A 72,089-nucleotide genomic window follows, 5' to 3' on the forward strand; every position below is an offset into this window, starting at 1 on the left:
GCTTACTGTCCACTGTTCGAAGCTTCTCACTAATCATATCCATGTACTTCTGTCTAATCTCCTCGTCCTGGAGATTTTCTACTCTTGTTCGTTTGCAGATAGATTTCATTTTCTGTATCCTAGGCTTAGAGATACTCAGTTCACTACAGATCGGATAGTGGTCTGTATCACCGAAAAATCCACGTAAAACTCATACATTCCTACCAGACTTCCAGAATTTAAAATCGGTTAAGATATAGTATATTTTGTGGATCTGTTACCCTTAGCTCCCCACCTGAATAGCATTATGCTTGAAGAATATATTCGTAACAGCTAAACACAAACTAGCATAGAAGTCCAACAAACGCTTCCCGTTCCCATTAGCTTCCATGTATTCCCCACATTTACCAATTACCCTTTCGAATACTTCAGTTCTGTTTCCAACTCTCGCATTGATATCGCCCATCCTTCATCGGCTAACGTATGCGGCTGTTGGCCGCAAAATGTGAAACCAACTCGCCGTTTCGTCTCGGCGCATCACAGTGTAATCAAAGGAGCCAGTATTCCTAAGTTACACCCTTCCCCATTAGGCGGCACGGTTTCCAAGGAGGCGCCCTGTGTGTCTTCTAAGTTCAAAGGTGTCAGATCGGCGGCTGTCTGCTCAGCTCTTGGTCACAATGTAAGTGTATGTTATTATTATTTTGTTTTGTGGATTGCTTTGTAAATAGGTGTTTTCAACGACATTAACCATAAAATTATTACTGTCTAATACAAATAAGTACATATTATAAAACTTTTGTCATAATATAAAATATACGCATCCTTACTTAGAAACTTGACCAGCTATTACTGCTTCTGTAGCTAACCGCTCGCTGAGCATCTTCTGAAGAATAGCATTCCATTCCTTGGGATTCTGCGTGAAGTCTTTGCAGTGCGATTTTCGAAAGTTCCAGAAATTACTTAGTGCCTTTTCTTTCTTTTGTACGAGCGTCAATCAATCAATAAATCAATCATTAAACCAATCAGTCAATCAATCAATACTGATCTGCATTTACAACAATCGGCCACGTGGCAAATTCCCTATCTGTTTTTCTCCTAGCTTTTTCTCATATGATTATTAAGAAATTGGAAATTTATTGAACGTTTTCCTTAGTAAGTTATTCCAATCCCTAACTCCACATCCTATGAACGAACATTTGCCCCAATTTTTCCTCTTGAATTCCAGCCTTATCTTCGTATTTTAATCTCCTTTTAAAGACACCACTCAAACTTATTCGTATACTGATGCCATTCCACGCTATCTCTCCACTGATAGCTCGGAACATACCACTTAGTCGAGCAGCTCGTCTCTTTTATTCCAATTTTCCCAGCCCAAACTTTGCAACATTTTTGTAACGCTATTCTTTTGTCACATATCACCCAGAACAAATCAAGCTGCTTTCTTTTCGATTTTCTCAGTTCCTTTCTCTCATCAATAACCTGTAAGAGAGATTATTCGTCATATTTTCAGTTTACAGGCTGGTTATGTCTTCAAGCTTATCCAGGAAACATAGAGGAGAACTAATGTGCTAAGCTATGTGAACGGAAATTAGGTCAGCTTTCAAGCTCATTTCTGAATTGAGAATCATAATGTTAATATTTCTACTAACTATATATATGGTTTTTATAAAGGACGAGGAGCCAGAATTTCGTCCCACAAGAATTCTTTTACGTACCGGTATGTATGCAGACATGAGACTGGCGTATTTGAACACCCTCAAATACTGCCAGACTCGAACCCGCCAACCCGAGCTAGTCATACGTTCCCTTCTTCATCAGCTTAAATTAAATGTAAATATTTCCTGCCTTTATTTTGATTTAGGCATTAGTATAACCGTATTGTCAACGGGAGGGGGGAGCGAGAGAGATCTAGATTGTATATTTTATTGCAATTTCCATAAGTTCAAGGACTTACCACGTAGGACCTATACATCCTTCTTTTGGCTTGGATGTTGTTTTATTCTTCGTCTGTCTTTAATAAGCAGTAGGGGAAAGGAGGTTCATTTTAAACATGTTTTGAACTTACAATTTGGTGTATCTCGAGCTTACCACATTAGGGAAGCCCAGGAATTCTCCAGGGGCACTAATGAGTCAAACAAAATTACCAGATTTTTTAAATATATTGGCCTAAGTCACACTGATAGAGGACAGGTTGTAAGGCAAGAATGGGATAGGAAAGAGGGCTAATACTAAAATGAAAGGAAGCGGTCTTTGCCTTAATAAAGGTACAGCCACAGAATTAGCCTAAAGTGAAAACGAGGGAACCAAGGAAAAAACAAATATAACTTCAGATCTACCGACTGAGGGGTTGGAATACACCACCTCCTGAAAGCAAGCTCACAGCAGTGTAATCGAACTGCATAGCCAATTCACTCAGTTTCTTGTGACGCGCAATACCACATGGGATTTCTCTCTCCCAAATTACACAGTTTCGATTTATACCAGTTATAACCGTATATGGATCATCAGATCTTTAATTATACAAATAAGTAAGAACGTTATGTACTGCAATAAAAGGCATTTCCCTAGTCTGTAGTCTAACTGGTGCGGGTGTAATTAACCGAGTGATGATGGTGGTGCTTTTTTGCTTGAAGGGGCCTAACATCTAGGTCATCAGTCCCGAATAGTATGAAATGGGACGAAATAGAATGACAATTTAAAATTCAAAATCGCCCACAGAGCAGAATAAAAATGTGATGATGAAGAAAAATGGGTGGATATGAATTTAAAACAATCGGTTGATCCGACCCAGAAACTATCATATACGATAGTATTACTGACCAAGGGACTACTTCTAAAGCATAATCCTGAATCGAGGATGCTTGTTTTCTAAAGGGGTGCAAAATGCTGGTCAATGGCCCGTCATAATGACACGTATCGCTAGTAAAGTAAAATCATAGTATTTGTCATGTTGCTGTACTAATAAAAAATAGTGTAGACTCATAGTGTTCCATACATTATGGTATGACTCAAAAGTATTTTACTTCGCACATGTAACGGAGACCAATGGTGTTTCTCACATTATGACGCTACTTATAGGCAACGCAAACCCATAGTGTTCCTCACCTGGGCGTACAAATCACATGTTCCAGTATTCCCTTGCTGTTCTTCATATAGTGGGTACTAATTACAGGCAACGCAGACCCACGGTGTCGCTGATATAGTGGTGCTAATCGCAGACAACGCCCAGACCCGTGGTGTTTCGCACAATGGTACCAATCACGGGTACTGGAAAATCCATACAGACTCACCTTATGTTGCTACTAATCACAAACCTACTGTGTACCTAACATAGTGGTACCACTCGCAAGTAAAGGTGACCCATGGAGTTCCCCGCATGATGGTACTAATCACGATTATTTTCATGGCTCTAACACTATCATCCCTGTGTCGCCCCTTATAGTCGCCTCCTATAACAGACAGAGTACATCGTGGGTGTATTCTTCATCTTCGTCCTTCACCCACACGGGGTGTATAACAAATCTATTTGGGAAGAAATACTTTTATACTGTGTCTACATCATAAAGAAGTCATGTTGCCATAGCGATAACAATATGCAATAAAATAAATGAATCCAAAGAGATAAGCATAATTTACTTTATTAAATATTAGTTTATTTACATTTTAAGAGATATCGTATGGAATATTAATAATAATAATAATAACAACAACAAAAGTATGCGATACAAAATAAATGAACGGTAATTTACAACATCAAGAGCCATTCCATGGACACTGAATTACCTACAGAGCAGGGAGTGTGAATAAACAAACATAATAAACATGAGTATTTGTATTTAAAAAGGAAAAAACAAAGTCATCTCCGTACAAGCAATGGGGGCCATTGGAATGGTGAAAGGTAAAGGCTTCCACTGTTCATAACTTTGGCACTTGGTGGGGTAGAGTGTTAGCTCTACATTCAGCATGAACATTGGAACTTGCTCACTGACTTAAAGCTCGCTGACCGCAAGTTCTTCCCGCCAAGTGACATTGATTTGTTAATGAGTACAGAACATTTCTTTTCATTATTGAAACTTGGTCTTAGAACTCGATCACCAGATTATCCTATTCCTCAAGACACTGAACTAGGATGGATTATTGCGGGACACTACCATCAGGGGAAGAGAATAATGTCTTACATTAATCACATGTTTCTCGAAGTCAGAGGACAGGTTAGACACGCAGCTACAGCAGTCCTGGGAAATAGAAGAGATTACGTCCCCAGTCATGACAAGAGAAGAGAGAGCAACAGAAAGTCACTTTACAGTACCACTAGGGAAGCTACAGGTAGATTTATAGTTTAGTTACCCCTCAAGCACAAACCTGAGATTCTGGGAAACTCCTTCAGTCATGCCATGTCAAGACTAGCACAACTAGAACTGCATTTCAGTAGGGAGCCTTCACTTAAGCACGAGTTCTGTAACCTTCTTCACTAGTATGAGGCCATGTGGTATATGGCTAAGGTAAGGGAATGAAGGTGGAAACTATTATCTACCCCATCATCCAGTTTTTAAGCTTAGTAGCTCAACTACAAAAACGAGGGTTGTATTTGATTTACCTGCTAAAACTTCTAACAATATTTCATTTAATGATATATTAATGGCTGGAACGACAATACAAGATGATCATTACTCCATTCTTCTAAGATTTAGAATTCATATCTTTGCCTTCACTGCAGTTATTGCTGAAATGTATCGGCAAGTCATGGTTCATGCAGATGATAGGAACGCTCAGCGTATTATTTGGAGTGAATCTCCTAGGAACCCACCCTGTCATTATGGACTGACAACTGTAGCATATGGTACAGCAGCAGCAGCCTTCCTAGCTACCAGACCACAGAAGCAACTTGCTGAAGATGAAGAATCAAGGTTTTCCCAGAGACGCACAAGTTGTATTTTTATGCTGATGACCGAGTAAGCGGCTGTGAAAATATAGAGGATGCTCTTCAGTTGCAGTCAGAAACTATTAATTTACTAGTGAGTGGAGGATTTCACCACTAGAAATGGTGTGCAAACCACCCAGCATTACTGGAAGCATTAAGGACAGTCGCCCAGGCGGCAGATGTTACCCAGTAAACACAATAGAAATCTAAATTAAACCACGCTGTAATAATACACATGAGCTAGTATATTGCATACACATATCCCGTAAGTCAATAAGAATACACAAAGGCTAGGTCTGCACACCGCATTAAAATTCGAGACAAGTTCAACTGATTCTCATTGTCAGAAACTTATCACAGGAATAAAGATAAAATTAACACTTGCCCTAATTAATTGTAAAACTCTTGCCATAAAGTCCATATCACTAAGAGTGACAACTCATCGCCTTCCTTTTTCAATACCCCGTAGCACGGTCTGAAGTGTTCCGTGAACGAGGTAATTTCATCGTGGACATGACCAACATCATAAACGCAACTTTTGGTATAGTAACCTTGTAAGCAAAATTTGATATATACTTGAACTGAATCCGTTGGAAAAAGAAAATTAATGTAATGTAGGGAGATCGGGATCGCTAGTTATGCGTCTATGAGGTGGTATTTGGTGTAAGTGATTTTATCTTATGGTTTTGTCGGTGTGCATTATTGCCAACTGTTTTTCTTCATGTTCATAATGATGATGATGATGATTATTATTATTATTATTATTATTATTATTATTATTATTATTATTATTATTATTATTATTACTTTTATTCTTTTGTAATTCATTTCGGTGCGTGTTTTCTCCCTTAATTTTTCCCTGGTTGGTGGTATTTGCTGTCTGATTTTTGTCCTATTGCCTTCATGGCTGATTATTTGTACGTGATTATTATTGCATTCTTACGGGTCTTAATTAATGACACCTCATATTCGCATTGTAGCGCAATCCAGGGCCCCCTCTGTTCTAAAGTATGTAAACCGCAGGTGAATTGATTAACTAAAGCTAATGTAAACTGGTACTATCACCTCTTGGATAAATAATAATAATTATTATTATTATTTTTAATAACTCAAAATTTTAAAATTGAAATTTGCTGGTCGAAAAAGTTTAATATGGGGGTCTTCTTTCGTTGTCTTATAACATTTCTCCCATTGTTTGTGTTCCTTGCTTTTGTCTTTATTACGTCATGTCATCCCTTCTTATCTAATCTGATGATACGTTATTTTTTGGGATGGCTTTGATGATTATAATGGGATCTTGGCTTCGCGTCGGTAACTGGTAGCTCCTGTTGTGTGCTTCAGTGTTCTATTATTATTATTATGTGCGCACCGTTAATTGTAAATTTCCTTTAATATACTTCATTTTGTTGGAGTTGCTGTGCGCTATTATTTTATTGTGTTTTCATCTAGCTCGTTTCTTTGGTGTAATGTTTATTCGCGGTTGGAGCCACTATACTTTTTTTTCCTTATTCGTGTGTCCTTGTGTGAGTCTTGTAATTTAGCATTTTAGTAGTGTAGCAAATTTCAATTTTAAAGTGATTTTATATCGCGGGCCCGTATATCGGTTGCAACTAATTTTTAAATAAATTTTAATCTTTCTGTATGTAAGGTAATGAGTTATTAATGAATTTACTAACCTTAATTCTGGCGGAAGCCTATGTTAATGTGAGCTTCATTTCACCTTAATTTCAACTTTATTTTAAAATACTCTTCCTCTCATTTAGTTTGATTGCATTTTTAAATTTTAGAAAAAGAAATATATATATATTTATTGTTCTTATTTTATACCATTTTCAAATTACATTTACTTAGTAAATTTTCTTCATTTTAAAATTTATCTCGTGTGTCATTTAGTAGCTAGCAATATTTACCTGGCAACCTGTCAAAGTTATGTAAGACCCTGGCCTTTTTATTCTCGCCTTTGCCCTCCACGCTTCATATTTTATGCTACTGCCCTTCGGTAAGTATTGTGCTTGTTTTCTTCTCGATGTATGTGCTTCTCATTTGGGTGTTTTGTTTACTAATTGGTAAGGTTGCAAAAAGGATAGAGATGCATTGTACGAACAAACGACTTTGTAAGCTACTGAAAACGGAGTGTGCTTTTGCACATAATCCGTGTAAGGTTCGCTCAAGTCGGGTTGGCAACATTGAAAAGGAACAGTAAAACATTCAAAATCTCCATATACCGTGAAGGGAACAGGTTCCTGTCGATAATAATTCTCAAACTATATTTCTGCATTTTCCGTGGTTGGCAGAACAAGTTTTACGGCAGGATGTGTTGTACAATTATTGACATGTGTAGCTAACAAACTATCTGTCGTAAAGTACTGCAAACATCGCTCACAAATAAAATTTTTCCCATGGTGTATTGAAAGTTGCGAGTTTAACAGACGGGAAAGCAGTAGTGCCTTGTGGTTTCATTGCAAACGTATAAAAGATGAAGATGATGTTGTTTGGGAGAATAAGCGGAGTAAAATGGCACTACAATACGGTCTCCGTCAACACCGTATACAGGAAGGAAAAATTCGGGTTATTTTCAAACGTAGATGTGTTTACTAAATCCATAGGAAAAGAAACACCTTCAAAATTTAATGTCTGTTGTAACTGGATAAACATATCCTTGTACTGAGAAGTTCTTGAATGATGACGTGTTGCTGGTTTCAAGACCATGGCAATGCGCCATAAGAAGCAATAATCATCGTTAATCTGAATATTGATGACTGCTCTTTTATTTACAATCGCTGGAGGAAGTTTAATGTGTCGCCTACCTGAATTGAAAGGGTCAAATTTGCACACGTTAACTTGAAGATGTAAAACACTTTCAAGTGCCTTATTCCTCGCTCCTTCTTCAAATGTTTGAAATTTAGCTAGCAGTATGTCAACGATGTGTTTGCGAAACCATATCGAAATATCAGCTGAACGTAAGAGTTTCGTCATTTTAGAAGAAATGTAAAATGTTTCATGATTTTCATGATTATCTTTGAAAAGAATAAAAGAACATGCAAGACTAGCGTTTAGTTTAAGCGCCGTATACATAGACAGCAAACACTGACGTTTTCTTCGAAAACATTATAGCAACAGAGTAAAAATGAATTTGGATCTAGAATATTTAATGAATTTCGTATCATGCCGCTTAGAATACGCGATGAAAAAGATGTATGTACAGCTTCCGAATTCATGGTCATAATTACGCACCAACAAAACTAATGACACAAGATTTAGTTCTAAAATCAGTTTGCACACTGAGTAGAAGTCGTCACAGGCACGGAAAAATCTTTCCTCCCATTTTTAAATCGCTGAAGTATGCTGAGCCGTCTGCATAATCCGTTTGATTTTTCTACAATAAAAGCGGAATTCTATTTTTTAGATTTTTAAAAACCATGTAAACATATGAGATCGTTAAAAAAATATTAAAACATACCTTAAGACGTGCTCGTTTCAAGACTGCGACCCAGATGAGGGACGATTAAAGACTGCGAACTGCAACTCGGATGAATGACTACAATAATTCTTGATGTACCTAGAAGAAAACAAAAAAATATTATTGTATGTCTGAAAGATATCCTAGAAAGGTAAACATAGCACTTGCGTCGCACATAGCGATCATAGGATAGGAAAGGGCACGAGCTCGTTAACAGGTAGCCTGTTATTACTGCCTGAGAGTAGCACAGCACTTGCATCGCACATAGCGATCATAGGATAGGAAAGGGCACGAGCTCGTTAACAGGTAGCCTGTTATTACTGCCTGAGAGTAGCACAGCACTTGCACCGCACATAGCGATCATAGGATAGGAAAGGGCACGAGCTTGTTAACAGGTAGCCTGTTATTACTGCCTGAGAGTAGCACAGCACTTGCATCGCACATAGTAATGGAAGCGCTCGAACGTTAGTTGGATTGTTAACAGAACTGCCTGGCACCAACCAACAGCTTTGGCTTACCTTAAGTTGAAGACTGCAAACTGATCAATGCTCACTGGAATAATGTTGAGGCAGACGATGTTATTCTATAAAAAAGAATAAAATTGTAAAAATTCGAAATAATAATAATAATAATCAAAGAATTAAACTTACCTTTTTTTAGCAGATATGAATTTCGATAGTCAGCTTCGTTGAAGGTGAGGGTATCCAGTATATTGCCTATATGCACACACGATTACACACACACGGGTGGACTGCAACTGCCGTACGTTTCACACAGACTACATCCGGTGGACTGTGACTTGTTACTATGCAGCAAACCAAGTTGCATACGTTTGCAGTACAGTTGTAACAAAAGTTTATGCACTGACTTTCTTCCTCAAAGAAGCGGTCAAACAGCAGGTTCGATCCTGGCTCAGAGACCGTAAAGAAAAGGGGTATCATCTACGATATCCCCTGCCTGTAACCTCTTAGGGCCGTTGTGCTGAGCCGAGAACAACACGAGACGCCAAGGTGCCGGAATGTAGGTGTTCTGCCAGTAAATCTACCGACACGGAGCTGACGTATTTAAGCACGAATTTTTTCATATCTTCTTTCTTTCCTATATATGACTTTATAGGTACTAAAGTACCGTATTTCAGCAAAATTAAATATGATCTACTGCGCGAATTACGCAAATAATCACGAAATATACCCCACTTGTTAAGAAAAGTGCTAAATAGTTCCGGAAAAGCTCTCCTATAAATGTTGAAGTGCTTCTGACAACTTGAATATTTTAGTTTCCTGTCTGTTGCTTGATAGGCTGTATATTCTCCACACAAAGCGATGAGGACTGTGTATTCAGTTCCGCGGTCTCTAAGGCAATCAATCAAAATCGGTATATATTATCGATTACAGAATATGGCGTTGCGGTTGTAGATACAGCAGTGCGTATTATACTCTTTGGCAGTGAGAGTTCGCTACTGGAAAATGTCCACGATTTAAGAATAAAAATGCCGAAAACTAAAGTCACAACCGTTTGTTTTTCCGAGGCCCGATGAATACAGCAGTGAGGCGTTCTATGTGTTTGGTGCTGAGAGAAAGATTCCAATGTGTATGTACAGTAATGTTCGTATTAAGTGGAAAGGAGAAGACTTGTGCGATAAACAGAGAATCAGAAAGACACAAAAAAGACGAATAAAGCAAATAAGCGACAAATAATATTCGGCGATACTTTACACATCGTAAGGAAGTAGAAAAGTGATATTCAGCAGTTTGTAATAGACCAAACAAAAGCATTCATGCAAGCCAGCATTCCTATAGAGAAACTGGATAATCCTGGCATGAGGACATGGATGATTATTAAAAGGAAAGATAAATCATACTGTCTTTCTCGTAAAATACGACGGTATTAGTTGTAATAATGTTATTGTTTTTGTCCTCGGAGGCGCCGAGATGCCGAAATGTTGTCCCGTACTTGACGGGACTGACGTATTTGAGCTCCTTCAAATACCACCGGACTGAACAACGCCTTAACCGTCTGAGCTACACATCCCTGGTCGGGCAGCACCAGCCTATCCACGAACATCTTCAAGGGCAGTGAAAGCACATCTGGAACAGACGAAGACAGTATTAGTGAAGTGAGAGAAGACCACAGTGAATTTGCATCCAAGTGTTCGTCTCTAATGTGGTCACACAAAGATACTTTCTGACTGTCGCACATCTCTGCATCCTCATAACGTTGAAACCATGCTTAGTTCGAACTTTGTAGACAAGTAATGCAAAATGGAAAAATATGTAGGCTATGTAAAAATTCATATCACAGGCAGACCAACTAACTTAATTTCGAGGTGTCAGTGGTTTATATACCAGTACTTATTTCTATGACATTTTGTATATTTAGTAGTTCTATGATTCAATAACAATTTAATACATTGCAAGAGTTCACTTTAAAACCCCTGATCACTAAATCAGTTAGTTTTACCCCATACTATAAGGAAGTAATCACGAGAAGCTCAGATCACTATGACAATTTATTTCACGAAATACCGACCGAAATAGGTCAGTTTTGACACCGAAATCAACAGGTATATTTCACCAAAATATACGGCCCTTAGTCATCTATATATAAGCAGGTCGGTCTGGAGCGAATTTGTGGGGCACTTCCAGAAATATCAGAAATTAGAAACTTTGTACCGGAGAAGCTGGCGACCCCAGGACCCGTAGAAAAATCGAAAATTCTCAAAATTCCCCGAAGGGGGCACGTTGGAGGCCTTCAAATTTTGGGCTCAGCCTAAGAACCCAGTCGTATAATTTATCCAAAGCGACAACCTATATGTTTCGTCGTCTTACAAAAATTTCTTGAATTTCCTAAATTTCCCCTTCCCCCAAAAAATCAAGGTCGCGGCACAATCTGCCTGACGAGCTATGATATTTAAATTTAGCCTGTAAACGATGGAAAAAATCCAAGATGTTAAAAATTTTCACGTTTTACCCTCCCCCCCCCCCAAAATATCGAAATGTGGACGCAATCTTAATGACTGTGCAGACATTCTTTTGAGCTATTTGCTGGCTAAACAATAAGTCGTATCACAAAACGGATGGTACGAACTCTGCTCAATTTGGAGTGATCTACAACTTTGGTCCTATGACTTTTTGTCGTATCTCTATCCCTTATACATTATATTTGGATGTATTTCTGGATTGTTCGTAAATATGGTTATTTTTGCTGTATATTTCACTGTTTGACACACTTATAAGGAAGATAGAGTCATCAAGGTTGGTGAGCACATTGGCACGATTGAAGGCCACATGTGGACCAAATTTCATGAATCTAGCTTATACATCAGTACACAAAAAATATTGCAAAGCGTAAAAATGTACCCAAATTTCACCCTATTCAAATTTTCGGACACAATTTAACCCATAAATGTGGGAGATAGGAGAAAATGTTATAGAACCAAACATATTGTTTCTAAATCACTGAATTCACTGCGGGTTTATACGAAATCGAGACCGTGATTTTGCACTCCCACAAAATATACACAACCAAACATAATTGAAATCTGCTCGCCTTAATGGAAATACATTTCTAAACACTTTTCCTAATTGGTCGATTGCCAGTCAGGTAAGTCTTGTATACAATGTGGAAGAGTTAAATCACTATTTCGGTTTCCAATAAATCCCCAGTCCATTCCGGTACCATGAATCTCGAAAGATACCTTGTATATGTAGATGCTAAATATGAAGTTTGGTTGACGTATTTAGAAAATTAAGGATACGAGTAACACAATGAGCATCGCGTCTAATAACGCTCAGATTCAGTCAGATTTCGTTCATAACAAGGCTGAAGAGGAAGAATGGACAATCGTGAAGGAGAAGATCAGTAGGTCAGCTTAAAATAATTTAGGAAGGAAGTTAATATCAAGTAAGAATCAGAGATATTCGACCTGATTGATGAACAAGAACACAAAAACTGAGGAGGGAAGAAAAGAATGCAAGCGATTAAAGAACGAAGAAGATATAAAGTGCAGGACAGTTAAGGAAGAACGAACTCAGCTCGTAACCACTTCTGGGTAAATGAGACAGGGCAGAAAGATGCGGGAACTGAATAATTGTATCAAGCAGAAGAAGAAGCTGTTGATGCTGGTGAAATGGGAGACGCAATTTTGAGGTCGGGACTGGACAGAACTCTGCGAGTTCTAAATAGGAAAAAGGCACCTGGAACTGATGACATCCTCTGCTATAGGAGAAGGTGGAGATGTATGATACAGGGGAAGTGCCACCCGATTTTATACAGAATATTGTTATACCAGGTGCTTACAAGTGTTAAAACTACCGCACCATTAGTTCAGTATCCCACGCCTGCCAAAGGTTACCAGTATTATTTACTGAAGAATGGAAAGACAAGTTGAACCTGAGTTGGCAGAACATGAGTTTGGCTTCAAAAGAGATGTATGAACATCTGAAGCAATCCAGACTTTACTTATGATCTTACAGGACCGAATTAAGGCAGACAATCATTAGCAGATGTAGAAAAAAATCGTTAATGTTGATTGGACCAAGTTATTCGATATTTTGAAGCTAATCGCGTACGGATACCAAGAATGATTCTACGGTCTGTACAAAAAGCAGTCTGTACAGATAGGAATCGTAGGCTGTGAAAACAATAAGCAGCAGTCCAGAAAAGAGTCAGGAAAGGCTGCAGTTCGTCCCGTCTCCTTTTCAATGTCTACATAGAGCAGGCAATAAAGGAAACAGAAGGGGAATTTGGGAAATAAATCGCTATCCTTGAAGAAGAAGTAATAACTCTGAGGTTTGTCGATGATATTTTATCTGAATCTGGAGAAATTGGCGAATGGTATGGACACAGTCTTGGAGGAGTACAAGATGTTCAAAGGAATGGAGTGCAGATTAGGAAAGGAATAAGTAAGGAGCAGACTAGCGCAAGCAAGAAAGTCGTACTTCTAACAATAATATAGGAATTATGGAGCATGGTATTGTACGGAAGTGAAACATGGACGATAATGAAAGAGGGTAGAAGCTTTCGAAATGTGGTGCTATAGAAGATCAGTTGGATAGATTGACTCAAGAATGAAGGGATACTGAATCGGATAGCCGAGAGAAGGACGATTAACAAAATTTGATCAGAAGAAGAAGAAGCAGGATGATCGGACATATATTAAGACTCGCAGGATTTGTTCAGTTGGTTTTTGAGGTAAATATAGGCGGTAAAAACGGCAGCGGTAATCGAAGATTTTGCGTGGAATATTCGCTACCAAATTACACTTGCACCTCTTCCTGTCAATGTTTCATAAGTCAAACTTCTCGGTCGCCCTCGTACCTACATCGTACTTTAAAGACAAAGACGCTGCTGGTTTAGGGTACAAATATTGTGAGCCGAGCTCGAGAACTCATTAACAAAGTCACAAAGTTGTAAATTTAGGAAAGAATGCCGACACCGAGGGTTCAGGCCTACACAGCCGCACATATTTTGCTACTGATCGAATCAAACCTAATGTTAAACTAGTTATTAACTTTATATAGACTAAATGTAACTTTTCTAGTCACAAAATGAAAGAGTTTTTTTAAAATCTGCTCATTATTCGTAGTTTTTGTTACAGGCTCGCACAGTGAGTTTTTACGTGGTAAATCTCCTCTCGGTTATCGGAACATGACGGCAAAGGTTCTCAGAGGTCATCGAGTCGGCCAACAAGCTGGCTGCTTTCAGCATGCGGGACTTTCTTATAATTCAAGTCAATGAAATAAATAGCAAGCCAGAGCTAAAGATACCACTATCAGAACTCGTAAGGATGTCGCTTCTCTTGGTGAGTGTTTGTTTATTTGTCTGTAGCTGATAACAAGGGGCCAAGGGAGAAGTGATGTCAGTCTTGGATTGGAAATTTAATACTACTACTACTAATAATAAAAACCCGCCTCTTGGTCTTGATCGTTATAAACGCTGTGACACCGCGGTTATTCGGTTCGAGTCCCGTTGGTCGATAAGATGTTCACAACACGAATGTTGGCCGGCAGGGTAGAGGTGTTGGTGGTATGCAATTTCTAATCACTAGATTGCGTGTCCAATGCCTGGATTAAATTGTAAACGTCTCTGCAGTGCTCATACGGAGTGAGGCCATATGACGCTGTTGCCTTTGATTCGACCGTCGGGTGGAGATGTTCCGTCATAAGGAGCCACCTTGGTGCTATTCGACACGAGTAGGCTATGTGCCGGCACCGGGTTTCATCCTCTCCTTCCTTACTATCATATCAGGTAATTCATTTCATCTCATTAACTTCTCTGATAAGGTTGACGTCAGAGGATATCCGGTCAAAAGAAAAAAGAACCCGCCACGACAGGTTCATCTCAACTCACACCCGACCTCGTAGTGAAACGGGACAAGTGTTGGACAAATAATAATAATAATAATAATAATAATAATAATAATAATAATAATAATAATAATAATAATAATAATAATAATAATAATAATAATAACGGCGATTGTCCCCCGAGCAACCCTTGTGCAGGTCTTATGGACGATCTCCATGTCTCTGGGCATGCGGCTCCTACTTGTCATGACGAACACATGGCCCCCGATTAACCAAATAAGGTTTAAATCTCGACACGGCAGCTAATCGAACCCGGTAACCGTTGTACCAAACCATTTCGCCATGGAACTTGGTAATTTACGGATGGAATATCCCTTTAGTGTAATGGAATTTTCATAGAATTTGAGTGGAATATTTTGTGATTGATGAATGTTCAAACAAGGGAACGTGAGTGTACTGTCAGTGTAGGAGATATGTCTTTCAGCAGGCACCAAGCTATACAGTTAAGTGCGGTCTCTCCATCCGAGTAATAGAGGGACAATCCGTTATTGAGAGCACATTATTCAATGCATTTTCCACTTTTATCCTCCCGTCTCTTTGGACGCTCAGTCTACCGGAATAATTAGCATCACACTGGACAGAGTCCTAGTGCCGTATCCGTCATCGGACCTTGGCGATCTTACTTTTGCCGTTGGCTTAACCACAGTCGCTGGTTCCCCAGTCAAGACGTGCGGGGTCTCGCAGGACCCCTCTTCTCTCGATGTGCCCTTGCTTATTTATTTGGAGGAGGGCGCCTCATGATATGACCAGCTTCATGACCTTAGCAGCCCAGCGCAGTTTTACACCTCCTGGTCAATACAGTAGACCCACATTTCAATTGCTCCTAATCTTTCATTATAGTCCAGGACTCTACTCCATACACACAGCACCGCGCCATCCTAAGACGAAGCTGCAGCGCTCGTTGACGGCGATATTCTCAGTATCGGAGCTCCGTTGACCCACAGGGCCTTGCTCACAATAATGTATTGGGTCTTCTTTAAGTTCAGGTGTAGACCAAGGTTTTCACATGTCTCCAAAATTTTCACGAAGATCTGATGCAAGTCATCAGTCTGTTTCCACAGCATTCTTTCCTCAAAGAATATGCGTATAAGATGACGCTTAGGTCATTCAGGCAAAACACATAAAACTCTATCCCTGACAATTTCCTTGTATAGAGTTAAGTGTGGTGATGTACTGCTAATCAAAATAATGTTGAAAATGTTCATCTCCTTACTCACAAGTCTTCCCAGCATGAAGTTTCCAACGTAACACTGCTCATTGTCGGACGCCACCCAGAGCAAATTGCGCTGTTCTCATCTGGATCTTTTCATGTTGTTCTTGAGTCAAGTAATCTGGTGAGTCTCTCGTACGCTGAACGGGTCTTGCCAGTGACTTATACGCCTCTGTCTTACATTCTTACTACAACTCCTAAATACACCCATAACCATATGAAGAGATCTGTAAAGATCACCTAGGTACTTGCAGTTATCCACATGTGCTGCATTCACAGCATCGAGGCAGTAATTAACATGCAAGAAAACAGTAACATTGGCTTGTGGGATCCACTCTTAATCAGAGTATAACCCGACAGCGTTCCACCTATTCTAAGACATTGAGTTTGCTTTCTGGAAATGTCGCCACATATTCAGTTACACCTTGTCCGGTCCAAAGGCCGTCTCTTCCTTGTTCTGCTCTCTCGATAGACTTTGATTAGGTCAATACCGATGCAGTCCATTTGGCCTCCTGAGTATAAAATATCTGCCATATCTTGCTTGAACCCTTCCTTAGTGGAATGACTTTTCCTAAACACAAATTTCCTTCTATCAGAGCAGTTTGAAACATTGTGTGCAATGTAACAAGAAGGAATGCTTTCCTTATCTTACGTGCATCACATGTCAAGCTATCTGGACTATAACTATCCCCTTTATATGTTTGTCACTTAGTCATTTGTAAACTGGGTATACTATAGAAACTCTGAGCTAATTTCGTATAGCTCCTTCACGCAAACAGTGAAGTACACTAAATGGGGAGGTGCTCCGAGGTAAATAAGTAGTTATGCCCAATTATGACACATTTAGAGAGGTGTATGGTGGAATCCTACAGGAAAACTTGTAGGCATTGCCGGCATTTACGTTCACTGCTTCGATATTGCGGCCTCGTGAAGTTCACTATGCTGTTACCTGTGTGAAGTGCCTTAAACCGTCAGATATTCTAGTAGTTTGACTTCCGTGACAATATGTCCCTAGCATCGATTTTGGACTGCTCCCTGGCGTTAAAAGCACTTTATCAGCCTGGGAGAGAAGTGGTATTTTGAAGTTGAGTAACCTATCGGCAGTAAGTTATTCTTTTAATCATTCAGAAGTTATCAAAACTGTGATCAATTCTGTACCGTGCGGTACACCTCCACGCCGCTAATTCAAACATTGCGCCAGTTGAAACTCCTCTACTGGAGGAAGCCTGAACTTTAACAACCACATTAATTCTAAGATTTCTCAGAAGATGTCCCTACTGTAAATTTTGAAGTGTTCTGAACTAGGTCAGTTTCGATTCGTTTTTGCTTTCTCTGTAGCAAGAGGTGTGAACATTCTCTTCTAGATGGCACCACTTAAGAACTACAATTGTGCACCCTAGTGCGAAGTGAAGGAACTTTTCTTTTGAAGAAATTTTGTAGTCATAAGTTTGTTCTTTGTTAAATTTGTTTCTGTCATTGTTTGTGTTGGCAATGTTAATCCGTTCGTTCCGCCAGTTTTGAAATTAACCAATCCCGAATTTCTTAAATTAATTTTCGACCAATCGGGGCTTTCTTCCCCAACTTGCTCTGTAACTGTGTTCGGTAACCAATACAACTTTGTGGGCGGGTTGTAATCATTCATGAAACGTCTCGAATCTTCCACGAGGATATATAAACTGCTGATTTTCTGGTCTCGGTGCCACTTCAGTAACATCTATCCTAGTGTGATTATGTAGCAGGGGGCGGGAAGCGCCTCTTTCTTCGGGTAGCAGTTCATCCATAAGGTAATGGCCTTTTAATAACTTCTTTTCTTGCTAGCTCAGCAGTTTAACCCTCGGGGCAGGTTCGAAACTTTTATCATGTAACCTTCCTTTAAAATGTAAAAGACACTTGATATAAATTCTGTCTCTTTAACTACAAATTGGGATAGAGAGTGCCTAACCCTCTCGAGCTCCCACTCATATTGTTTTGAGGTGACTACATTTTTATAACAGTTTCCCATCTCTTCGTAATGTAATAAAGTTTTATTTCGTGTCACCTCCGTAGTATGGGATTAGCCCTTGCATAAGCGGCCTAGGGCCAAATTAGGTTTTAATAAAGTGTATTAGGAGTGCTGAGTACGCCTCCACTCAAGTTGGTATTTTGGGGCCATGTCATTGTCCTGTTTCTTTACTGAATAGGCCTCAGTAGGTTGGGTATTTTTACCCCTGTTTTTATGTGTCCGGAGGACAGCTTGAAGGTGGAGTTTGGTGTGGCCGTTGATGGGAATGAACTTTGAGAGCGGGTTGCTCTTTCTTAAATTTGGTTTCTGTGTGCCTCGAGCAGGCTTTACTGGGTAATTGGGAGCAAGTGCTCCCGGGCATGATTGGGGTTTTCCGCCCCTTTGTCAAACCTTGTATTTGGGTAAAGTTGGGCTAATTGCTCAAGAATTGTGAGTCTGGGGCTCGAAGCCCAAATCCTGTAGCAAACTGTAATTGTACATTCTTAATTGGTTGATATGCTACCGAATAGCTGTTACACTTGTAATTTATTGATCTTGAAAAGAAAATATAACCTTGTTAAATTTAAATTAACTTTAATCTCGTAAGTTGAGACCTATTCATCCCAGCACCTTCTTTCACCTCTAACTACCACGGAAATCTCCGTAACAAATTCAATCAGCCCATCAAATGATATAATATTAAATTGATTATTCACTCAAAATGTATGAAAGTAAATCCTTCAGGAAACATCGGCTAATACTATATTTAAATGTGTCTGGTACTGATTGACTTGTGTGTGTAATAAGGGAGAGGAGACGGGGGAGCAGGTAATTAACAAGGTATTGCAGAAATGTAATTATGTGAAAATTATGCGTGTGAAACTCGGGAGGATTTAGAAATTTTAGTAAGCTTGTAACAGTTAGTGTGTCCGCATTTCCCTAAAATTCATGAAGGTCCCATCCTCTGTTGTTTGGTTCCACTAATACAGAGAGGATAACCAGGTATGACTAATTATGTAATACACCCCTTCTGCTTTAAGGGTCTGTGTAACGTACTTTACAGCCCCGACAACGGGCGTATTGTAAAATCATTGTGAACTAAAATTGGAGGTTCAAGCCCCGTCTAATGTAAAACTAGGAGCAACTGCTCCTACCGATTCTGAGTACCTTTTTTAAACCCAAATGTTAAGTGAACTTCTCGATTCGAGACCCGACCTAGGTAATGTGCTTTGGAAGCTACGGCTTCTTTTTGTGAATTATGTCTTTCCAATTTGTAAAGGCAAGCCTGCGGGTCATCAGACTGTGATAGACGCAGATATGTTGTAAAGTATCAGAGATTTCGAGCTCCTCATTCTACATTTCAACTTGATGGTTCACGTTCCAGCCATTGTCCCTAACTACAGTGAGTCTCTGCACAAGGCACTCGTTACTTGGACTAGTCGGGGCTGCAGTTTTCAAGGCTCCGTTATAGGAATATTGGCCACGACAGAGGAAAATGTATCAAGGGCTGTGGAATGGTCAGATCATTTAGCATGTACTTAGAACCAAGTTCATGAAGCTCTCGTCACAATAATTAACGAATACTTAGGAACATGTTAATAAATCCTGTCAGAATACTTACAATTGTAAAGGGAAGCGGACGGTTAATTTACACAGTAAAATATTGCGGGCTGTTTTCTTAACTGACCATCAAAGTTTTCAAGCGGGGCTGACGATCTAAGGTAATGTGTTTGTTTGACTGAGGATAGATAGCGAATGAAGCTGAAATTAGTACTCTGCATTGAAGTGCCATATTTTATGTCATAACCTCCTTTAGGCTGTAATTTTAGTCACAGTTAACTGTTGAACTCTGTACTTGTTCCAGGTTCTCTTGCCCCTGACGCTAGCAGTTTCACTGGCGAGCACAGACCACTGTGCATCGTCTGTGGGCTCGAAGTTGGACCTGTCTGTGCATGGCCACAGGAACACCAGTGGACACTGGATAATAACGGTACCGTGTATTATCAAATTCAGAGTTGTGTTTCCGTGTTGGATGGATAATATTGTATGTGATTAATACACGTAACTTATTGCTGTGTATAATAAATATTTGCATGCACCATTCAAATTTCAACCAAATTTCAAACCACAGTACAGTTTGCGGAAGTAATCTAATATGTCCTTGATATCATAGTGCATCAAACACTAACCTGCTTTGCACTAACGGCTTAAGAAAGTGGAGTAACTCATAGCAGACGTAATTACTCACGATTGTGTTGTTATTGCTGGGAAAAAAGTCCCGTGTTTAAAATAATATCTGCATGTTGCTAATACGCTTGACCCAAGACAATCAGCCAGCTAGTTCGAGAGGTCGTCACAGGAGGCGCTAGAACTTAGTAGTTAACTGAATTTATATTTCACAGACATTTCACACAGTTTGTCTTTGTGACAACAGCCTATGTTAATCCCGCACTGAACTTGTTAAATAATATAATAACGGTAACACACAGGTTGTGGGTTTATGGAAAATAAATAAAGTAGAAACTAGACCTTTCCTTTAAGAAATCATTCCAGGAACATCGGTCTGGCCGGAAATATCTCGTAACGGTTCCCCCCTGATTCACGATGAAGTCTGAAAGGTTTGTCCGGCCCAGATGGAGACCCTGAGGAAAAAAAAAGAGATCCGTGGAAGTGGAGACTGCCGCAGTCTTGGGTTTAATGAAGAAGTCCTGCCAATCGATATCTAGTGCAATATTGCCTTGAGTAGTAAGAATAAGCCCAGCCAGGTCATATACTGCTACACTGCCTGGAGCCGTAAAAAGTAGTCGAGCCAGGTCATAACTACTGCTACACTGGCTGGAGCCGTACGAAGTAGTCCAGCCAGGTCATATCTACTGCTACACTGCCTGGAGCCGTAAAAAGTAGTCGAGCCAGGTCGTATCTACTGCTACACTGCCTGGAGTCGTACGAAGTAGTCCAGCCAGGTCATATCTACTGCTACACTGCCTGGAGCCGTACGAAGTAGTCCAGCCAGGTCATATCTACTGCTACACTGCCTGGAGCCATAGGAAGTAGTCCAGCCAGGTCATATCTAATGCTACAATGCCTGGAGCCATAGGAAGTAGTCCAGCCAGGTCATGTCTAATGCTACAATGCCTGGAGCCATAGGAAGTAGTCCAGCCAGGTCATATCTAATGCTACAATGCCTGGAGCCATATGAAGTAGTCCAGCCAGGTCATATCTAATGCTACAATGCCTGGAGCCATAGAAAGTAGTCCAGCCAGGTCATATCTAATGCTACAATGCCTGGAGCCATAGGAAGTAGTCCAGCCAGGTCATGTCTACTGCTACACTGCCTGGAGCCATAGGAAGTAGTCCAGCCAGGTCATATCTACTGCTACAATGCCTGGAGCCATACGAAGTAGTCCAGCCAGGTCATATCTACTGCTACATTGCCTGGAGCCATAGGAAGTAGTCCAGCCAGGTCATGTCTACTGCTACACTGCCTGGAGCCGTAAGAAGTAGTCCAGCCAGGTCATCTCTACTGCTACACTGCCTGGAGCCATAGGAAGTAGTCCAGCCAGGTCATATCTACTGCTACACTGCCTGGAGTAGTGCGAAGTAGTCCAGCCAGGTCATCTCTACTGCTACACTGCCTGGAGCCATAGGAAGTAGTCCAGCCAGGTCAAATCTACTGCTACACTGCCTGGAGCCATAGGAAGTAGTCCAGCCAGGTCATGTCTACTGCTACACTGCCTGGAGCCGTACGAAGTAGTCCAGCCAGGTCATGTCTACTGCTACACTGCCTGGAGCCGTAAGAAGTAGTCGAGCCAGGTCATATCTACTGCTACACTGCCTGGAGCCGTAAGAATTAGTCGAGCCAGGTCATATCTACTGCTACACTGCCTGGAGCAGTAAGAAGTAGTCGAGCCAGGTCATATCTACTGCTACACTGCCTGGAGCCATAGGAAGTAGTCCAGCCAGGTCATCTCTACTGCTACACTGCCTGGAGCCGTACGAAATAGTCCAGCCAGGTCATGTCTACTGCTTCACTGCCTGGAGCCATAGAAAGTAGTCCAGCCAGTTCATATCTAATGCTGCACTGCCTGGAGCCATAGGAAGTAGTCCAGCCAGGTCATCTCTACTGCTACACTGCCTGGAGCCGTACGAAGTAGTCCAGCCAGGTCATATCTACTGCTGCACTGCCTGGAGCCGTACGAAGTAGTCCAGCCAGGTCATGTCTACTGCTACACTGCCTGGAGCCATAGGAAGTAGTCCAGCCAGGTCATATCTACTGCTACACTGCCTGGAGCCATAGGAAGTAGTCCAGCCAGGCCATCTCTACTGCTACAATGCCTGGAGCCATAGGAAGTAGTCCAGCAAGGTCATATCTACTGCTACAATGCCTGGAGCCGTACGAAGTAGTCCAGCCAGGCCATCTCTACTGCTACAATGCCTGGAGCCATAGGAAGTAGTCCAGCAAGGTCATATCTACTGCTACAATGCCTGGAGCCGTACGAAGTAGTCCAGCCAGGCCATCTCTACTGCTACAATGCCTGGAGCCATAGAAAGTAGTCCAGCCAGGTCATATCTACTGCTACACTGCCTGGAGCTGTAAGAAGTAGTCCAGCCATCTCATATCTACTGCTGCACTGCCTGGAAACGCATCTACGTCTTCGGTGCCGAATTCCCGAACCGATCCCTGAATCTCTCCGTTATATTCACTCTGATATCTGATTGTGATTTCGTCCACTCCACTTCCTTTATCTCGAAACTATGGTCACTGAAGCTGGGCTTGGAGACATCAGAAGTCTCGTTTGATAAATGAATTTCTTTCTGGACATATTGTCTCTTTTTACAGCACGAGAATGATGTCAAGAAATACCGAAATTCCGTGCTTTAAACATTCAGTTCTAAAACACACGAACAATTGTACCGAATTAAATGAAACTGGGATGTTTTAGTAATATCTAAGAATAACGAACAAACAGCATCTCTGGGAGTACGTTATAGGTTTTCCGTAAGTTACGGCTCCGATTGCCACTATATGGTGCGGCGAAACTCCGAGTAAAGCACCAATTGTGGTTGTGTAGTGTGGTAGTTGGGCATAATGGCATCTCATGTGACGTGCGAGGAAGGAAACATGAATGTGAGTAGGAAGGGTTGTTTCAAATGGGTGCTTCATACTCACCTTGGAATTATAGTGGATTGTGAATTGAATGTGGGCTATAATTTTCTATGTCTTAAGAGTTCAATATTCTTTACAGGTTGATACACGGCGATTGACATCGACGGAGAACCAATGGGAATTAGCCGTGAATGTCCACCAAGCAGTGAAATTGAGCAGCTTGTTTCGGTGACCTCTGTACATCCACCAGTATACGGTAAGTCCAAGAGTTGTAGTTCCTCATCGTTGTCATAGAACTCTCATTCACACTCGGTGTTCCTTACCCCAAAGAAGTAGGACTGCAGTGTTTGTGGGCGGTATCTCCTCCGTGTCCAGGGGCAATCAGCTAGGGAACGTGCCTGCGTCTGTCTCCTCCCTATTCGATATTGTCTACGGGACTAGGTGTTCTGAAATGCTTGAGAGGATTGGAATTACAGGGAACGAAGAGTAACACAAACTGCAGAGGTCAGCGAGCGAGGCAGGTGCGTGGTCTGCCTCTCCTTCAGTTAAAAGTGTATATAGAGCAGGCAGTATTGGATATGGAGGAACGTCATTGTTGGAGGATGTCAAGGGCAGTTGAATGTAGTAGATAAGGTCAGGTGAAGCAAGTGATATAAGACTAAGAAATGTACTCATAAAGGTAGTGGAGGAAATTGGGTGGCTAAGAAGTAACATAACGAACTAAAGGAGAAACTATCCGTTCATTTACCGAAGAAGAATATTTGCTAAATATAACTGAAATATATATGAAACATTCTACTCAGCATAAATATACAATTCAGGCCGTCGTTTGCCGAAGTATTTGTCTGTAACGTTAGAGTCATGCTAAGTAGAGAAATAGAGTAGAGGCCTTTGAAATGTGGTGTTACAGAAGAATGCTTTTGGTAATAATGGGAACTCGTGTCCTTTTGCGAGGTTATGCAGTTCTTTCCAGCAGCACTCCTAATCGAGGTGATCATATTTAACTACCTACCTGCTGTCCTGCCAACATTACATTTCTCAAAGTAGTGGGAAAAAGCGTAAACCACGTGCTTTGCAAGTAATTGTGCTAACCGTAACTCTACGGGGTTTAAGGTGAGATTGGACGATCATAGCCCAAACAAAGAGCAGGTGACGGGAGGGAGATATGGGATAAGTATGAAAAAGTGTTTAGGCTGCTGACAGAGAACAGGAACAATGTACAGGGTGCGGTGGGAGGAGAAGTTCTGAAAGACAGATATGCTAATAGTTTAAGGGGGAGGAAACTGAGGGCAAAGGGATAAAGTCAAGGGCAGTTATCACTAGGGTATCCGTGAGTAACCGCTGGTAAACACAGAGGGATATGGGGGGAAATGAACTTGTTTCAGGAATGTGGGGTTAAGAGAAAAGGTACAGTAGAAGGAGGGGAAGAGGGGGTGAAACATGGTGGAGGAGAAGGGATGGTCTGTAAACATCAGGGAAGACTATTGAAACTAGTGGGGAAGCGGATATAATGAAGTAAGTGAGGTCGAGACTCTGGTCATCGAGGACTCCATAGTTAGGCTCGGGGAGAAAGTGCACGGAGGAAAGGGAACCAAGGTAGAGGAATTACGTTAAGACAGACGATGGGGAGAGGGTGTGGTAGTTTTCTATGTTGGTACGAACAACGTACGACATAGTGTGGGATCTGTTATGAAGTTGAATGGAGAGGAGGTTATTATCAGTGGGATACTTTCTAGGAGAGGGTAATATAAATGAAACTAAGGGGTATTTATGTGGGGGGGACTGGGAGTGCGTGTGTTGTTTAGAAAGGATACGTGGCGGACTAGGCAGCGGAAGTGAAAGTACGTGGACATGGTGGTTATAAGATTCATATTTACCAGATATTGTATAAGGAATTGTTTCATGGTTGAGAAGTGACGTAATGGATGTCTTCCAAAACTGGAGTGTTTTTGTGGAGATGGGATCAAATCGATAGCTGGGGGAGTATTTATACCGGCGGAAGAAGTATTTTTATGGTATAGAAAAGCTAAATATGAGAAACATTAAGTTCTAGGTATAGGGCTCATCTCTTTGCGGTGTACAGGTACTGATGAATTGATGCAGACGCGGAAATATTTCATTAGGTAATCAGCGATGTGGAAAGCGTGGCATCAATAGGCAATTTAGATCTGGCTGTCAAACTGAGTTTCCTTCTGGAATGAATGCCATGTGTGTAGGAGATCTAAATTATATCAAGTCCGTTTCTGTATGACTCTGCTTTGAAAATACAGTAATAATATAAAGTGTAAACAACTTATCTTTATTTGTCATCAAATCAAAATCAACCTCCTCCTTCTTAAACTCGTGATTCTGTTCAAAAGGACCTATGTAAGGAATCTAACCTTTCTTTACTTTCTTGAATGATACAACAAACCATATACACCTTTCTGGAGCGGCATTATCATGATGAGTAGTGTTTCAACTGGACAAAATAGAATCATTACAAGTAAGAGACACACGCACTATTTTAATAATCTTGGTACAGGCGATTTTTTGAACATAACCATAATCTGAAGTAGGCCTTGTCGGAGACCGTAAAATGATTCCATACGGATTTTATTTGCACAGTTTGCGATAGATTTTCAGGATTATTATTTATCAGAAATTGCATATTTCATGCGTATTTTTGTTCCAGGTACTTCGACGTCTCAATATATGAAGCCAGTCACACCTGCAACTACTACACCAGCTTACACTACTCCACCGACTACTGCTATTACCACTGCTCCAACTACTACTACACCAGCTAATACTACTACTACTACTACTACTACTACTACACCAACTACTACTACTGCACCGACTGCTACTACTCCACCGACTACTACTATTACCACTACTCCAACTACTACCACACCAGCTAGTACTACTACTACAGCTGCTACTACAAGAACTCCAGCTACGTCTACTACTCCAACTACTACTACTACTACTACTACTACTACAGCTACTACTACTGCTACGAAACCAAGGTCCTGTCCTCATTCAGGTGAGTGATAAACTCTCAAGAAGTTAATCAGATTATCTATGAGTGGTGTACTTGAGACGAACGTACATGTGTTTCTTGGAGATTTTGATCTAGTTTGTTCAGGTAGAAAAGTAAAGCTCTTAATCGTTGTATTCCACGTTCCACAGATAAAGTACTCACCCTGCAGTTACTGTGTAGGTGTTTGCTTGGAGCAGCAGTCTGCAGAGCGAGTGCACGAGTAGAGAGAATATGAGAAATGAGAGCGTCTTGGGTCCGAAGTGAAGGCGGGACCCGGTGAGTGTTCCACATATCGCAGCGTACAGCACAGCGGCCCCACACGCGAGCCGATGATACTATCACGTAGAGGTTGTGGGTTCGACAACCCTTAAGGTGATTCCGTGGCTTCTCAGTTTTGCATGAGACAAATATCTGGATGTGCACATTTAGTAAGGCACCTTCCCGTTTATGGCTCTTTCCTACGGCACGCAGTCATTATATCATTATCTAAGATAGATTCACGATTTTGGGCAGGAAAGCAACTGGAAACTACTTCAATAAAACTACCAGGAATCCATACTTACATTTTGTTTCCAGGTGAATTGCAAACGTACAAAATTTAGTAACCATCCTTATCAGTTCTTGCTGAACTCCACAGGACTCTCAGAGAAAGGCTCGTCTCCCTCCTCAACTTGTTCGGGGCGCCCTTGAGAGCTGCGAACAGTACAGATTAGGATTGTAACCGTTCCTCGAATGGAGAATTCAACTTGTAGGTGTTTTTGACTGAAATAGGAAACAAAACCCCTGGGGGATCCACTGGAGAGAAAGGATGTCAGAACCACAGATTTAAAATTATCACTTAGTTTACAAAAAATGTTTTATCACTGACATTTTTTTCACATGAATAATTGAATAGTAAATAAGTCGAAAGCCTTACAACACCACCTGAAAACAAGTCGTTTTATATGTCTGACAAAAAACAGAGGATAATATTTTTACATGAAATGTTGCCAGGTTAAGTTTAATTCAATGACTTGCAATTTGTCAAAACCTGCGCTGCATAAATTTTACATTTGATAATTTTTGTTGGAGGCACAGCCTCTGTTATAACGAGAGAGAAAAACTGGTAAAATGCCAATAGCAGTTAATTAAAGAAAAAGTTTAACATTGATAAATACACCAAAGGCAGGAGGTAGCAAAGTGCCCTTTTGGTAGATTCGCTGACTAAATAATATTAACATTAAGAAAAACTCTGAAGGGCACCGCCTTCATCAAAATGACAGAGTAATTGGGCGAGGTGCCATAACAGTTACTTTATTGATTGCTTTTGTGATTAAACATATGTACTAAATAAACAATATTTCGAGTTAAAGTAAATACATACTAACCCTAGAAAAGAATTATACTAGTGATATAACTTCAAAATAATAGCCGGTATATATGCGTGTTCGTTTGGCTGAGATTCTAAAACTTTGATCGTGTTTTTCTCAGAACATCATTTTCTGACTTAAGTCGTATGTGACGATTCGATCGAAACTTGTAATTGCTACAACTTCTCTTTCACCATACATTTCAGTGAACATAACGTCAACGCGGATAACTGTTAATGTCTCCCTAAAGAGAATTAGTCCTTTTGAAGACCCTAAAGTCACATGCACCCTCTCACAGAACCCTGAATGGTTACACACCAGTGACGCATGTCACGCCATGTTTCAATTTTAATTACACAAACATAAAGATGATCAATATTACGTATGAAAAGAATAATTATCAAGACATTTTTCTGAAATATTAAATCAAGAGACACGTGAATCTTGTGAAATTTTTGTATATAAAACTTGCTGAAGTTTGAATTATAGGTCATCCCTCTGTCAGTTATTCCATTCTTCCCTCGCGGTTCCTTGGGCACGTGGAGAACATGTGGAAGATCTTTATAGACCTTGAGGCAGACAGTGGTCAAGCAGAAGTTCTCCATTTATCTCTTGCGCTCGGTAACTCTCATTACTTTACTTGGTACAACTGCGGATGCCTTTCCGGTGAGTGGCACAATATGTGCGGGTTCAGGACGTTCTAAGGCGACATGACCTGGACTTTGTTTTCTTTCACAGTATTCTCATAATTCGGTCTGAGAACGACGGTTCTTCCCAAGTGTGGATGCCGTTGATCAGTGCTGATGTTCTCAGTTTTACTGACTGTCATATGTGCTCCTGTTTTGTGTGAGTGCTCGTTTATTCTACACTAATGTATAACATGGGTCTCGCAGGCCAACACAAAATAGCTGCATTTTGTGACTAATCAAGGTGTAATGAGGTAGAAATACTCATAAATGCAGTGTTGCCAACCGCTGAGATTTAACTTTTAAAATATTGTAAAATAATGTCTCGTGTAATTTAACTAAAAGTTGTACAAATGATGAAGTTAGTAATATGTCGTTCACTTTTAAGAATTCCAATGTGGACCACATTCTAGTGGTTCTATTGCCCGCAACTATTGGAAATACTGTACATAGTAGAAACGTTGCAGTTGGAGAAAAGCCCCCTCTAATGAGTGATTAATGTTGATTTAGGCGGCTCCAGAGTTATTAATAGTGAGCAAATGGAGGTGGCAACAAAACAGGGGAAATGCAACTAAATTCAAGAGGAAGTCATTAATACATAATGCGTCTTGAGTTATGTCTTACTGCGCTTGAAGACAGTGCCGCATGTTTCGTACACATAACCGATCATCTTCAGGTAGCCATTTAGAGCAGTGGGAGAAGGCTGTCCGAGGAAAAGACACACATCCGACTCATAATTTGTTTGTATCTGTGATACCAATTTGTAGCATTACTTCTTGATAAAAGTAAAGTAATTTACGGATATCGATGGAATTTCTCCGGAGGACAGTTAGGAAACGTAACTCTCAAGGGAAGGGACATTCCACGCGGACTGATGTGTCTATAAAAATTCCGAATCTGAACATAAAACAACAAGAATAGGAAATAATTATATTCTATACAATGTTAAAGAAATATCAACTGAAAGTTAAGAAAGGAATGCATTGCCTTGGATTCCCTTCTTTTAAAACAAAATCACCCAGTGGTTTTCGGCACCGCTTAATCATCACGACTTACCGCCACTTTGCCTACCGAAGCACATTTGAGTGAAGGGCCTTAAATGATCGTGCTACTGCTGCCATAGTGCAAAGTTTGAGTGGAAGAAGGAGCATGGACGTTGATATTACACGAGCTAAAGCTTAAAGAAGGAAATATGTTTCACTCTGAATCATTACAAGTGAAGGTTTTCTTATTAATAAGCATTTACCTCAGAAAAAAGAAGATCAGTTGGTATATCATGCTCTGGTTTCATGTTTGTTCCCTGTGTGTACTTTCAGATGCGCCACACATATTTAAGTATCCATGACCATGTACAGGAAATACGACGGTGATGTTCTTGATTATTAATTTTTCACATCTCCGGAATACGAAGAGAGCTGGCTGTTTCCAAGACAGCTAAATCATCTCAAAAATACTCCGAACGATCCAGCTCCGGAAATGAGCTGCACAAATCAGTTTATCACGTAGATAGAAGCACTGGTCCGCCTGCTGGGCAAGATGCTTAAGGCGTCCCGTTGGTCGAAACAAGTTTCACCATCACAATGTTGGCCAGCCGGGTGGGAGAGGTGCTGCTAGATAGCGTACAGAAGCCTGGATTCATTACAAACCCCACCACATTGCTCATTTAGACTGAGGGCATAGGTCGCATTTATGACGGATGGCGACGTTGAGCATTGAGCAAATCGCTTGCTGTTTTATGACCGAAGTAGGCTGCATGTCGGCACCGCGTTTCACCCTCTCCTTTTCCGCTATCGTACCTCACGTCCTTCACTTCATCTCATTAACTCCTCTTCTGTACGCTACGGTGTCTCCTGACCATGTCATGCATCGAAGAGTACGACAAGTAATGAAGGATCATCATTTTCACCCGTAGGATGGTCTAAAATATAAAAGTGTGATGTTCTATCTGCCCACAGGTTACCGACTGTTTGAAGCTTTCAACTGTTATAAGACGTACAGTGAATTGAAGATCTGGAGTGACGCCAGGGAGCAGTGCAAGAGAGACGGAGGTGATCTGATGGTGTCGGAAAGTGAACGGGAGAGAAGAGAGGTGTTCCCTCCAATGGAAGAGCATGTCAGCCGGAGCCCCTGGATGGGAGTTTACAAGCCCGAAGGTGAAGATCGTTGGGTGTCTGTGAAAGGTGAGTTCTCTCTAGCTCTCTTCTCCTCATGAATTACCGAATGTCGGACGGAAGACATTTGTCATATTAAACAACAGAAGCCGACATTTAGCTGTAGTTAGCGATGTCACTGGCTGGTGAGCACACCGTATTGCCTATAATCAGGGGACGAATGAAGAAGTCCTGCCCTCAGTAGCCCAGGCTTTCTGAGCCCAACTTGGCAAATTCGATCCTCGCTCAGTCAGGTGGTATGTCAGTCTCATGTCCGTAGATTTACTGGCACATAAAATAAACCCTGATGGATAAAATTCCGGCACGTTGGCGTCTCCCAAACCATACGAATGTAGTTACTGGAACATAAAGTGAATAATATTAGTTATGTCTAAATGAAGGGAAAGGGTCGCAAAGTGAGGGTATGAGGACATTCATCTGTCGGATGGGGACGTTAATCCTTGAGCAGACCTCTCGGTGTTCTTTGACAGGAGTAGGCTATGTGCCGCACCAAGACGTGCAGGTTTATCACGGACGCCAACTAGAGAGTAGGACACACTGGGGTCATGGTAGGGACATCATCATTATAGAATGTTGTGCCTTGTTTAGTTCCACACCTCTTGTCTTTAAATAATTAGAAACTGAGTCCTGGTCTCCTCTGCTGCTCTTACCCTCGATGGCTGACTCCGTTATTCTCGCAGGTAACCCATCATCCTCCATTCACCTCACGCGACCCCAACACCGGAGTACCCCTTCATCCATCGAACTTATATATCACTTAAAATTTATCTTCTCATTCTGGGTACCTTTCTGTCATTGTTCCCACCCGGTGTTTCTAGATTTCATTCTCGTTATTTCAATGTAGATTACAACTAGCGTATGGACGAGATATCCAGAGTTGCACTCCCACACAGCGAAGGTTTCCTGAAAACAGACCGTTTCATCCCAGAGCTCACTGCATTAATTTTGCTGCACCTTGCTTCCTGGGAGAAGTTGCAGTTTTGTCTCTCCGACCTGACATTCAGTTCTCGAAACTTTCTTCTCCACTGACATGACTTTATTCTTGGTAAAAAAAAAAGCAAAGACATCTCCGTACAGGCCATGAAGGCCCTGGGAGTGGTGGAAGGTAAAGGCTTCCACTATTCGTAACCTCGGCACTTGATGGGGTAGAGTTGTTAGCTCTACGACCGGCCGCCTTTTCCCACAAGAATTAACCTGGTACTCATTTTTGATGTAGGATAAATGAACCTCAGGGCCATATGCACGTCACGAAGTGGAAATTTTACGACTTTCTGACGGGGATTCGAACCCACGTCCTTCCGGGCGAACCGAGTACGCCTTTACCGCCTCCGCCAGGGAGCCCCTTTATTCTTGGTAATGCCAATACTGATGTCCTACTCACTGCACCTATTTCAAATTCCAAGAAATAAGACTGCAGGCTTTCAGCTCTGTCTGCCATTAACACCAAAATGCTTACGACATTTCAGCATCCCTGGCGCTTTATACCTTCCAGTAGATAATCCTTGTAAACTATGAACAACAACATTGAAGATTGCAGCCATATCCCACCCCTGTAAGTACCTTGAATCAAGAACTCGTTCTACCATCAACTTTCAATGTCAACATAAGTGAGTTTTATTGCTCCCAATAATCTAGGCTTAATCCCGTATTCTCTCAGTGTGGCTGACATCCTTCCTTGAATTACTCTGTCATATGCCTTCTCTAGATCTACGAAACATAAACACAACTTGCTATTCATATCATAGCACTTTTTACTTATGTGACGAATACTGAAGACCTGACCATGAAAACCCCTCTGAGGTCTGAAACCACACTGGTCTCATCCAACAGAGTATAAGACATTTATTGGTTTCTCCCTCATGAAATACTAGTGAATACCTTGCCCGGTGCAAGTACCTTGATGGTTCTAGCAGTCCTCTTGCTTATAAATAGGTGCAATTACTGCTTTCGTCAAATCAGAAGGACCTTGACTAACTTTCCAGGCTCATCTTATTACTCTGTGAGCTTCGTTGTTCGCGGCGTCACGATGAATATTTCCTCTTATATTCCTTCCACCTGTACCATTATTTGCTCGGAAGTACTATTTTACCACATTAATCCAAAACATTACTTTTTTCCTTTTTCCCTCCGTACCCCACACACTGCCCATCCCTTTTCAACACTTGTTAAAAGCATTTGATTTCCTCCTATCCCTTCCTCATTATCACCGCCTGCCGAAATAATGTATTTCCTAACTCTTCCTAACTCGCCCATTTCTACTTTAATTGTTATGATTTCCCCATTACTGTGGGTCGATAGATTAATATCGAATACCATTTCCTTCACCTCTTTGCTTCCAAAGAATCCTGCACTGTCAAAACTAATTGGAAATCCTTTACTCCCGGCGGCTTGCTTAAAATATTCTCAGCTCGGTAAATTATGTGAAGCAGGCTGCTAATCTATTTGCACATAGTCCAAGTTAGAGTCTCTCCTCTGACAGGTTAGCGACCTATGGTTGATTGTATAGTCCTCGCCTCTTGAGCACAATGAGGGCCATGACTCAGAATATGTCCGAGGTGCCCAATACTACTCTCGGCTCAAGGAGGACCATGACACAGAATATGTCCGAGGTGCCCAATACTACTCCCGACTCAAGGAGGACCATGACACAGAATATGTCCGAGGTGCCCAATACTACTCCCGACTCAAGGAGGACCATGACTCAGGATATATCCAAGGTGCCCAATACTACTCCCGACTCAAGGAGGGCCATCACTCAGAATATGTCCGAGGTGCTCAATACTACTCCCGACTCAAGGAGGACCATGACTCAGGATATATCCAAGGTGCCCAATACTACTCCCGACTCAAGGAGGGCCATCACTCAGAATATGTCCGAGGTGCCCAATACTACTACCGACTCAAGGAGGACCATGACTCAGGATATGTCAGAGGTGCCCAATACTACTCCCGACTCAAGGAGGGCCATGACTAAGAATATGTCCGAGATGCTCAATACTACTCCAGACTCAAGGAGGACCATGACTAAGAATATGTCCGAGGTGCCCAATACTACTCCCGACTCAAGGAGGACCATGACTCAGAATATGTCCGAGGTGCCCAATACTACTCTCGGCTCAAGGAGGACCATGACACAGAATATGTCCGAGGTGCCCAATACTACTCCCGACTCAAGGAGGACCATGACACAGAATATGTCCGAGGTGCCCAATACTAATCCCGACTCAAAGAGGGCCATGACTCAGAATATGTCCGAGGTGCCCAATACTACTCCCGACTCAAAGAGGGCCATGACTCAGAATATGTCCGATGTGCCCAATACTACTCCCGACTCAAAGAGGGCCATGACTCAGAATATGTCCGAGGTGCCCAATACTACTCCCGACTCAAAGAGGGCCATGACTCAGAATATGTCAGAGGTGCCCAATACTACTCCCGACTCAAAGAGGGCCATGACTCAGAATATGTCCGAGGTGCCCAATACTACTCCCGACTCAAGGAGGGCCATGACTAAGAATATGTCCGAGGTGCCCAATACTACTCCAGACTCAAGGAGGACCATGACTAAGAATATGTCCGAGGTGCCCAATACTACTCCAGACTGTTCGAATCCCACTATCGGCAGCCCTGAAGATGGTTTTCCGTGGTTTCCCATTTTCACACCAGGCAAATGCTGGGGCTGTACCTTAATTAAGGCCACGGCCGCTTCCTTCCAACTCCTAGGCCTTTCCTATCCCATCGTCGCCATAAGACCTATCTGTGTCGGTGCGACGTAAAGCCGCTAGCAAAAAAAAAACCACTCCAGACTCAAGGAGGACCATGACTCAGAATATGTCCGAGGTGCTCAATACTACTCCCGACTCAAAGAGGGCCATGACTCAGAATATGTCCGAGATGCTCAATACTACTCCCGACTCAAAGAGGGCCATGACTCAGAATATGTCCGAGGTACTCAATACTACTCCCGACTCAAGGAGGACCATGACTCAGAATATGTCCGAGGTGCTCAATACTACTCCCGACTCAAAGAGGGCCATGACTCAGAATATGTCCGAGGTACTCAATACTACTCCCGACTCAAGGAGGACCATGACTCAGAATATGTCCGAGGTGCTCAATACTACTCCCGACTCAAAGAGGGCCATGACTCAGAATATGTCCGAGGTACTCAATACTACTCCCGACTCAAGGAGGGCCATGACTCAGAATATGTCCGAGGTGCCCAATACTACTCCCGACTCTCAGTACAATTTACTCGTCCCCTCAGTCGTTGCCCATAGTTCAAGTACTAGGACGTGACTGCAGTCACTCACACGACAACAGTACCCTGGGGTCATGGTTGGACACGAAAGAGGTTCAACAACGAAGCAGCCGTCAAAAACGCCTTGGAAATATCTCTCACCATGAGACGGTCGATCACCTGGGAAATGGGTGCGAATGCTCCTGCATCGCGTAGAAGAAGGAATGGCATTTAGTGATGCACATCCTATTTAATAAAAATTCCTCGTCATGGAGTTCTCGTAGTGATAAATGTTACTACCAACTAGCAGGGACAGGGTGTTTCTTGATCACCAACACACTCATGGCGAGAAGAGGACCCACATGTGCGACGATAAGTATTACAGGTAAAGCTCGTAGACAAACAGCCCGAGTGAATAAGAATGTGTCGCTTCCTGTTTAAATGTACGGCCTGTCGTCATATTTTATTATTCTCTTCTTCACGCACACTACCAATGACCAGCAGCTGTCAGTTACTCTGATCTCTATTTATAGTTGACGTTGTGTTTTACCGATTACTAAACATTTCCTTATTTTCTCTGAATCACTTGAAGTAATTCGTGAGGCAAGGCCCAGAAAATTGCTTAGAATATCCATATTTCCATTTTCACGGCTAGAATGTACTTTTCGGTACTCGCTCAGATGATCTCGAAAACAATATTTCTATATAATTATAACGAACGGTTTTGAATGATGAAGACCGTACGTAACTGCTGTCTCTGTTTCAGGATATATCGCCATGAATTACCTAGAAGGATACGCGTATCACCGTTATCAGCGTCATTGATATTACTGAGCTGAGCCAGAGCAGGAATGTCTTTACTTTGACACGTGAAAATGTTTGAGGAGCCCTCGCAGACTTTAAGAGTTCTCACAAGCAGCAAGCTATAACTTCTAGATTGCCAGATTACCAGGTCTCATTTACATCATAGCCAGAACTTTATATTCCTCCAAGATGCTGATTTATCTCAGTCTCAAATGCAGAAACGCATTCCCGTGTTTTGTCGCAGACTTTCTCATTTCTGATTGGTACAATGTGTGGCCTTGTCCTTACTGTTTGCACTCAGAGAAGATGAACAATTCCGGTGGGGATAAAACCGCACTTGTTTGGTCATCACATCCTCCTGAGACACATAGGAGGTCATTTCTACTCTCTGGTGGGGCCACACAATTTTACAGCCGGATGGCTTCCGGATGGCTTCCCTGATGTGGGAGAGCTGTTCTCTATTGTGTGGGCTGAAAACTTTCTTGTGAGGACAAAACGGAAACCAGATTTTGAGAAGTACCGAATGCATCTCACAGTGGACAAAGACCAAGTGTTCGTAAACGTCCGCTGAGAAACTCCTTGGTGCGTTTTGTGCTTGAGCTTTTTAAATTATTGATTTAAATAAGGTAGTCATATCGTCAGACCAACGGAATTAGGATTACTCGGTCTCAAGAAGTGCACAACACCTTGCAAATATATGGATCTTTTTGTTCAGCAAATGTCTACAAAGCGGAAAAATCTCCGAGGACTGGAGGAAATTTAGAATAAAGACATGATATACAGGAAAGGACAAGCCGACAAACCAATCTCATAACGAGGGATTGCTCTGGAGTATAATATCAGAAGGACAAACGAACTTCACTGACCATCAAATATAAGAGTATCAGTTCAGATTAAGAAGGAAACGATCACCTTCACAGGCTAGAAAATGTCTACAAGAAGACATCTGGGCGGCTTAAGACTCCCCAAAGGCAAATACTTTACAGTCTTCACAGACTTTACAAAGGCATTCGACATGTTAGACAGGAACAGTATGGACTCCATGACAGAAGACAAGGCAATTGTAAAACTCATAGGAAACTCCTATCACAAAGCAATGTAGCGATAAACGAGGGGATAAGTATATCAAAAGAAATCCTTCAAACAAATGGAGTACTCCAAGGTGACCCAGTTAGTCCCCTCCTGTTTAACATTGCCACATCTGACGCAGAAAATCCATTGAAAATCTGAAATCGGTGTCGCTCTATATGTATCCTCATGACATGGTCCTAGGTTCGCAGACAGAAAATGACCTTAAAGAAGCCTTAAACAAACTGAACATTTGAGCTGAAAACAACAAATTCGTCATAAACCTGGAAAAAGTATACATATGGTTTTTCGAAGAGGGGCAGGTTACCGACCGAAGACAAGATATTACTAGGAACAAGTACTTAGGACTAACTCTAGAGACATCAGGAACGTCATACAGGATCCACATCAGGGAAAGAGCGATCTGAAGAACACAGCTATGACTCTGTTCAGCGCTAAAATAGTACCAATTATCACGTACGACTTGGAACTGATCTAGGAATTTCTAGAGACAATAGAAAAAGTAAAAGTCCGCTTCCTAAAATGAGCCATCGGAATTGCAAAAAAGCGCCCTCAAGGCTTGCGTATGAACCTCCTTCAATGAGGACTTGAGATGTCACTTAATGCTGCCATCAACCAGCCAAGAAAATAATTATTGACCCTCCGACGAGACAAGCCATGATTGATAGAGGATGGACAAAAGGAAACCACGACGTGCGTTCTGCACTGACAAGCCTGGCGATACGTGGATACCACCACAGAATATGCAAGAATACAAAATACCATGAACCCAACAAGGACTCTTCGTGTAGTTTGTGTGACAAATACTACTTCTTCTGTTGCAAGAATCGCAAGAGAACACTACTATATTATACCAGAGAATAAACACCCACACTTCCCTATGTGCATTTGTATGCTCTTATTAATTAATTAATTAAAATTGCCAGCATGTCTCGTCGTGAAAGTATAATAGATACGTAGTGTTCCTAACTTCGTCGTAATCGCCAAGAACTCAATGGTGTCTCTCTCTACTCGCACGTGAACAGTAATTTACAAATTGAGATGCTAACACTTCAGAGACGTAGAATGAAAGTTGTGTGGCAATGTCATCCATATCCTTGCTAACGACTACGGAACCTGCTGAACCTCAGACCAAGTAGTGACATCGTCGATAGTAAGACAACCAAAGCCAACTTCGCTGTTCTAATAGTCTCTGTGATATGGTCCCGGATATGTTTTCTTCTGAACAGATGACGTCTAGCCGTGAACCGCGGTGTCTTCACTTGACCTCAGGTTAACTAATCGATACATATGTACTTGCTCTCTTCACCTTCACATCATCGACTCCCGAAGCAGTTTCTACTTCCTGGTGCGCTTGAATTTTCATATTTTTGTGATATTTGAAGCCATCTCCTTCCCGTTTCTTCTCAGTTATAATAAAAGGAAGTGCTCGAATTTGTTGTGAATGTCACTGTGCTCCCTTTTCAGCTTCCTTATTGCAGCTACTACAATTTCCGTTTCTCTTTGAGTCTGCGACTTGCACGTTTCGCATCACTGTATTCCCTGCAGCCACTAACAAGTACGGTCTAACACTATCACTCCACTGGGGTGATATTGGCACTCTGCCTTTTTGTATTTCGTTCATCGCAATTATGATTCTCATCGCTTCACTTTGGCTGGCTTTTGGGTGGTTCACTGGTTTGTATTGACTTTAGATATGTTTGTGTCTGTTATAAAATGTGCACTGCGGGTGACAGATCGGGATGGGCATAGTTTCGTCAGTGGGCGTGCTCAATGAAAGTAGAAAAATTACAGATGGGAAGGAACCTCCTAGAAAACCATCGCATGAAGGAGTATTGTTTATCTCTGATGTTACTCAGTGGAACACAGCATGGCACGTTACGATATCCAGGTGCTACCAGCACGCCAAGTGCTAGAGATCGGTGGCTGTGAGGATACCTTGGCCAGATCTTTCATGTATTAAATCTCTATTTTGTTTGTCATTCAGGACGATATTGAAATAATGAGAATGTTTCCACAATTATAGACAGACGCTCATTTCTGCGAAGTGATCGCCTCGTGTGATGATGTACATAGCTACAACGGCACTTCTGTTGCCTTACACAAAGTTTCTGAGGAAACGGGAATCATTGGCACCAGTTACACATTTCAAGATCTCGAACTGTTAAGTGTTAAATACTATCTCTCAGTGAATGGATCATTTGCACTATGCAAACCATGTTATCTCCATAGTATGTATTAAAGACTATTAACATACATACATACATTATCATTATAGACTGTTATGCCTTTCAGCGTTCAGTACTTCCAGGGGTAACGACTATCTGTCTTTTGTTTCATAAATACATTAACATGTGTGGTTCTTATTTCCAATTACTTGTCGTACAGCACTAGTCGTTTATAATGTTGTGAGTTTCTGACAGCACGGCGCGATTCTTACTAAGTGGACATTTTAGGTCAACTGATGTATAACAAATCAGTGCCACAACTTCTTCAGACGACAGTGCTCCAGGCATAGTGGATTTGATCTTGGTTTGAGGAGCATCAGCATGTACTTCAACTTCTTCTCTGGCCTATTCAATCACTCGAACCACTGTGGTACGTTATGGCGACAAGACTTCATCGCCTCTGAGGCAGATCGGTCAATATTTTATGACGTTTGTTACTTATTACTATTTTCAATGTTTGTTGGTGGTATGGTGGTATTTGTATTTCATGAGGAACTAAAATTGGGCAGCCATCCACTAATGGAGCAAAAGAATGAAAAGGGTCGACACTTCGAGAGATGAAGGTGTCGGCTAAAGAAAGGGAAGGGGGAGATGAAAGTCTCCTCAGGTATCGAAAATGTAATATCGCCGTGGTCGGACAAGAACGAGAGTTAACCAAGGATAGATGAAAGTGAGGAGCCTGACAAAATTATGTGGAAGTAATGCCAGGACTCAGCTAACTTCCCCACGGTCACTACGTCGCGCTCCAAAATGAAGAGCTCCTTGGGCGCATTTTGTTATCCTCTTACGATTGGCAGGGAATACCATAGATGCATTCTATGGTCCCTAGCCACGGGGTCGTACTTATCGGGAAAATAAAACAACAATGTTGTCGCAACCTCAAAACACACGGATAAGAATTACGAAACTTGAAAATGTTGAAAATATACCGAAAGCGATGACTGTGTCTTATAAGGGACGGACTATTTATTAATAGAATTGTAAGAATAAGTACATAAAATCAGAATAGAAATACCGCGGTGCGTAATGATAGGGAATACAATTCAATACAGAAGAGCGGAACAGAATGTGGAAATGCACGTAATAGAGTACAGGTGCAGGAAGCACACGGCGTATCGACATGAAGTACCAGCTTCGTACCATCAGAGTTATCGGATTGAAAACTGGAGCACGAGATGACATCCAAGACTTCTTTATAAATTTCCACAAAGTGCTTCAGCTGCCTGTTAAAGGCGTAGATAAAATTGACATCGCTCCAATTCGTGGATCTGTGAACATATTCCGATCTCATTTACACGAACCTGGTTGACTTCATGATAGCAATATGTAATACCAGTTTGACGAACCGCTCACGTGGTAAGTTGTTGCCATCAATAGAAGTTATTTTTAGAATAAGATTACTGGTGGCTTAACAGTGCAGTCAAGTAGAACATCAGTGAATATTGTTTTAATAGGAATACCACTGGGAGACCATTGAAGGTACCGGAAAGATAGAGAAGCCCCACGACGGTCGTGATTATGAAAGACTCCCAAGGCCGTCGGTGTCGGACTAGAACAAGTGTTGACCCAGAGAGGTCGCACAAGGAAGATAAGAGAGAGGAGCCTGACAAGAATTTAGTGGGGAAAATGCCAGGCTCAACAAGAGGAACCGTGGTCGTCAAACCACGGTCTCAAGTGAGATCCAGTGGTTGACCTTTTAGTGTCCTCTTACGAGAAACAGGGGATAACGTGGATGCTCTTCTAATTCCCAAATCCATTGGGGGTTATGAAGGCTGAGGTTCGAATCCCGCTGTATACTGCGTTGATGGTTTCATCCAGAAATGCGCGTGTTGTCAGGAAGTCCATCTGGCGGTAAATCTGAGGCGAAAACCAAAATGAGCCTGGGGTGTTCCAGTGACCTCGGAAATAACTGGGATAATCTGAAGAAAGATAAAGTGTTATGGATCGAGTGTACGACACTTGTGTCCTGTGTTTCAGGTGAGCCTGCACTCAGCAGTTGGTGGAGGCCTCGTTACCCGAATAACAACGCTGGTAAAAAGTGCGCCCTTGCTGTCAGGACAGGTCTGCTGATGAACTACAATTGCGCAGAACGCCGGTCCTTCATCTGCGAGATCCCGCTGTGAACAGATCTCATGTACAGAGTTGATATATAATAAAGATACTTGTAAATAAGATGTGACGTTCTTTCTCCTGTTTCAACACTAACTACAGGGAAACTATTCAGAACAGCGAGGTCATCAGTCGTGTATGTTCTACCTTCCCTAAAAACAACAAGGTAATCAGACATATAACATTCTACCTTTCTTTAAAACATCAAGGTCATCGGACATGTAATGTTCTACATTCCCTCAAAAGTAACAAGGTCACCAGATATATAATGTTCTACCTTCCTTTAAAAACAATAAGGTCAGCAGACATGTAATTTTCTACCCTCCCTCAGAAACAACAAGGTCACCAGACATGTCATGTTCTATATTCCGTTAGAAATAACAAGGTCATGAGACATGTAATGTTCTACCTTCCCTTAAAACAACAAGGTCATCAGAAAAGTAGTGCTCTACCAACCTTTAAAACCAACATGGTCACCAGACACATGATCTTCTACCTTCCCTGAAAATCAGCAAGGTCATCAGACCAGTTATGTTCAGCTTTCCCTTAAAAACAACAAAGCTATGAGACATGCAATGAGTTACCTTCTTTTATAAAATACAAGGCCATCTGGCATATGTAGTGGGCATTGAGGTTTCACGCCATTGTTGATAGAAGTGTGCAACTGTGGTTTTCTCTACTGTCTCTCGACTCGTTTGACACTTTACTCAGGGACCGTCATCATTCTGGAGCTCAAATGTAGAGCTGATAGTCTACGCACAGCGATGGAACGACTGCGAACAGAGCGGCATTCAGTAAAGATCTCCATGATTTTGAACGTGATACACGAACCGGAAAACGCTTGAGGGACATGAAGTCGCCGAAATCCCCTCTGTTTTATGGTGAAAATACCACCAGGTACCGTTCTAAGACATTCCCAGGTAAAAATAAAACACGGCGACTAAGTGCTACTGCCGAGGAGCAGCCTCCTGAATTGTGATCCACGGCAGACCGTCACACACGTCAAGAAACCTCGCTCATCGAAGGCCCGCAAAAGTCTTCCATTATCCATCCCTACAGGCAGCTTTCAGAGGCATAATCTTTACCTGGCTTGGGAACTGGAATCCCAGTGCCCTTACGCCATATGCTGTTGATCAGTCACTCAAATGGTTTTGGATTTTGTACGGCCCAGGAGACGCTTTGCTGCACTCCCCAAGTCCATCTCCATGAGGGGCGCCTGAGATGGTGTGCCACAACCTCGCGCTTTATGGCCAAAACTGAACATACCTGCCAAAAGTGACGGGAGATAGAGATGAGTAGGTGAATTGTGTACTCCGACGATACGCGGGAGTTCTGCCCACACTTGCGATGATGGAGTATGTGCCGTCACGGAAGACACATACTATACCTGCCATCTCGAATCCTTTACGCCGTAGGTGTTTAATTACTATATGTTTGGTCATCTGACTAATTGCGAGAGATGCTGGAGGAGGAAACACTTGTTTGTTCTGCCGCAGTCGCAATTCCCAGCGTGGTTTTCAACAGACCCGCAATCACTTGGCGTTTGGAAAATTACGGCCAGTTTTCCCATGAGGTAGGCAGTGTTTCGGCACTTCGGACTGTCTTTGTTATCGCCATCCATTTGCTATGGTGATGTTATCTGACTTTGCGTTACATTGAAGAGCTAGGGAAGGAACGCAACTGGAAAGTACTCCAGTGTAACTACGGGGGATCCAAGAAGACTTACGTACTTCAGGTTTCAAGTCAAAAGTAGCACAACCTAAATTCAGCAAATTGCTTGCATCACTGAAATCTGCAGGACTCCCAAAGTGAGGGCTGGTGCTGTTCAATGATGAAAGAGATGAAATAATTCTACTTTTCTACTTAAAACGAAGTTAGAACTGTTGGTCTTGTCGTTCCGTTTTCCTGCCACTTACTGACTCAGTTGGTTCCATGGAGCCTTGAGGAACCTGAGGAAGCCTTTCCTTGACCTTCAGGTAGACAGTGGTCAGGCGGGAGAATTATATTTCCTCTTTGGGTTGATGTGGTTAGGCTTGAGTAAACAGGTGCTGAGATGCACAGTTCCACTGACCGAACTCTCGCAATGTTCTCGTTAGAGGAAATTTGGACCGTCTTTGTGGCATTGAACATTGCTAGGTTTAGGATGGTTCTCTATCAGTAAGCTAACAGACTTCCACTCTGCAGCTTTCGTACAGCCTCTTGAGCTTCTGTGAGGCAATGTACGTCTGACACTAAAAGGACACTCTTCAATTTTTATTGGCATAGCAATAGTCAAATTGCAGAATTAACGGCCTGGTTGGTTCACACCCCCTGTGGCTGGAAGCGATTGATAACAACCAAGTTAATCCTACCTTTCGTAAGAGACGACTAAAAGGAGCCCTAGAGGTTCTTGATTTGGGATCGCTGGTTGACGACCATTGCACACTTAGCTAAGTTCTAGCACTGCTTCAACTTACTATAGGAAGTCTCCTCACTTTCGTCTGTCTTACCCGACCTTCCTTGGCCAACACTAGTTCTTTTCTGACCCCTTAGGTATTTGGTATCGGGGCCTGCGGTGTCTTTCATTTTCAAGGCTTCGTGGCCCGTGTCTTTCTTCCGCTGATACCTTCATTTTTCCACATTATCAATTTAACTTCTGTTTAGTGTTAATAGAGGGTGGTTAAATTAAAACCACCACCACCACCACCACCACCACGACAACCACAACCACCACCACCACCACCACCACCACCACCACCACCCCATGAAGCACAGTTTCCACGCTTAGTACAGATGGAGGACTGTTGTGTGTCGTTATTGCAACAAAAGTAAAACCAACGTCTTCTACTTCAGCACTGACTTTCTGTCGGATTGTCACTGAAGAATTAGTGAACCTGAACGGACAGCCAAATGTTACTTTGCTCTTCTTAAAATGGTTCATCTTGAGCAGATGCCGAAGTAGACCTTTACGGTGGTTTTTGGGGAACTGTGATCAGAGACACATTTCGGACAGAGGTTTAACCAGCCCGAAAACTCGGTTCTGACGGATATTTCACTTTAACTTCTGCTTAACGTGTCCGAAGGCAGTGACTTCTATCTGAAGCATCATTGTTTTCGGAAGCAGTTTCTAATGTATTTACAGTCACGTCGTGGCTTTTCAGTTTCTGGAATGTCCGATTTTGTCCGAGTCTGCAGTTTTCAGCATTCCCAGCAAAGACGACACATCACATTACACAGTGGGTAATATTAGCGCTCCGCCGTGAACCATTAGTCTCTTGGAAACCGAGGATTTTATTACTCTCAGTGGAACACAGCTGTTTTCTAGCGGGATCGTCTATAATATTGTAGGTCTAGACCCACCTCCTAGTTGAAGACAAGCAGATGATCTTGCTTTGCCGAGCAACAGGATCATCTTCCGGCCAAGAGCAAACAGCGACCCCAGAAACAACTGCGATATTCTGAAGAGAGAAGAATTGCATGGATCTACTGTGCGACTCTTGGTGGCGGTCTGATGAGCCGGATAACAGAGCAGCTCCTCAGGGCTGCGGTCTCGATCTTTAGCCTTCATTTTCGTTTTTCACAAGATAATCTCTGACATCTGGGGTCTTTGTGTCGCTGTGATGAATTGTTACATATTTCTGTTTAAAGGGAAACAATTAATTTTTATGAATCCAACCTTGTCCGCCGCAGTAACAGAGAATGTATAAACAGCAGACAGGTCCTAAATACTTTCAAAGTTGCTTTTTCGCTAAATAGCAAACGGTATTTTCTGCGAGATTCCTCTGCAAGCAACACATCTCCTCAGAACTAATAACAGCTCAGTTTTTAATGAAGTACACATGTCTTGAGCTTTCCGCCTATAAATTTTTTAAAACTGGTGTCACGTTTCTATGTAGGAAAATCAAAGTTTCGCTCTGTACGTCTCTCAATCACGGCCGCCCATCATCGGTCTCGTGACTGACTGAGATCAATGTTCTAGCGGTGAGGCGTTGAAAACTTGCTCGTAGACCTGAGAGGAAGGCTGTTATGCTACCGTATTGAGGTATGGTGTGTAAGGTGTCCGTGTGTTGTGCGACGTGTGGGCGGTAGAGTGGTCCTTAAAACCCATACTTACCAGTATTGACACTGACACCTGCACTGTGGATAGGTAACAGTCCGACCATCCATTCTAATCTTACATCGCAGACTGCACGGTTGTATGTAAACATTGTCTGGCGATCCATCTTATCTCCACATCACAGCCTGTACAGTTTCTTGGTAAGAATGTCTGGCCGTCCATACATATATCACAATACAGTCTGCACGGCATCTTTGTAACATTGTCTGACTATCCACCCACTATTCACATCACAGCCTGTACAATTTCTTTGTAACATTAACTGACTATCCCCCCATTATTCACATCACAGCCTTCATGTTGGCCGGGTAACATCGCCTGGCCATCCATCCATATCTTACATCACAGCCTGTACAATTACTATGTAAAGTTGGCTGGCATCCACCCATACTTCACATCACAACCTGCACGGTTACTACGTGACATTTTCTGGCCATCCATCCGAACTTCATGTCACTGCCGGCACATTTGCTAGGTGAGAATTTTTGGTCATCCACCATACTCTACATCACAGGCGATAAAGTTTCTTTGTAACACTCTCTGGCCATCCATTCATACTTCACATCACATCCTGAAAGATTAATAGATGGCACTTTGTGGCATCCATCCGCACATTGCAACAGAGCGTTCAAAGTAACCAGATAACTATTTATAGCCATCCACCAATACTTCTCGTCACAGCCTCATGTTTACTAGGTAACATTTTCTGGCCATCCATCCATACTGAACATAAGAGCCGGCATGGTTACTACGTAACATTTTCCGGCCATCAATCCAATACGAATATCAAAGCCTGTACACTTAGTAGGTAACATTGACTGACCATCCACCATACTCGTAATCGTAATCTTTATTTTTCTACCAGATCTACAGCAATGAAGCCTTATTGATCCTTTACGGAAGAAAAATAATAATGCCTAGCCTAGTCTGCTTAAGTTGCTGTACACATATCAAAGCTCGTATAGTAAAAATAACTAACACCAAAAAAGGTTACTGGAAATGATAATAATCAATTGTCAATAAGTCACTGTTGTCTTTTCATATATAAACCAAACCTCAAAAAAAAAATCTCAATATTGCTGTTAAGAACAGGGATAAAACGAAAACTGATAGTATTGAAAATAATAAAAATCAAATGTCAATGCTTCACTGATGTCTTTTCAGATATCAACGATCTCAATATTGCTATTGATAAAAAGGGATAAAACGAAAACTAATATAACTACTGCTATAAGGTAATTCCATCTATTTTACAATATGGCAATACTAGTAATGGGAAACTAAAACTGGCAACATATAACTGGGCAGAGTACAATGCTGTGTCGGGCTGAATCAGCACTTAGGCCGCAGAGTATATCGCTTCCGGCCGGGATCTCATTCAGCGCATTCTCTCTTGAACACTGACCTTTCTTATATTCTACTTATGTTGCACACCTGACTACGTGTTACCTCCACTGTAATGCCTGAGTGCCATTTACTACACCTTAAGATTCTCTACTGGTAATCACACTTCAGCATCTAGTATTTCACTATATTAGTTACCTTTAAAGCCCAAGCAATTCGTCAACTAAGATGAAACCATATTAACTCACATATCACTAGGCTACTAGAGCCCCAGCTCATATTCCAACCATCTCCATATATTCACTTTCTCCTTAGCACCTGTCCTAGTTACACACACTCTCTTCCTCATTCACTACACACTTCACCATCTGGTATCATGCCTCTTCAGACCCACTTGTCATTTAACCGCTCTTGTCATGGCTATGTATAACATGCACACACTCCACTATTCTCCAGAACGCAGCAATTTACTTCCAACTACAGATTACCTTTTTTACTTCTTGTCACTATGCCTTCGTCTTCTCTGTTCTTTTTGCCCCATATCTCTCTTAGGCTCAAACTCCTCCCTTTCACTAGGGCACCTCTTGCTTCTTCTTCCTGACTCCCAGTCGTATTTTCGCTTCATTTGCGTGCTCTTGTTACATCCTGCGTTTCTACTCCCACAATCGCTCCCTGTTTTCTTCTTTTCTTCTTTCCCACTGGCCTCCGTTCTGGACTCCTTCAATATTGCCCTTGTCTCCCTTATTTCCCTCCTCATCTCTGCTAATACCTCCCTGTTCGCTACTTCGAATACTTCAGCTATCGCTCCATCCCTTTCTTTCTTTCTTTCTTTCTTGCTGCGAGCTTGGATCTGGTGCTTTATTGTCCTTGGTTCTTTCTTTACCTCCATGTCCGTCTTCGCCCACTTTACTGTCTCTGGTCTGTCTTACTTCCCCACTTTTCCCCACTACCATTTCGTCTTTGCTGTCATTTTCCATCTCTCGTAATTTCTTCGCAGTCCACACTCTGGTCCATATACCGTTAGTCACAACTAATTTTTGACCCTTAATATAGGCTCTCAACCCTTGTAATTTAGCCCTGGCCAAATGTTTCTTCAGTGTGTTAATGTTCTTTACCCCTTCTCTGCCAATGTCTTCTTTGATCCAAATTTTCGTGCTACGTATGTTGTCTGCACCTTTTAACACTGCTTCCGCCATCAAGGTGGAAAACAGCTTCAGTTTTATCGGTCTGTCACCCCTTTTTTGCCTATCCTTTCCACATCATCAATGCCAACTTCGCTAAAGTTAATTCTCATCATTTTCTGGATAATCTCCACTACTTTGTATGTTGTCAGTACTTTATCTTCTGCTTTATCTTCCGGTACTCCGTATATAAATAGGTGTTTCTTCCTCCGTTCTCGGTTACAGTCTTCAATTTCCGATCGCAGCTTCACCACCTCTCCTTCCATCTCCCTTATTCTTGTCTTGAGTGTTATAATCTCTCTCTCGTTGGATTCCACTTTGCTCATTATCTCGTCTGTTTTTCCCTGCATCCACCGTCGTATATGCTCAAATTCCTTCATTTGCTCCTTCATCATATTCTTAATCTGCTCAAACGGGCATACTTCTTCCACCACTTCCTTCACCACTTCTTTTATGACCTCCACGTCTTCCCAGTTCATGTTGCCACTAGTAGTCGGGCCAGGGTTTACCTCTACACCTCCTATAGTTAGTAGTACCAATATCACCGCTGCCGCTAATATCATCTCGTCCATCATTCTTGCTTCCATTATACCTCCTTTATTTCTAGCTATCTCCTTTCCCTCTTTCCTCTGCCATCTCCCAATAGCTGCACGATATTGCTCCACTCCAATCATCTTCCTCTTCCCACTCGAATTACTATACCAGGGTTCACCGTTCACATTCCACGCTGACTCTCCTGGCACCTCCACACAATACGTCCGTCCCCGAACGCTGACTAGGTTAGACTGACCATACTCCATATCAGAGCTTGTACAGTTCCTCTGTAAAACTTTCTGGCCATTCAAACATACTTCACATTTATGAGTCCGTACAGTTTCTAGGTAATATTGTCTGGCCGTCCATCCACATCTTACATCAGAGCCTGCGCGATTGCGAGGTAACAATGTCTGGCCGTCCATTTAAACTTCATATCAGAGCTTGTACATTTCCTTGGTAGCATATTCCTGCCACCAAACCATACTTCACATCACAGCCTGTACGGTGGCTAGGTAACATTTTGTGACCATCCATCCATACCTTATATCACAGACTGCACTGTTGCCAGGTAACATTTTCAGGCCATCCATCCATACTCCATATCACAGCCTGTACTGTTCCTTGGTAATGTTTTCTGGCCATCAACACATATCCCACATCACAGGCTGTACAATTTCTTGGTAACATTATCTGGCAATGCATCCATACTTCACATCAAATCCTGCATGGTTGCTAGGTGACATTGTCTGGCCATCCATCCATACTCCACATGACGGCCTACACAGTTACTAGGCAACATTCTCTGGCCATCCACCCATATTCCACATCACAGCCCATGCAGTTTCTTGATAACATTGTGTGGCCATCAACCAATACTTCACATCACAGCTTTCATGTTTAGTATTTAATATTTTCTGGTCATCCATCGATACCTTACACCAGAGCCTGCACGGATGCCAGGTAACCTTGTCCGGCCATCCACCCATACTTCACATCAGAGGCTGCACAGTTACGGGCGATCAACCCATACTTCGTATCACAGATTTAATGCTTGGTAGGTAACATCTTCTGCTCATCAATTCTCAGCCTGCACGTTTGTTAGGCAACGTTGTCTAGCCATCCGTCCATACTTCATAACACAGCCTGTATTACACTAGGTAACATTTTCTGGCCGTCTATCCGTAGTTTACCTCACAGCCTGTACTGTTACTATGTAACATTTCCTGACCATCTATCCATAGTTCACATCGCAGCCTAAAAGGTACTATGTAACATTGTCTGGCAAACCAACCATAATTCACATTATTGCCTTCGAGTTTGGTAGGTAATATTTTCTGGCCATCCATCGATACTCCACATCACAGCCTTCACGTTTGGTAGGTAATATTTTCTGGCCATACTTCCATAACTAACATCACAGCCTGTACCGTTAGTAGACAACATTGTCTGGCCATCCATCCATACTTCACATCACTGCCTGTAGAGATTCTTGGTAACCTTTTCTGGCCAACCACCCATACTTCACATCACATCGAGCATGGTGGCTAGGTATTATTGTCTGGCTATCCCCTATACTTCACATCACGGCCTTAATATTTGCTACGTAACATTTTCTGGCCATCCATTCATCGTAATACCACAGCGTGCACGGTTGTTTGGAAACATTGTCCGGTCATCCACCATACTCCACATCACAGCCTGCACAGTTTCTCTGTAACATTGTCTGGCCATGCATTCATACTTCACAACACAGCCTGAACAATTTGTAGGTAACCTTGTCTGTCCATTCATTCATATTTCACAACACAGCCTGTACAGTTTCTGGGTAACATTGTCTGGTCATGCATTCATACTTCACAACGCAGCCTGCACAGTTACTACTGCATATTGTCTGGCCATCCATCCATACCTTGCATCACAGCCTGCAAGTTTGCCATATAATATTGGATGGTCATCCATCCACACTTCACATTACAGTCTGCGCTGTTCCTAGGTAAAATTGTCTGAGCATCCATCCATACTTCATATCACAGCTTTCATGTCTTGTAGATAACAATTTCTGGCCATTCGTCCATCCTTCATACCATAGCTTCCACGATTACCACGTTACATTCTCGGGCCATCAACGCATACTTCACATCACAACCTTCAATTTTGTAGGTAATACTTCCTGGCCATGCACCCATACCTTACATCACAGCCAGAATTGTTACTGGGTAAAATTATCTGGCCATCCAACATTCTTCACATCACAGCCTGCGCAGTTACTGATAACTATGTCTGGCCATCAACCCATAGTTAAAATCACATCCTTATTGTTTGCCAGGTGATATTTTGCGGTCCTCCATCCATACCTTACATCACAGTCTGCACGGTTACTAGGTAACACTTTATGCCATCAATCCATACCCCACATCACAGCCTGCAAGGTTGCTAGGTATCATTGTCTTGCAATCCATCCGTACTTCACGTTACAGCCTGTACTGTTTCCTGGAAGCATTTCCCGGCCATCCATCAATACTTCACATCACAGCCTGTACAGTTGCTAAAGTTACGCATTTGTCGACTTATTTCTGATGATCTCCGGCCATAAGACTTTTATGTCCAAAGGAAGTACGAATATCATTTTCAAAGGTAAACAACTCCATCTTGAGCTAACAGGATACATATGTTTATTTTTATCATCTTTATTATTAATACTTGGAATTAACTCTCCGGTGGTCGCGCGGATCACAATTGCGATCCATACTTTCTATGTGATATGGGGCTGTTTTGTGCTACTTATTCAATGAATATTATTGTGCATTGTGAAAAGAACTCTATCTTCTGTACAGTGTAATATTATTATGTGTGCATTTATAAGATACACCTGAAATATTACTGGGATTGTGATTTGTCTCACTCAGTCCCTCCACTACCTTCCTCAATGTCTGGTTCATAGATTTATTTTCTCACAGTCATCCAATTTGCTCCCATATACCAATAAACTCATGACACGGTGCTTATATAAGCACAGGAACTGAGATTAGACACTGTAATAAGAAACGAACAAAGTCAAAAGAAGCCACGCTAGTGGCCGCACTGATCACAGTTGTGATCCACAAGAATAAATTGTTTTATAACGCAACGGCCATCAGTCAAGGGTTAGCAGACTCCTGCGTGTCAGAGAGGGGTCGAGGCGTGAGGAAGGTTCAGGGATGCTCAGGGTCAACAGTGATACCAACAAACAGTAGCGAAGAAACTAAACGGCTGGATCACTATTGTGATTCACGCGACCACTGGAATGTTAAGTTTTGCAGCATTAATGAAATAATCATCAAATGGACACTATCAAGTCACTGCTACCCATAACCTTCGAACATTCATCTGAAATGAAATATGTTATTTGAATGATATAGCAAAATGCCTACATTCACGCTTAATAGTTAATAAGTAATATTTTCTGGCCATCGATCCATACCTTACGTCAGTGCATGCTCGTTTACCTACTAACTTTGTCTGGCATTCAATACATACTTCACATCACAGCCTGTACAGTTGCTTGAGTTACACAACAGGTTAACGTTATGAGCCCAAAATCAAAGTGAAGTGTAGGCGAACAATCGAACTCCTTGAAAACACTAGCTGGGCTCGTGGCCCGACGATACAGAGGCTAACTACTGAAGTGACTAGCTGGAGAAAATCTTTACGTCACAGAATTTAAAGATTGAAAAGGTTACATAATTCTAGTCACCTCAAAATCAACATGAGAGGGAAGTCGAGAGAGTAACTCATTCTCCATTCCCTAATGAAGTTTAAGTTATATACAGCTGTTAGAAGTTTCCTTTAGAAGTAGAACTTAACAATTTATGTTACATGGTTCAATTCGGAAACCTTCCCCTCAAGTAAGCCTTCACTTAATACGGATCGACTGTCATTACCTGTAGATGCTCGACGACTCGATGATGGGCGAGGCCCCGCCTCCTTTGTACACACACACAAACTAGACCAGAGCGATTAGCAAGACAAAGTGGCTCGAAAAGTGGGAAGATTATACACTCAAGAAGAAGGTTCCCGATAACACTGGGGTAAAGCCCGACACCCCCACCCCCCAAATTCTTATTGGATAATTTTCATAGGTACATGAAAATCCCTACTGGTTGAAATAAATATATAAATTTCCTATTGGTCAATATTGGAAGTCGGCGGTCAGAGACAGAAGTGTAGTAAACCATTGAACATAACAACACAAAACATAATCAACTCAGTTTAGGAAACCTAGGAAAAACAAATATCTTCAGAATTTTAGTAGTTCCTTTTTAATAGAGATATCCAAATTTGTTGCGCTAATTGTTGCCATCTTCAATTTCAGATGTCGTTCTACAATGCGCATGATTTAAATGAGTGGGGCAGGTGTACCCACCGGTACTCATATTTCATGACTTTTTGTATAAAATATTGTAAATTGAACATTATTACACTTTGTGAACAAGGCGATATTATTCTTAAACTTCAATCATCGGCGAATCACCTAGAATTATACTTCAATGCTACCTTCAGAGCATTAATACACAGAGTGAATGTTGCAGCGTGAGGCCAATATCATTATCAGATCATCGGGGATTCGAAATAGGTTCTGAGGGGATATATGGTTAATTGTCAAACAGTGGCATTCGGAAAGGTCATGAATTCGAAACATGGGAGGTACTTATTTAGCTGCTCTGGTTAAGCGTAAATTACAATGAAAACCGTGGATATAAATGGATATTTACAGCGGAAATCCTTCCTGAAGGTGACCTACCATAGATTACAATCTCATTATAATCGTATTTTTGTAAGTATTTGTTGTTTAACGTCAATTATTTATTAGAATATATAAGACATTTATTTTTTGCAATTACCGCATCATATTATTCGGATTAATGGTTGAGGGTAACATTTGAAAGTTCTTCATAAGGAAATGTAGCCTAATTTTAAATATTAATGAGAATGACATCTAAAATAAACACTTCATAACTTTCACAAACAGCTGTAAAAACTGTATTTACCATTCTTGGTGTACTGAAATATATCTACACCAAGCAATGCGCAAACACAGCTACACGAGTAGCGTACAGCGCCACCAGATGAACTCTCAGGAGCAAAAGATAAACAGGTAACAAGAAATGTTCACTTATCATCAGTCGGAAAATACACAATACACTAGTTCAATTGGCACTGGTTGTATATGAGTCTTTTATAGTATGCTGCTTCAACAATAATGATCATAATAATAAAGGGATACATAAAAAGCAACACAGGTGAAATTTCACTCCACCTAATAATTTCGGCTTGGTAAAGCACATTATAACTAATGCGCATGCCACATTTGAAATAGGCCTATAAATAGGAACCGCTGAAGAAAAGAAACATCCTGCTGGTAAAGTGTGGTGTGGGAAATTAAGAATTGTTGGTACTGAATTTGGCTTAATTTTAATTCCCACATCAAGAGCTTCGTTATGAAAACATTCCGGTGAGAAATGCTTCGAGCATAATGTTGAATGCTTGCCAGGCAAGAAATTCTCCCTTCTTAATGCAATTACACATATTCTTCCTTGCCTCATTAGCTTGAAAACTGAAATCAATTAAAGCACAATATTCATAATTACAGCACCCGGGAAACTGAAACTGTAACTAAAAAAATAAATTACACGTGATTTTTCGTATTGTACAGACACCTGACAAAGACTTTATAAAGCATATAATCCTCTCACACCATCGTAGTTTGTCATTACATACGAAACCACAGATTAATTTAGGTAAATGTTAACCTCCTGCTCCCATCGAATTGAGCCTCATTTGATCATAATAAAACTTTATTGAATATAAAAATGTGAATTTTTTCATACAGCGAAATTCAGTGCTCTTACAGCAGTATTTTGACGAAGACCGCCAAAGAATATCCTTAAGCCACTCATGTTTCTTAAAATCACGTTCTGTTTGGGGCAATAAGACAATTATCTCGGCGAAAAACAGCTCACCAGTGCGCACTAGATAGCGTAGAAAGTAGGACAACCCACCCAGACGTGTGGGAATTTTCCGCTGGTTGCGAGACAAGGAACCACGGAGCAACGAAGAGAGAAGTTGGAAAGACCTTCCTGAAACCCCTAAAAATGAAGTGAAATCGTCCAGACAGACAATCATCAAAATACCTCAGCCAATGAAAATTCGCCATTCTAAGTATTTCAGTGTTAGCGCTCTGTTTTATTAGTCACTATAGGCTATCAATCGGAAGTTACAGATAATTTTGTGGTAATAATACTCCGATTTATAAAGCGTAAATAGTGGAGGAAGAAAACTTATCAGATGTGTGGCCGACAGTTAATAGAGTGAAACACGGGACAATCAGTATTGCCGCCATTTCTCAACCACGTCACTCAGTCCGAAATATTCCAACCCAAGCCGTCAGAATTATTTCAAATTCAGTGATCAACTTTGCAACCACGATACAATAATGGAACCGCTATATTGGAATGTTCCAAGAAAATGAAAAGTTAATAACCCATGATGTAAAATTATAATTTATTATAATGCTATAATTGGTGACACTAATTGTCAGTAATAAACATTTAAATGGTGGTTATTAAACTATTGTAATGCACTTTACATCAATGATGATCGAAATAACAATTAAGGCATTGTCAAATGTAAGATGAATTAGTAATGTGATAGTTAATTAATTAATTAATTTAAGGAAAGTTCATAATCATTTAGAATAATAGTAAACTTCTGGAAATCTTCCAAGCTGGCGTTAGAACAAGATTTCAACACGTTTCCAGCTTGATACTCTATGTTTATATTGTGTTTTATCAGTCAGTAGAAGTAGGGGAGCTGTGGGCGTCAAAATCCACCTCGTCAGCATTATTTTTGCTGAGTCAGCACCGAGGTCATTGACCCTGAGATCATTGACTCCGGTCACGAGACTATGACGTCATCACCACGTGCTATTGTTAGTAAACAAAGCCACGTTCTCTTGTTTGTGAACAAAGCCACGTGCTTTTTGACAGCCACGTGCTTTTTGATAGCTGTCTTCAACAACGCATCGCTAACCTCAGTGCTGCCATCTTAATGGGCCTAAACCTCAGTGCTGCCAACTTAACCTTACTAGCGCAAGATTTGAATCGGTAAACAAATCAACGTGCTTTTTTGACAGCTGTCATCCGCCATCTTGCATCGCTAACCTTTGAAATGTTGAACAGCTAAGTGAGATCAAGCTATATACTTCGTTGCCAGTGTCTTTAACGGAAACGTTCCTCGAGGTCACATACCTGGATGTTCTATGGTGCTGACTATCCGCACTGTCCTCAGCCTGTAGACCAGCTTCAACCACTTAATTCGACGATACTGTGCAAGTATACTGCTCTACTCAACTCCCAATTAGAGAGCGTCATATGGTCTGCAACCCTTAGTAACAAAGGAGGCAGAGAGCTGCTAATTTAGTCACAAGGAAGATGGTTCTGGGGCGAACACTAACTCATATTTAACAGTTTTATTACATTGAAAAAATTTATTTACATTGGTACAAGCCTTAGCACAGAATACCATTCGCTTCCAGGCAACGACACAACACAGAGTTCTTTGTTACCGGCAGGATCCCTCACTGTTGTAACACTGAATCTCGTGAGTGGAGGAAGGGCTCCTTCTCACCTCCAAGGCGCAGGTAAGGATCGTACTACGGATAGAGGGAGACACACTAGATTACTGTTGTGTGTCCAAGTAACTTACTTATTCAATGAGCACTGCTCTAGGAAGCGTACCACTTCATGGTGCCTTCCCCCCTCCGTTTGGCAAGGGTCAGAGCTGTGCAACTATTACTCTTAGCATCGAGACTAGTGGGGTATAGTGTGGTGAGGTACTTCACTACTTCAAAGTGACCTCCACGTACAGCCCAGTGTAATGGTGTGTAACCACCACTAGTCTTAACATTGAGACTAGTGTGGTCACGTGTGGTGAGGTACATCATTACTTCAAGGTGACCTTCACATGCAATCACATGTAGTGGAGGGTAATCATCAATAGTCTTAACATTGAGACTAGTAGGTTATAGTGTGGTGAGATACCTCACTATATCGAGGTGACCCCACTGAGCAGCTTGTACAAGAGTAGTACCCAGCAACTCCCCAGTAACACCTACCTCCTCCACCAGGTACATCACCACCTCCACGTGGCCCTGTACGGCTGACAAGGAAAGTGCAGGCACTCCTTGTCTGTGGGTACCAATATTCACATCAATGTCACTCCTTCCAAAGGACAGTCCTCTCAACCTCGATTTTCTCCTTTCCTACCAGAGCCTCCATAACATGCAGCTGTCCCCTTCTGCAGCATGGTTCAAATCGGCACGCTTCCAGTCCACACAGGGATTTCTTGCAAGAAGGAAATCCACCACATTGATATATCCCTGATCAGCGGACCAATATAGAATTTGCTGAAGGATTTCGTGACCTGGTTCGTACTGGAAGACCAGTTCCCGGCACTGTGGACCTTCCTATCTTTTCCGCCAATCCTCTCTCTCTGTAGAGGAAGTTTCTATCTCATCTCGCACGCCAGCTCTTTCTTCTCAACAACCTTCTCTCCGTCCTTACATGCTCTTTCCATTTCCTCCTCTCTATTCTTACATACTCTCTCCAACTCCTCTTCTCTCTCCTTACGCGCTTTCTCCATATCCTTTGCTTTCTTCTCAAACACCTTTTCCCTCTGTTCTATCACCATCTCCTTTACAGCACATCTTCCCATGAACTAGCGCTGTACTCTGTCTCCTTAGGGCTTCTTCCCAATTCTTCCACCGCTCTCGTGTCATCTTTCGGCTGCAACTCCCTCCTCTCCACATGTTCCGCCAGTGACCCACAGAGTGCCGCAGACAGTCGCACCGAGTCTGGAACACACAATAACACCACAAATTAACAGAGAGTCCTCCTTAGAGCCGGTTTACATGGGATCATGTTAATGAAACTGGCCATCATGAGAATTACCTGAAAGGAAATTGATTAAGTTACGAAGTGCTGCAGACATGGCAACCCTATTACAATGTTCCACTGTCAGCTGAGTGGCACTGTATTCAGGTTGCCAACAAAGAAAGAAAGAAAGAAAGAAGGAATAAATTGCACGCTAAAAGATGATTTAAACATTGAATTTATTTGCAATGTAGAGCCCTCACCTGCCACACGTTTTATATTGAACTAACTGTATTTCTCAATGTTGACGGTTCAATGTTTTCTTCTAGGATTGTTACGACCTGTCAAGTATCTATGATGTGAATTTTTGGAGATTTCTTTACTGTGAGAGTAATTGATATTCTACACTTTTTTAATTTTAGTTTTAAAGTTAATATTTTAAATTAAATATTCTATTATTCTGTGTTAGGTTTTTTTGCAGCTCAGTTTGTCTACGGAATAGTTCATCCTTTCAAAGCAATAGCAACCCTCGATTCCCTATTCAAAGAAAGTTTAACAACTATAATTAATGCCAGACTCAGCTTGAGGTCCTCTAGCCGCTAATACCACGCTCAGAAGCTAAGAGCTCATAACACCCCTTTCTAGTTGTTTCTTAGAGCAGCATTCGATCACCCTCCTACCTATGTGACATCACTTCACGAGAGTCGCAAGTTAGGAAGGACATCCGGTTAGGAGGATAGAACCTCGAATTGGGGTAATATGAGAAAAGAAGCCCTAGCACAGCATCCACCAGGTTAGTGCATAAGAGCCCTTGTATACACGTGCTTCTACTTACTTGTGTCAGGCCACTCACTTTCATCTATCCTATCCGACCTTCCTCGGTTAACACTTGTTCTTTTCCAACCCCCACGCTATTACGTTTACGAGGGCTAAGGAGTCTTTAAATTCCCCGCCTTTCGTAGCTCTTGTCCTTCTTTGGCTGATACCTTGCGCGGTCGCTCCACTCCCCAAGACCTAAGGTCGCTTTTCAGCGTTAAGCCTCAATGAATAAAGCACATTGTGTATTAAGACATACACCATCTCCCTAGTACCATGTCAAGTCCTAGGAGTTTAATGCGTGGCCAACGCGACGTTAGGCCTACAGGAGCATCGAACGTGAAGTGTAGGTAGGGATTTTATTCTGTATTCGGGAATTCTGATAATACGCGAAATCCTGCAGAGCTCAATTCCGGCACTACATTATTTTTACCTATTGTATTGGGTATTCAGTATAAAGATAGGTTAGGTCTTCCTGCGTGATTGTACCTAAGTTGCGAACATGTAGAAAAATGAACTTTGTATTCCATTGGTCAGCAAATACATCCAAACTAGTCAACTTGCACGAGCAGTTATTTTTTTGCTGATATGTGCATCCTAGGTTCACCGTTTCTAGAATTTCCAAGATGCTTCCCAATATTACGCCCCCTATGAGTAAAACATTTGTATTACACCATATCCCTAGTCCTGTGTGTAGCCATCAGCTCCCACAAATCTCAGGATGAAAGTCGAATCTCAAACTTGAGACTGTAACGCCCTTGTAAAGTTAAGCCTGGCGTCAAACGCATGGGTTAACCTGGCACATTTGACCATAATCACGTCAGCAATTAGGTCTCGAGATGTTAACGCGTGGCTGAGGCGGGGTGATGTACTGGTCATCCTCCTCAGTTGTATTCCCCGACCCCAGAGTCTGTAGCTCTAGGACACTGCCCTTGAGGCGGTAGAGGTAGGATCCCTCGGTAAGTCCGATGGAAAAAAAGATCCTGGAGGGTAAACAGATAAAGAAGAAGAAGAAGAAGAAGAAGAAGAAGAAGAAGAAGAAGGGTTTATGGAATTGCCTCTATAAGGCTCTGTGTATGCCTATTTACCACCGTGTCCTAGCAGCGCCCCCCTGAGTTAGCCCTCCCTTTTAGTCACCCTTACGACTGGCAATACACCATTGATTCAATTCTACCCCTCCATCTCACCTCATAAAAAATGGGGATATGGGTGGAGTGACGTCATCATAGTAGCAAGAGTTGTAGTGACGTCACCGCGAACAAGCTTTGACCTGTAGCTGAAGACTCCAAGTTCTCTCAAGTCATAACACACTGTCGCATTCCTTTACTACGCCAGATAGGAAAAATACAACTTAGCTCGCAAAGTCATTCTCTTTTTTCTGCTGACATGTACATGTCTCCACATTTACTGTATTCAGTATATCTTCATCGTACACATATTTCAATCAGGGTGAGAATATTTGAAGTGCACTTAAGCTCTTTTAGTTTTTGAGTTTATGTCAACTCCACGTTCGAATCCTGAGGAGTGGCATTTACTCTGCTCACCTAGGGTTGAAGTGCCCCCTACAAGTGTTAGCGAAGGAGGTTAAATAGACGACAGCTTAACACACAACATGCCTAGACTCATATACAGACCCCCGCGATTTCGCCAATGCAGACACAACAACAAGACAGCTTGCTCGGCTCCTACCTAAGGCAAGGGTGTCCCTGGATGAGCTTTACTCTTATAGAACCCCAACATATCAGAATGAAGTATCCTACAAGATTTGGCCCAGGAGGTTAGATAGACAACAGCTTAGCACACAACATGTCTAGACTCAACTAAATACCCCTAGTTCACAAATGCAGACACAACAACGGCACAGGTTGCTCGGCTCTTATTAAAGGCAAGGGTGCCCCTGGAGTAGCTTTACTCTTTTAGAACCCCACAGCATCAGAATAAAGTGCCCTGCAAGAGTTGGCCAAGGGGGGTTAGATACACAACAACTTAGAATACATCATGCCTAGACTCAGCTAAAGCCCCCAGTTCGCCAACTCATGCTCTCTCAAGTCACGCACCTCTTTTAGGAGCCTATTTCGACAGTATTCCATAAGATAACGGCATCCTATTGTCTGAAGGTGTCAGAGGACGTAACGCGTGTCTAGTATCATAATCTCCAGAAATCCCTTCTACAGCTGTTGTATTGTATCCAAGGGACGAGCTAAACCTTGGTATAAAAACTCCTACTTTCAGCTGGAAATTTATCACAGGCAATGTGCTTCAATGTTGTAGCAAACACTTGTACTGAATTGTGGATTTGTGACAATTTGGCCTATATTCTACAGAGTCCTTGTTGTTACCCCGTTAAGTCTTAAACTTATTACCATATTATAAGTTCAATATTAATAGTTCATGGTGTAGGTTACTGTAGTCATGCACTTCAACAGATAAGTGGTCCTGAGTTCGGGATACAAGTTGCTACAAAATAGGTGTGGCCACGTCAAGAACATTCTGAGTTGTAGCCCTCCCTGTTAAAAGCCACTGCAGTGAGCTGAGAGTTTCATCAACGGCATTCTGTGAGAAAGAATTCCCAGACCACACTATATTTTCATCGGTCTGTTTTCACATCGATTTTGCTGTATGGGAGTGAAAGCTGGGTGAATCTGGGGGTACACTGTTTATGAGATATAAGTAACAGACCTGAAAGCAGTGAGAATGACTGCTAGTACAACCAGGTGGAAACAATGGCAGGAGGATATTCGGAATGAGGGTAGTTCAATTCCAATTCGTACATTACAGCTGCTGATTTAGTGTGGCTTTGGTGGTGGGGTCATGTTTGGCGAGTGGCGAAGAATAAAGTACACTGCCATAGAGGGTAAGAGAAGTACAGAGAGGACCAATACGATGATGGTTAGACTCAGTTCTTAACGAGATAAAGATTAAAGCTATGAAAATAAATGAACCACAGAGGGTTGCAGACTGAACGCAAAATACGTGACAGTTGGAAATTAAGAAGTATTTATAAAGATAATAATAAGACACACTTCCCGAGTCTTTGACAGTAATTTTTGTTTGTATCAACCTGTCCTTATTACGAATATTCCTCCTTCCAAGATGCGCAGGGATGAAATGACGCCAGACGCCGCTAGCTGCAGGATACACAGCTTGGTCACGTGTCACAGCTTATCGCTTCTCTCAGAATACCTGATGTATTCAGGCATGTGGAAAAAACAACTTCAGGAGAAAAGAATTAACAAGTAGATTTTGAGATAAAACAAACAACACTGAAATTACAAACAAGTTATAAACTTCAAAACTTGGCATCATAACATGAAATGTGATCGCAGCGTACCATTCCCTCAAAATACTCTCAAGATTTCACAAATTGCCTTTACTTCGCTTGCTACTACGCTACTGACTTTATACTGCTTCGCCGTACAGCTGCTACCTTCGCTCATTCTCCTCACTTCTTCAACCTGGGAACCTCTATGTCACTACAACAACAGCCGTCTGGAATCATCTTATGATCAATGTGTTTTTGAGCTTTCTACACTCGCCCTATAACAGATCAGCCCTCCGCTTCTACAAATCAGTTCAATTCTGACAGCGGTGTGGTTCTGCTTTCAGTGTATTTAAGTTGACTTAACATCTTTGCTATCTGGACTCTTGTTCAGCACGGCATGGGTGAGAAAAGGCTTGAGATTTATATTTTGTTGTGAGCATTAAGTCCTCACAGTATGGCTTATTTACATTCATTTCGTCAGCTCCGTTAGCCAATCATCTACGAGTGTTTATAATGCTATCTCGAAATTTATGAAGTTCCCAGAGAAGCACAGTGATTACAGGTGGTTAACGATCCTTTGCATTATATTGGTTACGTAACTGCGTGTGGCCATGTGGACAATTTTTCTTTACTTATGCCATTTTCAACTACGCGGGACGGTTGCTTCTATTCATGTACCACCCCGAGTTCCCCTTTTCCTTTTTCCAATGATAGGGTTCTTCCTTTTTAATGTTCGCCACTTCTTGTTATTGTTTATCTGAGATTTGGTGTCAAGATTATTTTCTTAAAGTAACTTTCACTGTTGTTATCTTTGCGACCATTCAAGTAATATGCGGCTGGTACGCTGCACCTTGGTAAATGATTCGTTTTATGAATGTTATTCCGCGTTGCTCTCTTAACTTAGTCCTCTGAATTGTGTATTTAATTCTTAGCATTAATACGTGTTGTACGTTGAGTTGTTTGAAATAATTTTCTACTATCTTTTGTCAATAATGTACTTTCCTGCGAAAATCTCTGGTTGCCGAAATGCTTCCACGAACCAAGTTAATTCCTATTATCATTGCTCTTTGTCGGTTGGACATTAGTTTCTGTATTGATGTTCGTGAGTATTATTATCATTATAGCCAACTCGCTTGAGTTAAAGTCTATTAAACATTTGATACCTAATCTAACGCATAACAACCAGAACACATATCTGCGTGCTCTGGTACAGCACATGTTCACTTCACAACGGTCCTTTGGAGATTGTTCAGTTCCCCGGATGTCACACCTGTAGATGACCACATATGGGCATACTGAAAGAATTTGTTTTCCAGTCAAGACGACTCTATCTAGAAATGTACATGAATTACAAGATAAAACTCTCTGCTGCAACCAGTATTCACAAATATGTTCGACGATCTACAGGAATCTTATGATCTATGCATGACGCATTAGGCCACACTTTTGACAGACTTGCACAGCAAAGTGCATACCAGTTCGTGCCAGTGCTTCAAAATTACCACACTGCGCACGGCCTACGCAAACATACGGGGAAACGGAATAAGCGAAGGAGACATCGGCCATTTATCCAACGAACATTTACGGGCGTTTTTACAATTCTCTACATGTCTTTAGTGGGAAGTTCCCATAGCCAGGATCTCAACTCCATTTTGCTAATTATCGTGCTTTTCGGTGTTCCTGTCAATCTTCATACAGCAACAGCGTTTGCACTCAGACCGGCTACTTCACGCCAGGGAAAGGCTGAGCATTGTATGCTTCAATTTTTACCAATGAAATCATGTGATTCCTACGGGAGAATTTGAGGCATGCAGAGACAATTGCTCATGGATATCTGTGATCCAAAGTGCTTCCTCTGTTTTCCCATGTAAGCTGTCTTGTATATGGCAACTATTTCCAGGTATTGGGGAGACTCACTTCACTTCACTTCACTTCACAATAAGCCTAATTTCTTATTAAAATATCTACAATTATCATTATGAAGGATGCACACTGGTACCAGTCATGCTTAAGGGAGAGTGTTTGCATATAAACCTGAACTTAAGGGTACATGTCTGTGAAGGACCATAATTTTAACTACAAATCACACACAAGATAACGCCAATAATTTGCTTCATATAACCCGAAATTCACTGTACAAGTGGAATTAACCTTTTAGAACCACAAAACAACAAAGAAAAATTAGTTAGTCAAGTATTTTAATAATTATCCTACTTTATCCTTTGTATTTAATTTTCTTTTTGGGAGTGTAGACAGTTTTTAGGTAAGTTTATCTCTGAAACTTATCAATAAAATCCACCATTTTAACTGTATACAGAGAATATGTGTGTGTGCATAAAGTAGACTACTACGGAGAACACACAGAAAGAAATGAATTAGCAGCATTAATTAAAACTTCACAAACTTCACTTGGTACATAAAAATAGAGCAATTGTTTGTTGGGTGTAGCTGAAGTCAAGTCCTAACATTATAAGATAGGTTCATGATTGTAGTCCACTTTTCTTCAATTATCGTACTGATTCTATGTACGAAGTTTCAGCCTTCTAGCTTGAGTAGTTTTTGGTCTATTAAATTAAATATGTCAGAAAACTAAACTTTTGGGAAATTGGACTTAAAGTTTAACTTTGCTTTTAATGAAAGTTGTGGCGTAACCTGGAGTGTTTAATGCATTCCAGTCCCATAATCATCTTGTTTCAGAAGTTCTTCATCCTCTTTCTTCCTCCTTATATTCCTTTTTCTGGTTCTTGCCTCCTTGGAAGTCACCTTCAACATTCTCTCTGCCTCAGCAACTATTCTGTCAATAGCAGTGAGGACGTAGAGGAAGATCCATAATTGCACAGAAAGTTTGTGTTGCTTTATACCCTTTGCCTATACACCGCATACCACAGGCTAGTCTTGTGTTCATATTATAAAGCCTCTTGTTATTTACCCCTGAGGTATACACAGATTCCTCATGACCACAGACACTGCACATAATGATAAGTTTTGAGACTAAACTCTTTCTACTACAGTATTTAAATCTTCAAGCAGTTCAATACTACTTTCATTTTCACAATATTTACACTTTAAATATTTGTTCAGTAAACTGCACACAAAACACAGTTCAATTATCACAGACCCAGGATTTATGTTTGGAATCTTTTCTTCACTAAAGTTACTGCTGTATGAATCGTCCAAATATTTCAGTTTATTTTTTGAAGCGCTTGATTGCATCTTAACCTCACTCTCACCAGAACCATTACTGGTATTGATTTGTGTTTCTTGCTTCTTAGATGTAAATCTATTTCCGTAGAACTTGCGCCTGCCAGCACCAAATTTCCTTGTGCTCGGCTTATCTATGGAAATATTTGCTACTTATATTTTAAGAAAAACTGTTGTAATCAACACTATAGTTTATTTATTACTGATGTGGAGAAAGATGAACATCGTGCAGGTTAGCCAACTTTTGGAAGTAAAATTTACTATTTTTGGCACAGAAATTACCTTTAGTCCACCAAAGTGACTTGTTCGGGAAATATTACGAAGTTTAAATACATTTGAAATCTAAAGGGGCGTGGCAGATTTCTGCAGATATTTAAGATTAGGGCTTTAAAAGGTCCTAAAACATTAATAACATGTACTTATTGTATATGGTTGGATTCAGGAAAGACTGGGAAATAGTATAAGAGCATTTTTTATTTTTAAAAAATTCGCGTACATGTTCCCTTAAAATGCTAACTATCATTACAAGTAAATAATACATAACATTAGTACAATATGGACAAGGAGAATATTTGAGTGATATATGTAACATAAACATTACATAATTTCGTGATTAGTCTTGGTTGTGACAGTGAGTTTACTGACGAGGAGGTGACAAGAGTAAATTAATAAACATAATGAATTATTTTATATTTTATACGAGTTTATTGAGTTGAGTTCAAAAAACTGACCATGTACGTCACAAAAATTTACTGTAAATTTATTTATACCTATTTCCTTATTTTAATTACATTTGTGGTACTTCAGGAAATGTGATATTTAGTAGTTACATTAAATTAAGTGAAAACTATAATCAATTCATTACATGAATTAGAACAAGAGGTAAGTCATACTTCCTGCAGTGTTGTACCTTAATTACTGTATCTTAATCTCCCTCATTGAGGCAACTGACAATTGGCCCACAATAACCCTTTGACGCCGACATCCATACGGGGTATAGACACCTGCAGCACCAACATCATTTTGTTGTTGCTCTTAAAGTAATAAATGTTGTAGAGATGGAAGTGGTATACCTTTGACGGTAAAGACCTCTACCTTCCTTGTATGTATGAATCATCCCTAATCAGTGTTTCTGCCTTTCTCTCTGAAGTGTTTGAAATAGTCTGATCCCTATCCGCTTGAGAGCACGAAGACCAATCTAGCAGATCTACGTTTCATTACGGGATGTTTCCTCATGTAGATTGATAGCAGAAATCGCAATCTCTTCACTGATATGAATGTTGACATCATCTGGTGAATTCATATACCGTAATTCTTTCAGTGCCTTTAAATCTGCTACGACTCCTTATTAGTTGAGAAAAAGGATATAGAGATAAACCACCCAATCAATTACAAAGTCAATACGGCCAATTTGAGCTGATTATCATAATTAATTGACCCGCTGTCAATTTGAAATGACATTGCGTGGAGCGGAAGGATGGCACGGTGCAGTTTGAATGAAAGGGAAGTAATACAGGTTTAATAAATCAGACGATATCAGCACTACACCAGACTAAACTGAGCGAAGCGAGAATGGGCGTATTAACAAAAGAAATGGGAGTGCATAGTGCGCGCAGCAAAGTAACGGACGGCAAAACACGCCAAAGTATACGACCTCTTTCTCATGAACTATTCGACCCATTAGCCTGGGATTGGTGCCAAATAAATCTTCGAACTATTGTTCTCAGATCTTCAACTCAGTTACTGAGACAACGATTACCGAAGTTTTCACTGCATTGAGAAACATCCCAAGCAAATACAAGAACGCCACTTTCATTGTGTACAAATGCGGAAGGTCCCTTCTCTATTACTAAACTGTCAAGGTAAATACAAAGTTAATGTAAACTACATTATTTTCAGTCTCTTCTGTAAACGTCTGAAAATAATCTGGACTAAACTGTATAAACTTCATTATCTGTATTATCAGTGCTGAACTGTGCAAAGTAGACGTCTTTGTTTTTTCCTCCTATTCAAAACCTTATTCAACCTCCGGAGGGGTTACAGATTCATGTCAAGTTTACTTAAAAGAACAAGCATGTTTCGGTCATTCTTTATGGACATTTGAGGTACAGATTGTATTGTACTAAGTTTGAATTAATCTAGATATACGGTACGGTAGCATAAAAATTCACAATTATGGTACACTACACATAAACATTCACAAATTGTGGACCTAAATTTTTTTGATAAAACAAAAATTGCGTTTGGATAACAATCGTCTGATGTTGCTAAACTAATTATATATTGAGTCTGATACCCATGAACAGATTACACACAAACTTAGCCATACATTAATAGTTTGCTTACAGGCGGAATCATTATCATTGACAGTGCTCTATTAACTTTGATGAAACCTTCTGACGCTTTTGACAACAGGCAGCCATGAAATAGGTTCACAGCTTCTACGGTCATTAGACAAGGACAGGGGAGAAAAGTGGGAAGCAACAGTGAAAGATATGGACTTTGCAAAATCGAGCAGAAAAGCTTGGAGAGTCTTAAATCGACTTACTGGAAAACATTATTCTAAAGAGCAGTGCACTAACTTGAGTCCAGGTGCCATTGCAAATAGAATGGTTGAAGTCACCCGAGCCAAGAGAGATAAATGCCATACGAGAACTGTGAAACGTAAGCTCACCGAGCTCAAATATGGAACAAAGAAGAATGAGGAACAGTTTAGACCATTCTCTATTCAGGAAGTTGAAGCTGCTATCAAAATGCTGAAAACCGGTAAGGCTGCTGGCCCTGATAATATCTTCAACGAATTCCTTCGAAATATGGGTCCACATAGCACAAAATGGATCACTTCTCTTTTTACTTATATCCTTCAGACTAATAACCTGCCCCAGTAAGGCTGGAAAGTGCACATGTGCCACAGGGATCAGAATTGGCCGCAGTTCTCTTCAACCTATACATCCAGGACTTACCAAGAACCACAGCTACTAAGTTCATCTATGCAGACGATATTGCATTGGTAGCTCAAAGCAGAAATTTCGAGGATGGAGAAGGCATTTTTTCAGCAGACTTGGTCAAAATGGCAAATTTGTTCAAGTCTTGGCGTTTGATCCCGAGTGCTTCTAAGACCGAGGTTTCATGTTTTCATCTCAGCAACCGACTCGCAAACTATGAGCCATCTGTCTTATTCCTTGGTGAAAAACTAAAGTACAAACCGTTCCTGAAATATCTAGGAGTCACACTGGATAGAACTCTGAGCTACAAAGAACATCTCACCAAGCTCTCTCACAAATTCGCTACAAGGAATAACATCCTACACAAGCTTTGTGGCAGTTCATGGGGAGCCTGGGCTGACTGCTTACGATTAACGGGCATCAGTCTTGTCTACTCTGCAGCGGAATACTGTGCCCCAGTATGGCTGGAAAGTGCACATGTGCATAAAGTGGATACTAAGCTGAATGATACCAAGCGCTGCATAACTGGTAGTGTAAAGTCTACACCACGCCACTGGTTACCCGTACTTAGTCATATCCCACCACCCCACCTGAGGAGAAAGGAAGCTCTGTTGAGAGAAGCAAAGAAGATCTGGTCATCTCCCTCATTACCAGTTCACCAGGAATTTTGTTACCCATCGCCACGACGACTTCGATCTAGGAGACTAGCAAGTATACTCGCTGTCCGACTCTCGAGGGATAATTTTAATCTAAACGAGAGCTGGCGGGATGAGTGGTCAATTTCAACATCTGGAACAAATGCTCATGACCTAAATCCAACCCTGAAAATGAAGGGATTCGACCTCCAAAGAAAACTATGGTGTCGCCTCAACAGACTGAGAACTGGGCATGGACGCTGCAATATCTTACGCCATAACTGGGGTTGGATGGTTTCTCCAATTAGTGAATGCAATGAAGAGGAGCAGACCATGGACCATGTCATCCCGCGCTGCCCTCTTCATGCCTACTCCGGAAGCCCCAGCGACCTGTTTCATCTTTCAGAAAGTGCTGTAGAGTGGCTGAAATACTTGGACCTGGACTTATAAATTTGTAGTTATAATCACCATACGATTAAATAAATAAGTAAACCTTTAGAACGAGCATCGACAATTATCTACAGGCACTCAAAAATTTGTTTATCAATAAAATAAAGTATACACGCAAGAGAAGAGAATACTTCCCCTCAAACAACCTTTTGAACAAACTGAATTTACTCTGAGAATACACAAAAATTTAATATAAATATTGGCATGATGATCATACGATTTTAATATTTTTAATGGGAACGGATACTCAGTATGTTAACAACCACGTTTACTGAATTGTGGGCTTGTGAAAAATAGTTTCTACAGAGTCCTTGCAGTTATCCTACTAAATCTTAAACCTGTTATCATGGTATAAAATTTATATTAATAGTTCGTGGTGTAGGTTACTGTAGTCAGTTTGTGAATCAGGAACAACAGCTGAATGATCTGGTAAATGGAACAGACTCTGGATACAAGTTGCTACAGAATAGGAGTGGACATCTCGAGAAAACTGTGAGTCACGGCCCTGCTTGTGAAAAGTTACTGCAAGTAGCTCGCAGTTGTGAGACAGTATCTCTACATCAGTCTGTTTTGAGAGGAACTTTGCTGCAAGGGAGTAAAATTATTGGAAGTGGGATATCTTATTCATGAGTTTTAAGTAACAGACATGAAATGAGTGAAAATGATTGCTGGTTCAAACAGGTGGAGACAATGACAGGAGATTATTCAGAATGAAGGGAGATAAAGGCCAAGTTATGAATGAAGTCATTCGATAAATGTGTAAACCTGACTATTTTTGGGATCATGTAATGCGAATGGAGGATACTGTGTTATTGAGGGGAATAATGGACTCAGCCACAGAGGGTAAGTGAAGTAGCAGACTAAGACGACGATGGTTAGACTCAGTTTCTAAGGAGGTAAACATTAAAGGTATGAAATTTAATGAGGCCACGAAGCCTTACAGACTTACCTTATCACTCCTTCCAAGTTATACGGAGAAGAGAGAGTGTGACAAGCTGCAGGAAATGATGGCCGATACACAGCTAGGTCACGTGTTACAGAGCTAATTGCTTCTCTCGCAATAACTGTTACATTCACAAGTACGTAGACTTGTGTAAAAAACCTATAAGATGAACGTGTGGATCAGTCTCAATCACTTGGTAGACAACTTTAGGCATAAAAGAACTAACAAATACATTTTGAGATGAAAGAAACAAACAATGCTGAAATTACAAACAAGCTATGAACATCAAATTTCTCATTGTAACATGAAAGGTGTCCACGGGGTCACATGTCTATGTTCTTTGGTACAGCACGTGTTACCTCACAATGGTCCTTTGTTCGGCACTCCAGATCTCACACCTGTAGACACCTACATATGGGACGTGCTGAAAGAATTTGTTTACCAGTCAGACAACTCTGTCTAGGAATGCATATGAATTACGAGAGAACACTGTCTGCAGCAACCAGTGTTCATACACATGTTCCACAATCCACAGCAATCTTAGGAACAAGGCGTGTTGCATTGCGCCGCACATTTTGACGGAGTTGCACAGCGAAGCGTGTATCAGTCAGTGCCAGTGTTCCAAAATGAAGTAACAGCTGTTCAGTGCCTATCCAAACATATGAGTAGGTGGAATAAGCGAAGGAGACTTTTTCGGATACATCAGCGAGTTGTCCAACGAAGAGTTAAGGGTGCTTTTACACTTCTCTACATGCCTTTATTGGAAAGCTGCCATAACCAGGGTCTCATCTCTACTTTGCTAATTAACATGTCTCTCAGCATTGCTGTCCATTTCGATACAGCAACAGAAACTGCGCTCAGACCAGCTACACCATGCCATGGAAACTCCGAGCTTTGTGTGTTTCAATCTGTACCAATGAAATCATGTGATCGCTATCAGACGAGCAGAGACACAGAGAGACAAAAGCCCGTGGATAGCTCTGATCCACCATGATCCTTCTGTTTATCAGTGTAAGCTGTCATGTATAGGGGAACTATTGCCAGCGGAGATCGGTTTCATTAAATAACGAGCTTCACCTCTTCTCAAAATCTCTATGAAGCATATACACTGGCACGAGTTTGCCGAAGGGAGAGTTTTTACTTATAAGAATGTTAAGTATTGTTACAGGTAAATGACACATAATATTGGTATGATATGGAAAATGAGGACATTTGAGTGATACATATTACATATATATTACATTCCTTCATGATTTGTCTTGTTTGTGGCACTGAGTCCGTAGACGAGGATATGGAAATGTAAGTTAAGGCAATAAACTTCATGATCGATTGTATTTTACCATACGAGATTATTGAGTAGACTTCTAAAAACTCACAATGCATGTCATGTTAATTTAAGTTAATTTGTTTATACAGATTTATTTATTCCAAACACATTTTTGATACTGCGGGAAAGGTTAATTCATTAATTAAATTTTAACGTAGAAATTATAATCAATTCATTTTGAGAATTACAACAAAAGTTGAGTCACACCTAAAGTACCCACTTCCTGCCGTCTTGTTTTCTAAAACCGGATAATTCACAGTTAACTTTCAGGATTCCAAGAGAATAATATGGGGGGAATACAAAGAGTAAGGAGCCAAGCTCAGACAGCCTATGAACAAATGAGCCCTTAAAGCAGCGTTATTCAGTATAACAAAAGTAAATTATAAGCTGTGGTTCAGCTTCTTACTGTGTTGCAAACTTTCTAAAGGACAACACTCATTCTGCGCCAACTCCATATCATTCATACAAGAACTGAGATGATATGCCATCTGGAGAAACACAATTTATGAAGCAACTTGTGCAAAATTCAATACAGCCAATATTTACTTGTAGGCTGCATGGCATCCTCGATCAATGTTGTGTGAAGAACACTTAAGGAGATCCCGATCATCTTCCTTCCGACGAAAGGCACAGGATAATTTACAGGCAACAAGATGAATGGGTTCATTTTATACAGCCCAATGAATATATTAAGGTGGTTATGTTTAAACACATCTCCATCTCCACCATTCGCGAACATGTCCAATATGGCGTGGCTTGAACAGTGGCAAAACAAGGCTTCCAACTTAGGAATCTTTACAAGACCATTTGGCTGGATGGGTTAGGTCCGGCTGGTGAGAAAAGCTTAGGGATGACTGCTCACCAAGGCGGGCTGGGGAGGGGGTGGGGGGCACATCACTAGTTTAAAGCCGGGAAGCTGCCCCCAGGATTCTAGTACCCTACGTTACATCACCACTGGTGTGGCTAGTGAAAGGACCACTGGTCGGCCTAGTGACAAGACCTCTGGTCTGGATAGTGACAAGACCACTAGCCTGGATAGTGACAAGACCACTAGTCTGGCTAGTGACGAGACCACTGGTCTGGATGGGTAGTGTCCGGGCAGTCACCAAACCATTGCGATGGAGTCCTCCATAATTTCTGAACATTGTCACCTCTACTTTTCAACACATGTGCCGAAAAGCCCGCTATGTCGTTCTACATTTGTTGTTATTTTTGTTTGAGTCATCAGCCCATAGACTGGTTTGATGCCATCCTATTCTGTACCAACCTTTTAATTGTACATAACTGCTTCACCCTACATCTGCTCTAATCTGCCTGTCATATTCAAGCTTGGCCTACTGGCTACACATGCTGAACAAGTGCTGGGTGTATATAATTTTATCTTTCCCTCTCATCAAATTTAGCCAAATCGATCTCCTCTCACCAATTCGATTTAGGGTGACGATGTTAGTCTCTTACGTATCTTATTGCTTTTGGTGAAGGGAGTGATAACCTTGAGACGTAGAGATTTATGTCGGTTTCAAACAACAGGTACACGATTTTTCTTTTCATAATTCTTACCATGCTCCACAGAGATTCATAGCTCGGAAATTTTGGTTAAGAACCCAGTGACTGCATCAACCTTTAAAACCCATCCCGCTGACCTAGAAAGTGTGCATCGTCGAATTCCCTTCAAAAGTGAAGGAAAAAGCTTCACTGCGAATCATTACATTACAT

The 72,089-nt window shown here is 41.4% G+C and overlaps 1 protein-coding gene across 1 annotated transcript; it reads left to right on the top strand.

Annotated features, from left to right (window-relative positions):
* The first annotated feature begins 25,464 nt into the window (after positions 1-25,464).
* LOC137503354 (mucin-7-like) lies at positions 25,465-40,741 on the top strand. The gene is made up of 3 exons (XM_068230911.1): positions 25,465-26,054; positions 30,042-30,266; positions 40,596-40,741. Exons 1-3 carry the CDS (start codon positions 25,682-25,684, stop codon positions 40,739-40,741), a joined length of 744 nt encoding a protein of 247 aa, XP_068087012.1. The 5' UTR covers positions 25,465-25,681.
* Positions 40,742-72,089: the final 31,348 nt, after the last annotated feature.

Source organism: Anabrus simplex, chromosome X (assembly GCF_040414725.1).
Source record: "Anabrus simplex isolate iqAnaSimp1 chromosome X, ASM4041472v1, whole genome shotgun sequence".
In the NCBI taxonomy this organism is placed as follows: Eukaryota; Metazoa; Arthropoda; class Insecta; order Orthoptera; family Tettigoniidae; genus Anabrus; species Anabrus simplex.

Bases quoted from the DNA above. Each gene is read 5' to 3' on its own strand.
- LOC137503354 (XM_068230911.1), top strand. From the start codon at position 25,682: ATGCGTATTTTTGTTCCAGGTACTTCGACGTCTCAATATATGAAGCCA. The intron at 26,055-30,041 runs GTGAGTGATAAA...ATCTGCCCACAG, and splicing joins AAGGTCCTGTCCTCATTCAG to GTTACCGACTGTTTGAAGCT. The intron at 30,267-40,595 runs GTGAGTTCTCTC...CCTGTGTTTCAG, and splicing joins TCGTTGGGTGTCTGTGAAAG to GTGAGCCTGCACTCAGCAGT.